The sequence below is a fragment of the Rhipicephalus sanguineus genome, chromosome 3, assembly GCF_013339695.2.
Source record: "Rhipicephalus sanguineus isolate Rsan-2018 chromosome 3, BIME_Rsan_1.4, whole genome shotgun sequence".
NCBI lineage: Eukaryota > Metazoa > Arthropoda > Arachnida > Ixodida > Ixodidae > Rhipicephalus > Rhipicephalus sanguineus.
In genome coordinates, this window is record NC_051178.1 from 158,206,082 (window position 1) to 158,278,170 (window position 72,089).

General features: G+C 47.6%; 3 protein-coding genes across 3 annotated transcripts; 2 read left to right on the forward strand and 1 right to left on the reverse strand.

Moving 5' to 3' along the window:
• The first annotated feature begins 3,968 nt into the window (after window positions 1–3,968).
• On the forward strand, window positions 3,969–25,009 carry LOC119387580 (venom carboxylesterase-6-like). The gene is made up of 10 exons (XM_037655011.2): window positions 3,969–4,210; window positions 11,063–11,221; window positions 14,123–14,258; window positions 14,788–14,973; window positions 16,852–17,042; window positions 17,776–17,923; window positions 18,578–18,756; window positions 19,837–20,011; window positions 20,579–20,708; window positions 21,890–25,009. Exons 1-10 carry the CDS (start codon window positions 4,034–4,036, stop codon window positions 22,263–22,265), a joined length of 1,857 nt encoding a protein of 618 aa, XP_037510939.2. The 5' UTR covers window positions 3,969–4,033; the 3' UTR covers window positions 22,266–25,009.
• A 4,420-nt stretch (window positions 25,010–29,429) lies between these two features.
• Window positions 29,430–31,157, forward strand: LOC119386017 (solute carrier family 22 member 7). Its single transcript, XM_037653370.2, has one exon. The coding sequence runs from the start codon at window positions 29,430–29,432 to the stop codon at window positions 31,155–31,157; it is 1,728 nt and encodes a 575-aa protein (XP_037509298.1).
• A 1,838-nt stretch (window positions 31,158–32,995) lies between these two features.
• On the reverse strand, window positions 32,996–46,671 carry LOC119387581 (uncharacterized). The gene is made up of 8 exons (XM_037655012.2): window positions 46,450–46,671; window positions 41,313–41,382; window positions 38,919–38,996; window positions 38,761–38,814; window positions 38,226–38,291; window positions 37,255–37,397; window positions 35,659–35,841; window positions 32,996–34,776 (listed from the first exon to the last, which is right to left on the reverse strand). The coding sequence occupies exons 1-8, from the start codon at window positions 46,465–46,467 to the stop codon at window positions 34,465–34,467; spliced, it is 924 nt and encodes a 307-aa protein (XP_037510940.1). The 5' UTR covers window positions 46,468–46,671; the 3' UTR covers window positions 32,996–34,464.
• Between the last annotated feature and the right edge of the window lie 25,418 nt (window positions 46,672–72,089).

Sequence of the window (72,089 nt, forward strand, 5' to 3'; positions counted from 1 at the left end):
ATTTCACATTACGAGCGGCTCTCGCTAGCAAAGACCGGGCGGCAAATCTTCCGTACCCTTTACATCGAATACGTTGCGCAGACCGCATCCAAGGTCCCAGTGTCCAAGGATATCCGAGAAACGTTCCTGATTCCCCCCATCCCACGCAATATGCACCCTGTCTACAAAGCAGAACGGCGCTGCGACCGCGCGATACATCTCAGCAAGAGTTACAAGGGGGCCACGGATCTACCTTACGTCGACGCGGCAGAGTACCCGCAACAACCGGCCATGGCGCTCGCTGTTGTCATGGGCCAGAATCTTGTTACTACAATCATCAGCTCCTTACTCACCACACAACCCGAAGAGATCGAAGAAGCTGCGATTGCTTTAGCCTACGCGACGACTACCGCCTCTTGCATCGTTAGTGACAGCAAGACAGCTATGCGTAACATCACCAAGGGCCTCATCTCACCGAAAGCGAACCGCATACTCGCAAACACATCCCCATCTCGTCGCTGCCAAGTTCATTTAATCTGGGCTTCGGGCCATTCGGGCCTTGCCGGGAACGAAGCCGCTCACGATGCTGCCGGAGAAATCGTTCACCGGGCGCGTCACCCGTCATCAGAGCAGCTACCCTCCCGACGAGCCCAGCAGGCTGAGGACGAGGAAGTCGAGTCCTGGTGCGGCCACGCGAAAGAAAGAATGGTCACGTACGGTGAAATTCTTATGAATTGCCGTAGGGCAAGATTGAAGTACCCACCCCCTGACAAATCGCTAAATAAGCACCAGTCGACAACATGGCGATTATTACAGACACGAACATTCCCTACACCCACGTTGTACAGTCGCATATACCCGGACGTTTATACACCACAATGCAAAGCTTGCGGGGTGGCTCGCGCCAGCCTCGACCACATTATCTGGGCATGTCCAGCAGCGACACACACCATCAAACACAGCAAGGACCCTAAATTTAAGATAACCACGCCCGAGCACTGGGAGGATGTGCTGCTCAGCGTGGGCCCCGATGACCAACTCTGGGCAGTCCGGCTGGCCGAAGGCGCCACCAAGACCCAAGGTCTGGCCGCCGCCTGAGGAAGGGGGGCTCCGGTTGGGCTAGTCTCCCAACCCCCGCATCCCTTGGCCCCAGCAAGGACAAAAATAAAGTTACGTCTCTCTCTCTTTATGGCAACATGTGGCCTTTTTCGAAGCTAAGGAAAACTATCAATCAATACATAGCTGAAAACTTGACGACTGTCGGTTTGCCTTTGAATTCCTGAATATACGAGTATTATGGAAATTGAATCAACTTACAAATAATCCCGTACCGAACGTACACATTGCCTGGATTTAAAATTGTGAAAAGCCCTGGGTACCGACAGAATTCGTAAAATAAAGCAAAAAATTAACATGTTTCCAAAGGACAAGATAATTTCACAGTAGAGTACATTTTATTGCATTAACGTTCGGCTTCAGAAAGGATCTTTTCAAAGTGAGGCTGAAGGACTTCGATCACAGTTTGACGCATGTCACAAGAAAATCACAAAACATTTCTTCAACACTAGGCATTTTCTTGAGATCAGCGCTAAGCAATAACTAAAGCATGCCTTGTTCTATAAAATAGTAAAAAAAGACATATTACATGGCAGGTTTTATTTCATCTACTTTGGCTTCATGATCAGACAGATTAGAGAAATGGGTGGTGTAACATGCGAATATATACGCCTAGGGTGCGGCTTTAGGTCGCGAAAAGGATGCTTTAAATGGCTACTTCATATGCACAGTTAACGCACCCGCAGAGATCGCAATCCCGCAAAGTAGCAGTTACTTGTAGAATGCCTTGTATAGAGTAATGCCCCGGAAGTAAGTCTAGAGGCACCTTTATGGCGCGCACGGACAACGCTGCTCCAAGGTCTAAGTGCTTGATGCAGGAGTGCTGCCACGTAAATTCAAGGCAATGTTCAGGACAGCTCTTGAGGCTGCAATTAGGGTACAAAGTCGCCGAGCGTGATTGCGGATGTTTCACATATACACAGCACAAAGAGTAATTGCAGCGTATTTTCTATTCAAGAAGACCTGTACCTTCCTTCACATAAAAAACAGCGCTAAAAACGGCGGACAAGAGAAAGAAGGACACAGACGGCGGCGCTGACTTACAACAAGATTTATTTGCTAGCACCGCGCAATATATACTTGTACGGTATCTGACAAATATAGGAACAACAAATAAAAAGATAAAAACAGTGAAAACCTATGGAACATAATCATCGCCATGAGCCTCACGTGTGTAAGCATTCTGAAGAAAATCAATTTCTTTTTGTGATAGGGCAATTGAAGGCCTGCTGACACACGCATCGCCCAGCCTAGCCATTTCCGCAGCCTCGTGAATTTCGCGTATCATCTGTTCCCGGTGACGCTTGACCACTGCACAATGCTGGAAGTCGGGGGAACAGCCGCAGTCTCGGCAATGAATGCCGAGGTGCCCCGAAACCATTGAGGAGACATTGTGAGCGTGCTCTTTCAGCCGCTCATTTAAACAGCGGCTAGGACTTAGCTTGGAGGTTGTCAAAGAGCACGCTCACAATGTCTCCTCAATGGTTTCGGGGCACCTCGGCATTCATTGCCGAGACTGCGGCTGTTCCCCCGACTTCCAGCATTGTGCAGTGGTCAAGCGTCACCGGGAACAGATGATACGCGAAATTCACGAGGCTGCGGAAATGGCTAGGCTGGGCGATGCGTGTGTCAGCAGGCCTTCAATTGCCCTATCACAAAAAGAAATTGATTTTCTTCAGAATGCTTACACACGTGAGGCTCATGGCGATGATTATGTTCCATAGGTTTTCACTGTTTTTATCTTTTTATTTGTTGTTCCTATATTTGTCAGATACCGTACAAGTATATATTGCGCGGTGCTAGCAAATAAATCTTGTTGTAAGTCAGCGCCGCCGTCTGTGTCCTTCTTTCTCTTGTCCGCCGTTTTTAGCGCTGTTTTTTTATGTGAAGTATGTCGTACCAACTCGCCCAAGCAACCACTTTAGCTGTACCTTCCATACATTTTAGATACGGTGTGTGAGAACTAAAACTTCCATTTGCAACGAATGTACCCAGGCGATGTGTAATCACGTTATTGGCTCATTTCTTTTGTTCCTTGTTCAGTAACCTTGTTTCCCGAGTGCAATTTCTTTACGTAGAAGCACGTGGTATGTGCCTTGCCCATTGGAAACTATGTGAAAGGAGTCCACTCTATCAAGAAACTGGGGCCGAATTCCCAAAACTTCTCTTTCGTAAATGTGTTTCCCCATTGGTTAGCCAGCTTCGCTAGTGATATATCCCGCATCATGATTGGACGAAATATTCTCTTACGAAGATTTTTAGCGTAAGACGTTTTTATGAATATAGGCCCTGGACATCTACGGTGACTACAGCTTTTTATGCGAACTTTTAACAAGCTCCGTGTTACGGACCCATTCCATCCGTTCCCTTGGCTTCTCGGCCATGCACGTTTCCGAGTGCCAACTTAAGTGCTTCGCACCTTCTCACAACGGAGACACGCGCACGCCCCCGCCTGATAGGCACTGAGTGAGCTGTCAACGGTGACACTTACCAAGTCGACGTCACGTCGCTGGCTACGTTTTTACGTTTTTATTTCTTCTAGTTCATGCTCTCTTCTATTACTCCTCTGATGTTTTATCAGCCGCGATCGCAGTCCTCGGGACGACGAAACCGCTACAGTGCAAACGAGATAACCACCCGGCCAGCTAGGACGTTGAGCGTATTTAAGAGATAAAGAAAAGAAAAAAAAGAAAGCCACTATCCAGTACGAGACACTCCGGTACTTGTCAGGCAGTCGCCGACAGACAGCGTCCACTCCGTGCCGCGTGCGTCGTCTGCTCCGCGCTTCGTGCGGTTCTCCTCGACGCGCGGTTGTCTGTATATTATCTAATTCGGCACAAGTTACACCGACCAAACGATGCATTCCAACTCTCCCAAGTCTCAGCTCGCGTTTGAGAGCGGGCTACTACCGCTCGTTTTTTGCTTCCTGCTATCGGACATGATACCTCGGTGCGAAGCTCAGCAGTCGCAGACTCAGCAGGTCACCACGAACTTTGGCGTCGTCACTGGAAGCCTGATGCAGGCTCCCGCGCCGGGCTTGGTTACTCAAGTGCCGGTGTACGCTTTTCAGGGGATACGCTACGCAAAGCCGCCCGTTGGCTGGAGGAGGTTTGAGGTATGTATCCTTATCACAAGACTGGCTTCCACGGAGCGTGCGGAAAGCACCAAGTACACTCGTATGCAGTGTAACACGAAGCTATTTTAAAGTACAGCGCAAGACTTCCAGAAGCGTAGATGCTTTTCATTTGGTGCTATACAGACAGTTATCCAGACAATTTTTGAGGTTTCTCGATGAAATGGCCGAATGGGCTATCTCATGCGACCTACGCATTGTACCGGCTCGCAGGGATTGACTACATTCATAGAATTTAATTCAGACGAAGAAATTATATTCGGCTGTCCCCCAGAGTTATTTCACCTAAAAATACTTCAGGATGGCTACGATGTCCCATGGATATCACACTTACCTGAAATGGCTAGGATGTTTGCTAGCAAATATTATGTTCCTGAGAACTATGGAATATATCTTTAAGCACCACGCACTTGAAGGAAGACTTATTTTTTTTTCTTCAATAGCGTTGTTACGTTCTTTCCAAAATGAATAATGATTGTTGTCGTTCCAGACAACAGAGCTCCTCTGGAAACTACTGGAGGCGCCGTTGTAATTTCGGAATAAATCGTGGTAGCTGCGGTGAATATTACGCAACGTAGTGATCACTCAGTTGTGAAGGTACTAAATCATTTTTTTCCTTTCACAATTTTGCTAATTTAGCGAGGCGAAATTGTGTGAATATGAATGGTATTCGTGAACTGTCTGGTACTTTATGTGTCACGTGTATAGCGTGTTTTAATTCGCTGATTAACTGCGCATAAACTTGAAATAAATTTCCGGCAAGCAAAAAATTTCTTACAGTTGCGCATTTTTCATTTTGTCGGAAACCATGTGCAGTGCGCTTTGATCTGTTAAAAACCTCTGGTGAAGCATTTTAGTACCCCAGCATTGCATCAAACCAGTATGTAATGTGCGCTCAGCCACATTTTGTCCATCTCTAGAACGCGAAAAGCTGAAGTTGCGTGGCTTTATTTGGTAACGTATCGTAGCATACCTGAATGACCTTGCCGCAAGAAACTGTATTCTTAAAAGCACAATGAAGTTACGGTATGGGTATGACAGTGATTTCGGCATAGTTTGTACGCGTGATAGTTAAATCATTACGAATAACACGGAGCGTTTGGCACTGACAACTCCGTTCCAAGTCATTGTATCAAGAAACGTAGAGTCATGATGTGAGATCCTAACTAAACAACCAAAATATACTGTTTTACCAATGGGAAAGAAAGGTGAAGCGAAGAGCATAGGCAATAAGGTTAACTAGAACCCAAGTTACGTTTACTATTGTAAAGTGACATGGTTAAAAAGAAATTGAAATGTTGGAATAGAAATTCGGCTGCTGCAATGGTATGTAGCGCTTTTCTACTAGTCGAAACTGTAGTGTGTTCTGTTCATATTGTCTTTTCCCAAATCTCACCACTCTTTTGCTGAACGGTGCAATCTGCTCAACATTACTGCTCGAAAAATTTCCCGCCGAAGTGCTGCACCTTTTAGCCTTCGTCCAAGCTCCGTTCACGCTGCATGACCTAGCAGATTTCGGAGTGTCCTCGAAACGATAGTTTGCGTCATGTACAACTACCGCAGAGCCCCAGCGTGCGACTACATGTAGCCTTGAAGTCGGGCTTGAATGGCAAAAGCGGGCCTTCTGGACTCCTGCCAGTGCCACCAGCTGTCCACGTGCTGCTCTGTCAAAGACAGAGACCGTCCAAATCGGTTTTGAGATAGGTTAATCTCTAAGAAAGAAACGCGACTTCCTACTCGCGATAAGCGAGGCTTACTGAATTTTGCCGAGGAGGCCTTTTCATCTGCACCCAGCTTCTCCGCCGATCCTTCGTAATCGATGAGCACACATTTGCGTCGTGGTGTGTGCTCGCGGTGTTATAAGGAGTGAAGATTACCGCGGTTCTCGAGCGGGTGATATAGGGTGCGCTCGTGGGCTTATCAACAAGTAAGGAAGGAACGGGAAAAATGAGCGATTTGTCGCTCCCAGAGTATCTGGTTATGTGACTTCGTAAGTCCGCTGAATTGACTGTTATCTACCGACTGTATTTCGTATACCGTACCATGGAATGCGGAATACTCTTACTTTCGCTCCGTGTCGTCACACTTTGGGCGGCTTACGTGGGGGTTCCTGACGTATTTCGATATGGCCAATGAAAAGCGCTCGTAGTGCCATAGTGCCGGCAGCCCTCGCTTAGTAGACTGAAAGGCAGAATTGACCAATCAGAGAGGATCAACACGGAATAGTATTCCGCATACGGTGGTATGGTATAGGCCCGCAATACTGCTCATTCTGCTTTCTGTCTTCCACTGGCAACGAAGACCTGACCCCGGGCTCTTCCACCTACGCTTGCTCCCAAGCGGCTTCTTCATATTGTTATATTCAGTAGGCTTAAACTGGCGAGCATGAAAATATATTCTCACACATGACATAGCTGCTATAAAGGACTCTGTTGAGATGAATGCTCATTATCATAACCACTGAGAAAGCATGACATGAATTGTTTAAAATATTCGTCTTCATTGCTACAAGCTTTTATTTTCTGTCATTGCTCGTCTGCTTTTTCATTTCGACAGCTGCCGTCACATCCCCTTTCTCAAGATTTATACGCTCGCGACATCGACAATCTTTAGCGCCATCGACTCAATTCAGAATAATATCAATGCAAATAACGCGTGACTCCTTTGTCAGTTTAGCTACGCTTTATTTCAATTTTCCTTTGTGAACCAAAGCACCAAAGCTTAGCGTTTTCGATTTCGTTGGAAAAATTTGATGCAGGTACATTTCCATAATCGGAAATTGCCATTGTAACAAGCGTGTAGCCCTCCCTCTGCTTGTCGTTAAACTTGTAATCAGTGTTTGCAGACGTGACAGGCTTATCGTACGTTAATTCCCACAAGAGTGAATCTCCATGGCACACGCGCGCTATTTTTCGGCGCTCTCGGTTGAGCGCCAGCGGCGGCAAATTTCAGGCTGTAGGCAACGTTCCACCGAGAACACCGGTTAAAGATGCCGTTATGATCTTTAGAGAGCGTGCAAAGAAAGATACCACGAATGTACGATATACATATATATTTCCCTCGAAAGACACATTATCTCTGAAAACATGCTTCCCCTCATTGAAATGGGTGTTGTGGAAAAGCCAGTTTCAACGAGCGCTGCAGCGTTCAGCAGACTATCGCATACAATAAAGGAAGCCGTCGGCAGGGTCGCCTGATAGTTTTGAATTATCATTAAGCGCTCCTTTTGCTTCTGATGACGTTTTTTTTTTGGCCTGATGCACCTCTTCTGCGATTTGAAAGATGTTTAGTGGCCGTTTTATCCTATCTTGAACTATTCCGACCCGGAATCTGGGTTCTGCTCGCAGTTTATGTGGTGTCCACTCCACTGGTAAACAGGGAGAGCAATTTCTCTTGTTTGACCACTTTTTGGCCGAACAATGTTGTTACCGAAAGACAAAATGAATAACCTGAAAGATGTTTCTTGTAACCCCTGTAGTGCAGCTAGATAACAGTTAACAGTACTTACCCGCCGAACGTTAGTGTAAGGGACCAGAAACGGCTCTTCCAGGGGGATCTTAACAATCTGATGTATTTTGCGACTCGTTAATAATTGACGAATAGCTATTTATATTTCGTTTCAAGCAACGGACACCTTGCTCCGTGCTACGTGTTTATGCTAAGCCTCAGTAACAAGGTCCAGGGGCGTAGCCAGAAATTTTTTTCGGGGGGGGTGGGGGGTTCAACCGTACTTTATGTATGTTCGTGCGTGCGTTCGTAGTGTGCGTCTATATACACGCAAGCAAAACTGAAAAATTTCGGGGGGGGGGGGAGGAATTCGAACCCCCAACCCCTCCCCCCCCCCCCCCCCCGGCTACGCTCCTGACAAGGTCATTGTAGTCGGCACGGAAACGTCATGTCGCACTGTGGCGTGTCCTCCGCCTCATTGCATCGTCCTGTAGTTTGTTCTCCGTGTTCTGTTCCGTATTAATACTGCACTGCAGCAGACACTGAAAATGAAACCGGCCAAGAAGAAACGTGATCGCGCGAACTCGCTGGTTCTTGCACTGTGTGTGACTTCCCACAACTGCAAATTGTCTGATGGTTACAATGCACGCTCGGGCACTAGAACGCGACATAGCCTCCGGTCAATTGTGGAAGGTCGTTGAGGAGCACACTGCATGTGGGTGTTGAATAAGTAGTGAAGCATGATGAGAAGCCCCTCAGCAGCCTCTCGAATGCGGATCGCGTAGGCCACTCCACTCTTCCGAAGGGCTCGCCACTTCTCCTGGAGGCTGCATATCGCGCTGCTTCTGCGATACGTGCACACGAGCCGAGATCCATGTTTGCGTAATAGAGTTCTTGCCCCACACGGCAGGACTCTTTGGAGACCGCGCAGGGCCGGACGGTGCACTCTCACTTTGTTCTCGGGCGTGCGAACGTGGTGGTCGCACCGAGATAACGTCTATCTGTGTGGTTTTCCTTTTTTTGTTGCGTTTTATTTGTTACTGCCCTAATGATAAAACAGGGCAGCCCTTATCGTCCTTCTTTCCTCCTCGCCTATTCTTAGTCTCCGTTGTCCCGCGGCTCTTATCGCGTATGGAGACAGGCGCTGTCCTGGCTACACTAGTCCATGTCGCGTGCCAGAATGGCGCGCGCGTGGTCGTTGCTTATACAGCAGATGCACGCGCACCTTATCTCCTACTCTGTAGAGGGTGTACCCTCCCCCCCTCCCCCTCTTCTTCCCCATCCCCGCCCCCGACATCTCTTCATGCACCTACCTTCGTGACTAGCGTTTTCATTCGGGGTTGAGACTCGATTGCACAGCACACAACATTGTTCTTGTCGGAGGAGCGCTTAAAAAGAAAACGAACGTAAAGAAGTCTCGTAGTTTCAAAAATTCGCGGTTAAGTTTACGTATGTTTTCAACGTTAGCAATGACCGAGCACTCTCCCGGAACCAGCAGTTGCCAAATTAATAACTATGTTTTCTTTGACAACGAATACATTGTTCATCTTATTTCATATGATTACCTAAGACGGTCGAGAGCGCTCAAAGGTTCCCCCGTCATTTTTGGAGGCGGCTCCGCTCGCTCACTCACTCACTCACTCACTCACTCACTCACTCACTCACTCACTCACTCACTCACTCACTCACTCACTCACTCACTCACTCACTCACTCACTCACTCACTCACTCACTCACTCACTCACTCACTCACTCACTCACTCACTCACTCACTACTCACTCACTCACTCACTCACTCACTCACTCACTCACTCACTCACTCACTCACTCACTCACTCACTCACTCACTCACTCACTCACTCACTCACTCACTCACTCACTCACTCACTCACTCACTCACTCACTCACTCACTCACTCACTCACTTTTTGGGCAAGGTTCATTCCAGATTTATACTACATGTTCAGAACAAAATGAAACCATAAAATAGGGCTGCTAAGGTAGGCTGCCCGACATCGAGGGTTAGTGAGGCGAACACATTCGCCCCTCCCCCTCCCCCTTTGTTTTTACGTGAGGCCTGTGTCTGTAAGGTTTCGTGACCTCTCACAAGGGACCGAAATCGGCCCAGACAGACAGTGCGTCTGTTCGCTTTCAACATCGTTCTCGATCTCCTAAGCGTACTGCGTGGCATGCGCCCTCGTAACCTTCGTGATCTAACACTTAGAATACCGCTGCATCGAGCAAATGACTCCGCTTAAGATGAGCGGTTCAACACAGCGAGCATTGCACCAATACAAAGGGGCTTCTGCCACGCTAGTCTTGTGGCCACTGTTGTATACGCACACGCGGCGAGTCCGGTAGCCAGTTGCCTAACTCGTTCTTTGTTATCATTACACTCTAACTGCCACGAACAGAGCTCGTAAAACAAGCGGTTCGGGGCCTCTTTTACGACAACGCAAGGTCTCCTGAAAGGCACGCATACTTTTCTTCCCAAAGGCGCGTAAAAGGCGTTCCGACAAACGGTGGCAATTAAGGAACCGCGAGAATGACCTCCTCTGTGATTTCAGCTGGCGACGTTGCGCAGTTTTTATTAGCACATATGGACGCCGCTATTGAGGTGTAGGAAATGCCGCAGGAAGCATTCTCGTTTCAGCGACGTTCTTGTCATGCAGTAGCTCTGACATCATTTGACGATGTTACGCACGTAGCGCGTCTTTGTTACCGACCCTTCGCAGTTCTTATTTGGCGCTTGAGATGACCTCGTGAGGGTTTCAAAGAAAGAAAGAAGCTACGTGCGTTCACAGATGTGTGTAGCTCACTGCCTCCGTCTATAACAACCGGAACACGAAGCGTCTCAAGTTCGCGATAACCCCAGCTGTCTTGGTCAGTGGCATGATCATTCGTTAAACTAAATTTACCTGTCCCTCCCCCCTCCCTGCCCTGGTAATGAAATGCGATGCCGCTACGCAGACCAAGCACAAGAAACTTTGAGTGGCTGCATGTACGAGAGCAACAACGAGTAACTTGAGCTAATCGTACTCAGGGTAAGAACGCCACTTCGGACATGGACAAAGGAGGGAAAACACGACACAGCGCCGCGTCGTGTTTTCCTTTGTGTACAAAGTTGCTTTGTTGCCCTGGGTGCATGGTGTATTAGTTGGGTATGCCTGCGCGATCGCTTGAACATGCAGTGGACAAACTGGGCCTTCTGGAAAGTACCCAATGATTTTGTTGTTGGCTTCGCAATTCGCGCTGTAACAATTAAAATTATGCAGGATGAACTGATGGAATCCTTTACGTTACAGTGTTCGCGCAGTACCCACGAGGTCCAGAGTTTTACACTTGTCTTTTACTGCACCGTTTCATAACATTTTTTTCTGCTCTGCAGCGCCCCGAGCCATTGGACCAGCGCTCCTCATTCAGTGACAATCTACGAGTGAGCCCGCGTTGTCTTCAATGGACGACATTCCCGTCAGAGCGTATCGTCGGAGAAGAGGACTGCCTCTTCCTGGACATCTACGTCCCCGCCACGTATTTCGCCACACCTGTAAGTATAGAGAACGCTTCCCTGTGTGGAACTGTCAAGATGGGTGAAGAATTGTTTCTAGCAATATGTGACACACAGTCGCTTGTAGAAATCTGTGATATTTTAGAGTGATGGCTTGTTTTGTTTCTCTGTTTCTTTACGTGTCTGTGAACGGATGTTTAACCAAATAAACTGGGTTATTCGGTGAGGTAGAGTGACCGAACTCGATGACTATAGGCAGGCTGGTTCTGATGCTAGTGCCCTATAATGCCTCTGAGAGGTTTTTGGGCAAGTTTAGGACTTTAGTGATGAGAAGTCGTTGCGCAGGGTATGTGGATGGAGCCATCGTTTCTACAAGTGTGCTTGTCTTCGTCAGGGCAGCTGCCCTGACGCGTTGTTGCGCTGACGAGGGCACGTCCACTTATCGAAACCTTGGCTCCAGCAACATTTCCTGACCAACGATTTATCATCACTCCAAGCCTCCATATCCCCTTGAACTTCTGTCTAGTGACGTTAACTGACACTGGACGTATATACCTACAGCAAAATGTCACAGAAGGTTTAGTGAGAAACTATCGCTTATTCTAAATGAATGTCATGGATTGGTACCACTAGGTTTGTCTTATATACATGATTGGAATGCGTCGTTGGCCTATAGAGGCATCGATTTTAGATAGAGACAGCGTCGCTCGTCAATGTCGCTTAAATCATAAGCCTCTTCTGGGCCGGACCTTCAAGAGTGGCTTTCCCGCGAAGGTGCTCTTTTCGTTATCGTTAACGGCTTGAACTCTTTCCTCGTTATCCTGCTAGGAGATAATGCGTTCTCCGTAGCAGCCCTTTTCTTTCTATCTCGATATACCTCTGTTTACTGAGAGTATCACTCGCGGTGGTTTGCTTTTCCTCGGCATTTGTTTTTGATTTTCAACCGTCTTGTGCATGGTGGAAAAAAAAAAACGTTTATGCAAATATTGGTCTAACCAAACTCTCCTATATACTAGAGACGAGTGGAGCAGCAAGAGCTGTCTATGCTCCATCACTTCGCTTATCTTAAGAGGCGCCAGCCCTGGATCTCCACGGCACGAGCGGTTGCGCAGAACAGTGACCGATAGCTTTCGACGAAGGCGTTCTCGCAGACCTCAGCTTGCCCGTCGGATGAATGTGGCCACAGCTTGAGGAAAGGCACGCGCGGTTTTTCTACCTGAAGGTGCTTTGAAGGCGTTCTGAGAAAAGGCGGCAATTAAGAAACCGCGAGAACGACCTGTGTGATTTCATCTGGCGGAAACAGGGAGGAGACCGAAACCGTTTATCTGTGTCCCGGCGCACAAGAATCCGTGATATTTCTCTGGTACTTCTTGCCCCCCCCCCTCCCCTCAGAAAACGTGTTTAGAAAGAGACATGCCAATTAAAAGCCTTTACCGCGAAGCTGTCTTAGTACCCTGTGCTGTCGTCGTCGTCTAAGTAGTAGTAGTAGTAGTAGTAGTAGTAGTAGTAGTAGTAGTAGTAGTAGTAGTAGTAGTGGTAGTAGTAGTAGTAGTAGTAGTAGTAGTAGTAGCAGCAGCAGTAGTAGGTGTCACGCATGTCACGTGACCAGATGGGGGAGTGTATAAAGAAATGAAATAACGATGATGATGATAATGACGCACGTGATCTCGTTTAGCTAATCGCATACACTCGCGCTCTCACAGTTTCGCTGTCCGTTGGCTTTCACGGTGTAGAACTGGCTGATTTTTTTTTGTTTTACGTAAAATACGTCCTTACAAAAGCGCCACCCTTAGCTTTTCTTTAAATTGAGGTTCAAGCATGTGCTAGAAAAGGTTCAAGCGGTACCTTGCTACGGTGACAGCCACACATTTTACTAGAAGAAACCGAAAAGATATGACGGCGTAAGTGACGCAGTGCCCTGGCTTCTACAGAGGACATTCACCCCCGCTTGTTGCTCTTCCGAGGAACGAAAGCTACTCGAAAAAGCTGCCGACGTACGAAAGGGATCAGGCAGTTATAGGAGTTGACCCATGGACGATAAGGTCGCTAAGCCGCGTGCTACTGCATTTAATGCATGATGAGGGCCTCCATGTCGTCACGTAAAATATCTATGCCCTATAAGGCAAGCTTCACGAAAGAAGAAAAATATTACACGTTCAGAAAATCAGCTCAAAGAGTGTTGAGAAAAAGAGTTTTAGATGTTGTCCGAGATCTACGCGAACGTGCAGAAATACAAAATGCGAGAACGGGCTGTGATGCGCATTGATCGCAGAGTCACAAACAGGTCAGACTTCAATCTGGTCTGGCATGCGCAGAATAAACAAAATGGCAATGACGCACGCTTGACGCGCTGCATAGAAAACTTTTGCATGCGCTTCACCAAGGCCAGTTTCATGCGTAAGCTGTCTCGGAGTATGATGAGCACTTAACACGAGCGTACACTTCCTATAATGTTGATTTCGCTGTGCAGTAAATCATTGTCGCAATGTGAAAATCGGGACTCTGAGCACCGGTTTTGTTAAAATCAGAGATGCTATAAAGGATGCACAGTATGCGCGAAAACTGCACTTCAAGTAAGTCGTATATCACGACATGAAAGCAGCCAGATTCTGGGGACGCCCATCACTCTGAACTTCACACCAAACGATTGTTTCTAATGTGCAAATATTAGAGGCCCGTGTACTGTGCGATATCAGTGCACGTTAAAGAACTCCAGATGGTCAAAATTTCTGGAGCCCTCCGCTACGGCGCGTCTCGTATTCGTATCGAGGTTCTGGCACGTCAAACCCCAGAAATAAATAAAAATTCTAAAGTGACGCTTTAGAAACACATATTATTTGTGAGAGCGTTAAGAGCTCAGCGATCTTCACATAATCACAGCGATCACGCCAGTTGTAGATAGCAAAGCAATCTTATGTGTCTCTGCTTTGTGAATTTCAGGCCACAAAGCTCCCGGTTGTGGTTTTCCTTCCGGGGCCCGACTTCAAAAGCGGGGGCAAAGATGAAATAAGACCAGGATACGACTTTGGATCGAGAAATATCTTCGTAGTTGTAAACTACAGACTCGGTGTCTTCGGTAAGTTCGCAGAACGGCACATCAGCGTTTCCGTTTGCTGAATGTGGCATGGTTACTTTAACATTGTTAAGCCATGGTTATCTAGTTTATCATGTGCTTTCTAATTACTTTGCCTCGCAGTTCAGCCAGTTTTTCTTCCGCTATTTCCACAACTTATGCACAAAGATGTGTACCTATAAGCGGTTAATGAGCGACAAAAATTACTTACGTACGTCGATCTGAGCCGCGTTTCTCAAGCGTGCTATTTTGCCCCGGCAGAAATCAAAGGACAAAGAAAGAAGGTTTTCAACTTGTTGCATTACCCTTATATGGCACGCTATTCAGAGTTTCAAGAAATGCAGGAGTTCACAGGAAGACGGAGAGTTAGCAAAAGCAGCTGAACATAGCATGGGATGTCGCTGGCTCGAGCGATATCCATTCTTGGGTTGCTGTTGATCACTCAGCGTTGCAATATGATACAGGATACCATGCCTGCATTGGTTCGCCACTGGATATGCTGAACCTGAATACCCTTCTTCGTTGTTTCTAGGTTTTCTGAGCACAGAAGACGAGAGTGGCAAGGGAAACATGGGACTCTGGGATCAGCAAATGGCTCTGCGTTTCGTCAAGTCAAACATCGCTGCCTTCGGAGGGATCCCGGAAAAGATCACACTCATGGGCTTCGGCGCCGGAGCGATGTCCGTGTCGTTTCACATACTCAATGCTGCGTCGTCGGGTGAGTGAGTCATAACGCGCTCAATGTAAGAAACACAGGATACGATAATGAGGGAGCGAATGAGTGACGTCTTAGTTCTAGCTTTCAGGCCTTTCAAGGAAGCCACATTCATAAATTATGCAAATAACGTGCGGTAAGTTTACACTGTCCCCGCTATTCAGCGCCGCTCATTGAGCGCGTGGAATATGCATTGTGTCAACCTATCGATGTGATATCGTTATCTTAGTACTATATAGTTGATGATAATTATAACAGAACTGACAGCCAACCGATTAATCTTGAATTGAATTGAACAACACAGGCGACAAAGAAGCACACACGGACAGCGCTGTTGTATATCGCGCTTTACAGTTCTATTCAAGATGATGATAACGAGGGTGTCTCAAACAGTGGTAGATCCAGCAAGACAAGAAAGGTCGGAAATCAGGTGGCACATCTTACAGCGAAATTATGTGTATAGTATTGCTCTTCATTTTCATTTCTACTAATGGTCGTTACCACATTAACTAGGGCGAACGTGTCGTGCAGAAAAGGACTCTTTCGAGCTGAGCAAGTCGTATGTTGGCCGAACGGCGTTAAATACTAATAGGTGCGATGACGCTGCCTCCGAAGTGCGTTGTACATAGCACATTTCTTGTTTTTTAATCGTAATATCCAGAACTATGGGGCCCTATGAATTGAGAGTAAAAAACATGGCTGATCCCTCCGTCATAGAAATCGGTATAACACGAAAATGAAACGTGTCTTCACAGAAGTAGTGCTAATTGTGTAGGGATATATGAGAGCTTGTACATTGTCTATTCGTGTTTGGCAGCTATAGCACCGTTTGACGTGGATGCATCCATGTTGACAGCATGTCTCTATCGCGACGACTAAAGCCCATGATCATGATTAAACCGTTGTGGTAGCTGACGGTGTGAACATATATTTGGACACAGCGAATCGTGAATCCCGCGTAAGGATGATATCAACAAGCTCATAATCAACACTGGTACCCGGTATGCACTTCTTCAAAGCGTCGTCAATTAAGGAGAGAAACGGCACGGTGTGCGCTTTCTAGTAATGGGCAGCCGACGCCTGTGCTCATGCATAGATAACACACACTGATCTTCAGCAACACGGGAGGTAGAGGTTCGTAGCCTGAACCGCAAACGCGTGCGTCCCGCTGGCCTCTGTCCCGCAGGCGCTGCTCTCGCTCCACCAAGGCACGACATTCGCCCGTCGAAATCGCGTCCTTTCTGCAACGCATATTGCAGCAGTTTTGTTAGTCGGTGCTCTCGCAATTGAAGCAGTCGGCGGCGGAGAAATCCCGTTGGTGCACGCACGCTAACACGAGGCCAAAGGCAAAGAACGTAACTGCATCAAGGGTGCCTCGGCGACGCCAGCGCGGCCAGTCCACCTCTCTGGTATCGAGACGCTTTAACCATGACCTCCGATATCGCGTGCAATCTCGGAGTAAGCGCGAGTAAGTGTCGATCGTGAACATTACTTCTTTTCACATCTCACAGACGGCGGCACCGCCCCGCTCCGCCCGCCGCGAATGAGAATGTGTGAAAGATATAACGCGCGTTCGCGCCTGGTCTGGCATCTCCCGAGTTAGCTTAGTCGCTAGGGCGTCGGGCGCTTGCCGTCGCGGCCGCAACGTCGTGGGTTCGATTCCCGGCGGGGGTATCTTTTTCTTAATTTTTTTCTTTCTCAACCGTTGGCGTCCATTTTATCAACGTCATATCCGTGACGGATGTACTTGGTGGACCCCGGCATAAAACGCTTTCGTGTTAAAAGGAGGATATTGTTGTGTTGTCTACATTTCTTACTCTTCTTGTACGTTTTTTTAATACTTTGAAACAACGTTCTTTCTCGGTGATCTTACTTTTGCAGCTCTGTTTTCTCGCGCCATAATGTCGGGGGGCTCTGCCACCAGTCCCGACGCCACGATCACCAACGCCTGGCGGAACGCTCGCCAACTGGGACGCGCCGTCGGCTGCGGCCAGGAAGACGGGGCGTCGCTCATTGCCTGCCTCCGGACCATCGACAGTGTGAAACTCATTGAGAAGGCGCATTACGATAAGGTGCGGATCGCTATATGCCGAGCCTTCTTTGTTTTATGTAGTAAATGTACCCGCAATGAGGCACTAACTGCGAACACTAAACCAAGCCCGGAAAGTGCGCTCTTTGTTCAGAAGGTGTATTGAGGAAAGAAAGTAGCGTAACATTCAAATGTAACAATCAAAATGTACATACGGGGTCCACCAAGATTAAGGAGGCCTTGAAATGTTTGTACAATGCAACGTATGTAATGGTCGTGCTTCATTCCAACTCCTTGTGCAACAAAGCAGCGCCATTGTGGCGACAAAAAGCGCAGGAGGTAATAAAATATACCGTGACGTTTTACTTTGCGCAACAAAGTTAATGATGACTGTACTCCCTACGTTATATGTCGGGACAGTAGCTTTCGTAGTTCCCGTAAATATGATTCCACTTAGTAAAATCTCACTTTTAGCCTGCAGCCTCACTATTAGACGTAAATATTTCAGGGGCGGTTTCTTGCACGATTTGTCTCTTTTTCTGGCTAGTTTAATTTTTATGACGCTTACCTGAAATAGTACATCAAGAGTAAAGTGTTCAGCAAGTGTAATAAATGTTGCGTAACAAAGTGTAAGAGTAAAAAGAAAGGAGGGAGAGAGGGATGTAGTAGGACCCATCGCATTCGTGTCAAAATAATTTCGTGGCAACTACTGGAATTCGAACTTGGTTCATCACAGCCTATCTTCACTACCATTTCTAATTCTTTTTTTTTTTCAGATAAGATTCTTGCCTATTGTGGACGCTAACGTGACTGCGAATGCGTTTCTGACAAACTACCCGAGGCTGATGTTCTGCCAAGGCCGATTCTCACCGAAGCCGACGATATACGGATACACCAAGAACGCCGGGTCGCTACGTTACTTTGGTGAGATCAGCATTTCCTTTCCTTGGTCTCATCGTTATCGGAAATCATACTTTCAGCTTTATTGGCACTTACCACACGCTTAATTATATGTACATTCGGCTGGGCGCCACCGCGCTCGTGCTCGGATTGCAATGATGCGGAGCCCGGTCTTGATCAGAGCCCGAGAAGGCCTGTCCGAGCCGAACTTGCAGCTTCAGACTGAGCAGCAATCGGAGGAGGAGGAGGATATACATTACCCCGTGTCCCGCTGCAAATAAACAAGGCGCGCAGGCGCTGCGCGCATGCAGCCGTGGCTGACGTCACGTCAGAACGAAAGCTGGAACAGTCGCGTGATCAGATCTCGGTAGCCATGGTGGTAGAGCGCTCCGACGTGGGAGCGCTTTATAGAGCGCTCTGAGCCGTAGCGTGGTGCTCCGAAGGAACCAGACGAATGTATCCAGAACGCTTTATTTTAACCAGCCGAATGGGAAGCGCGTCGACAGAGCGCTCTGGAACACACGAAAACGACCAGCCGAATGTACTATTAGTTTCTGCGTTTTTCACTGGATCGCGGATGTTCAAAATCTCGACCCTGTCATTCCGAGTTCAGTGCTAACAGTGAACCCGTGCCCGTACTGAGTGCGAATTGACCATGACTCGCACATTATATTTCAGAGAGGATAAACCAATTGGAGAACCCAAAAAGCGTCGACAGCATTGTTCAGACTTATCTGAACGAGTTTTTTGAGGACGAAGACTCGCGCGTTGGCGTCACGGCTGCCGTAAGATTCCAGTATTACAGGCCACGCAGCAGTCTTTCGAACGCCACAAGGAATGCAGTCAACACTATAAACGTACGTAGTTTTATCCAGTTTTTTTTTTCATTGTATGTTCTCTCCGCAAGATATCTTCGAAGCATGTTCTGGCGGTACAGGCACACGCATTCAGAGATCTTAATTTTAACGTTTTCATAGGACAACGTTTAACGTTTTCATAAGGGGGCGTTCTTTGCAGGCAGAGAGAAAATTCGGCGAATTGACGATGAACAAAACTGACTAAGTTTTGGCTAAATCCCGGTCAAGTGTGAAGGTGAGGGACAATGCCAACTGGAAGCGATCTTTCTTTGTTTCTGTCTAACCCAACTTGAGGTCAAAACTGCCGTGTCGGTCTTCAGATAGGAAGTGACGAGGGAAGGGGGAGGGGTTCTGACGTCGTGCCGGGGGCCGCATGTTGCCGACCTCTGTTATAGAGCATCACATTAAGTCAAGTCGTATATACTGAAATTTGTTGTGTGAATGCGGACATAATTGCAGTAGATGCAAAAGCCATTTCCTGGGCTTTTCTTGAGGCTGAAAACAAAAACGCGCAAGATCTGTAGCGCGGCATGTACAGACAGCTCCAATGTTAAAGGGAACGCTTACGTGCAGGGCATGTCCGGATTTCGTTCTCTTGCAATGACATAGTGATTTAGATTTGCATAAGACTACTGGTTATTGACAGTTCAGACTCCCTTTGACAGACTAGGGCCATGCACAAGTTAACAAGTGGATGTTTACACATCCACTTGTAGCTAGGCGGCCAGCAATATGAAATGGGCTCATTCGGCTGTTTCATATAACAGGGGACCGTACTGTACATTCAATAAATGGAAGCTGCGTATACAGCAAAGATTGCCCACATATTGGGCATTGCTCGTGTGTTCTGCCTGTCCTCACAAGTGTGCTCTAATACCTTGTAAAATATTAACACCAAACACATTTTCGGTGCTTTTCGGAAGCTGAAGACTTGCTTGTCTATGCTCGTTATTATTTACCTCTGTTCTTCGACTTCGTTGACGTAGCTTATTTAGTGTATACTTGGAAATAATTGGTACGACTTGTAAACCGTACAACCTCACGAATGATTCTTTGCCCAATTCCTTTCCCTCTCAATAGATGCTGACGGACTTTCTTGTGGGCGCTCCCGTTGAAATGGCTCTGTCTGGCCACCTGCGGCTTCTACAAAGTACCTCGTATACGACTCCGAACCCGGCTTTCTTGTACATATTTGGAATACCTAATGCTCCAAGGACTTTCGCAAACCTCCAGAAGGGCTCCAGGGAGCTTTACGGTGAGGCCCAACAGACGCATATTCTCTGCCATTTCTTTCTTACCCTTGTGCCAGCAGAATTCTTCAAAACAGGTTGAAAGCTGGACTAGTTGGTGAATGATCCTCATACCGTATGGTGAGGTAGAGCACTTTTGACGAGGACGAAGGGGACAAAGAAGACAAACACACTCACTACCGAGTGTCGATTAGCGAGTACCGAGTAGCAAGTGCCGTGTCTTTCCTGTCCCCTTTGTCCTCGTCAATAGTGCGCTACCTCACCGTACGGTATGATGGCGAGAAGCTTGATTCTTATTTTTGCATCAGTTGCGAAGGTTGTCTTCTTTTGCACTCCCCCAATAGGGGGGGGGGGGCACCTTAGCGAAACTCCCCCTCTCCCCTTATTGGAGAACTCTGCGCACGCTTATGCTTAGGCGCAGTTTGAATACCTCCCAGAGAATCAGGCTCAATGACTGAACTAATCCGGCAACATCATTTATTTCACTACTTTGCAGCATTGGTAGATTGTGCACCCGTTCCAAGGCACTAGCGTGTGAATAACTTTGGGGATGTGTGGGTTCTTGTATCCAGGGGCTACGTACATGGACGACATGCTCTACTCAGTCAACACTGAAGGTCTGGTGCAGACGACTGACCCAGTTCGGGACCCGCTCATAGTTGGCTACATGACAACTTTCTTCACGGCCTTCATCAACGGACTGTGAGTCATTTCATTAGTATTGTTGGCGCGTATATGAATATGTGATCATACGTGGCATGTCATTCTCTAAATACACGTTAAGCACAGTAGTGTCGTGCATAAGACGGGACGAAAAAAAAAAAAACACGATGACACTCACATTAAGCAATGATTAGTTTTGAGGACATGCGGCAAGACACGACAATAGCTATATTTTACGAACACAGCAATGCTACTTAACTTTTTTACTCTCTCTTGTTGCGGTAACTTTGCTTCTGAAGTGACAAATATGTCTTTAGCGGCAATATTTCGCTGGTGCATTAAACGGTTTAGTTAACGTATGATTGAACTCCCATTATTCAGTAATATTAAGATGCTTATTTGGCTGGGAAAAAGATGTAAAATCGCGATTCAATACCCAATAACCATTCTTGGTCGCACGTAATAATCGCAGAAAAATAAAACGCGTTCATGTTAAAGGCCTCACCAGTTCTCTCAAGCTTTTTGCATATATAGTTGCACGAACTTTGCACGTATCACGAAACAGCTCGGAATGCGAAGCTTGTCTTTCGTAATGTGATGTCAACGCAATATAGTGATTCTTTCAACTAGGCACACTTGCTAAGAATGGACTCGTTTACGACATATGTGTTAGCGAGCAAGCTATTTTCGGTCCTACATTTATTTTGAAAACTTTGTATATTGTTGAATACATTTACTCAGATGTTTTTTTTACGCTGCTTATCATTGTATATGACATGATGTAACATTTTCTTCACTATGCAAACGTCCATGTTTCCAAGGCTCAACTTCGGGAACAATATGATAGGGTCGTTTCCTCTCCAGTCTTTCGCTAAAGCCATAGCCATGAACTGCTGTCATACTCACACCCAGTATGCCGGCGTCTACATGATCAGCTATCGCGAAATTCACAGTTGGCATCGAAAGTTTAGAGACAACTAGTTCTGAGAAAGATCTGAATTCCCCGGCTATTTGTGACTGCATTTGGTTGAACTGCACTGCACATGTTGTTAGCATGTTTGAGAACAGGACGGAAATCTAAATTCAGCACTGCCTGCCGAAGCAGCGAACATATGCATATTTTGCTCGTGCCTCATAGCCTCTAAACTTTTTTTCCTGACTGTATCTTTTCAAGACGTAATATGCGCTTCATTAACGAATCACGGACGCCACACATGCAGAAATCCCGGCGGAATTCTGCAGCCCATCAACCCCGCGCAGCGGCAGTACACCAACATGTCGCTGGCGTACCCGGCCGGCCTGTCCGACAGCGTGCCGTACCGTCCTCAGGAGATGGACTTCTGGAACTACTTCGTGCCCGACCTGCACCTGGAGCTGAACCGCACCAGTTGGGCGTCGTACCACAACGCGCGGGAGGCCACCCACTTCAAGGCGGCCACCTGGGGAACCACGACGCTCGTCGTCTTGCTCGTACTCATCATCGTGGGGCTGCTGGCAGCCTTCTTCGTCTACCGGAGACAGAAGCAACGGTCGCGAAAGCTCAGCTCTCGAGAAGGCGTCGAGTTCCGGCCCGTCAACCAGGACGTCAAGTTGTAGGGCTGCAGTTACCATTGTATCTCCGGACGGGGCATATTCAAAGGGCCCCTAAACCACTCCGAGTTTGAAGACGAGAGACTGGTTTCTCTCTCCACTTCACTACCCTTCCTACAGGCGTTGTATCCTCCTCGCCACTTAGTTATTCATAAAACACGTGGCCAATGTCAGCACTAAGTCCGAAGTGAAGATGGGGTGGTATTCTAACTTAAATGTCCTATGTGCCTTGACCAAAACGAAGCGTCGACACCGGACTACAATCCGCTCTCACGGTTACACTAATCCCTTCCCACCCTGCGCCCACTTAGATATTTCAGTGCTCCTTACGGGAAAAGTTTTTTTTTTATTTCAAGATCGTTGCCTTGGCTAATTCGTGGGCGACGTATTTGGCGAATTACGCTGTTTTCATCGTTGTGCAGGGCGCACTCGCCAGCCATTCAGATAAAGTAATCAAGCACCACATATGTAATGCCCGTCGCGCGTCGATTCCAAATCGTTTACTGCTTACAGTCTTCTCCTAGTATTTGTCTTGTACACCAATTCCGCCTGTAGTATTACAGTAAGTAATTGGCTTAGCTGAGATCGGTAAACTATCGGAGAGTTTAGCTGGTTAATATACCTCCGTGCCTGCATAATACTGACGCCAGGAGAACGAAGGGCTATCTTAGCACAAGCATACCGTAACTGGTTGTCTGTACATGGCGCAGTCTCTGATGTTGATGATGTCGGACAATCCACGTCTGCGAATTGTCTTTTCCCAAATTACAGTGCGTCCGCACAGCGGAATGCGCCGCAGATGGAGACGCTAGTTTCCTAATCTGTGCAGCTGCGAAGGTCATTCCCACGACGAACGAAATCGAAAAAACGATATAAAAAGAAAAAGAAAACTATATTTAAACTCTCGGCTATCTCCAGTCCCTATCTCCACTATCCTCATTCTTCCTGAGCGCTATAGGTTCGGGCTCGTTTAAGAGCACAGCGTCAAGATGGAGGTCGCAAAGAAGAACGATTGAGCCCGTTGTTTAGTCTTGACTGTATGGCGACGAGATCTGTTTTTCTCAAAGATTGTCTCGTCGGCAAATCGACAGTGTTTTGTTGCCAAGCTCGAAAATTATGCTAGGCTAAATCCACGGAGTTCAACCACCAGAATCTAGATGCGCCAGGTTACTAAGCATTTTCCGTTCCTGGATGTCACGGACGAGGGGATGTCGCTAGCGATTCGTGGCACGTCACTACGTCACAGATTGATCGCAATATATATGAAATCAAGATATACATGTTCCGTCATGTAGATGCGTTACCGTTACCAGCGAAACTTTCAATTTTGCGAAAAAAGCTAGCGAACGCCATCTTCCTGACTGTATTTTTTTTGTCGTGTTTTCGTGCTTTGAATGATCACCGAATCGAAGAGACCAATATCTAGTCATACGCGAGGTCGTCATTTGTCGGTAGGTTGTGTTGATGTTTGTGTGACGAACTATGCAATTTTTGCCTCATCATAATTGTGTCGAATGAGACTTCTCTGTAGAGGTGATGTTAGAGGCTATCGCTGTCTTTCTTTCTTTTTTTGTTGCAAACGTCGCGGTGTACTGACGAGGCTCAAGCTTCAACTTTTTGAATGAGGCTGCATCACTGCTTCTCGTAGTCAGTGACCAGGATTTTGCATACAATCTTGAATTCAGCTGTGTGCCAGCGCAAGTATCAATCTATAATTTTAGCCGAATCATTACAGCGTTGTTGAAACTGAGCTATCGCGATTTTTTTGTTAAGTCCATGATGTGGGTTTTCTTTCGAAAATTACGTTTCTTTTTTTTTTTGCCATCAAGAATGAAAGTTTTGTTTAAGTGTTATAAATGTGCTTATTAATGGTGACAAATATGCTGTCGTTCTCACATTCAAAGTTTTATTGAACCTAGTATTTATGTATTATAACCTGTATATGACATGCAGCAGCGATGCTTGTAACACCAACAACGATACTACGATGGAAGTTACATTTGCCTTTAAAACAACTTGCAACTCGAAACATCCTTTGTGTAAAAGTGGAAATAAAGGAATCATTTCACACATTTAATGCTTCCTGGACGACGCTTTACAACTTTTAGTGTAGGAGTAAATGCCTTCGGTGTAGAACTTTTTTAAGAGAACTTGTTATGTCTTAATAATATAGCTCATTGTCATAGAGGGACCCAGAATACCTATTGTGATTAGTTTGCCTGAAATATCCAACACTTATTGTGTGCTTTCGGCCAGTTCCAGGTTCGTGTATCTTAATATTAACATAACTATTATCATTGTTTTGCGTGTGCTGGTGTGCGTGATCATAAACAGTTGTTTCAGACCATCGCAAATGTTTTGTCACCTTCTATATATGTTTCTGTTTTGGGGATGGTCACCTACGTGTCCATGCTTACCGCCTTTGCTCCATTATGGCGTGCCTGCTTATTTTCACCGTTGAAAGGGGAAAGGACAAAGGCGGCTGGACCGCCCACACTGTCTTTTAAATCACGTGTACTTCTTTCGCAAGACGTCTTTTTCTTGTTTTTCTGCAGTGAAGAATAAAGCGGTGTCATGAATGTCTAATAAGGTCTGCAAAGTTTCTTAATTGCACTGCTCTTACGGACTCACTATCTAACACGCGTCCGCCCTCACGAACACCCTTCGAGTGTGACACTATAGCAGGGGTCGGCAACCTCTTGAGGCAAAGGGCCGAGTTGCGTGAAGCCGACACGGCGGGGGCCGCACGGCAAATCGGCGGGACTTTGCGAGAAAAGTTTTTATTTATTTTGAGCACGCATGTCACAAGGTCGCAGTTGAGAAACATAGGGTACAAAGAAGCAATGGACTCTTTTGATGCGACTTTTGGTGCTGAATTTATAGTCAAATCGCAAATATCTACATCAAGGTCGCTCAACGACAGACGCAGAAACTCTTCGAGGTGTTCGTCGGTTAGTTTCGTTCTCGAGAAAGTCTGTTCACAGACTTATGTACTACCGAACACCGCTGTCATGGCTGCTGCTATTTCTTCATGCTCGAAAACTGAGTCTGTGAGGCCAGCGTAAAGTTTTACAGTGTCTTTCGCATCAAATGTGTCTTTGAGCTCATCGTCTGTCTGCACATCAGCCAGTTCCAACTGGAACATATTTAGGACCTGCCCAGGATCCACCTTAAACGAATTATAAAGAACTCAGATGCTACCCAAGTGTTCTTTTTTTTAATCAGGAAACCTAACTTCGAACGCCCTCTTTTACGTTATCTGGCTAAGTGGGAAGATGGGCGGTCAATGTGGCGCGTTCTCTTCGGCATTTTTCTTGCCATCTTTCTTTGTTCCCGTCCAACCCAGTTTGAGGTCAAAACTGCCATGGAGGCCTTCAGATAGGAAGTCACAACAGGGGAGGCTGGAGTTCTGACGTCGTGCCGGGGGCCTCCTAATACATGCCCGCGAGCCGCAGGTTGCCAGCACCTGCTCTATAGGTATACCTTTTGATTTATGTGCACGAGCTCAATTTCTCGTCCGCGCTTCTGTGCTGTGTTAAGGCGAGTCTAAAGACGAAAGTTCGCTTGGAAGGCAGGAAAATGCTTAGTTTTCTATTGACGATTAGGTACCGATACATATTGATCACCGATATTCCAAAGCTCGCACAATATGAAGACAAGGGTCGAAGGACTTTCGGTAGCGCGTACCACGTGATTTTATAACAGTAGTGCAAGGGCGAACGGCAAGAAATTTAGGACCCGGTAAAAAGGCTGATTTCAGATAGCTTATATCGTAGCAGCTTAGCCGTGTAGCTCTGTAGCTTTGCGGCTAAGGTGTTTCGGTGCTATGTTCGAGGACGCGAGTTCGAATCTCGCATTTCGATGTGGACAAAATGCTGGGGAAAGTGAAAGGGCACGATGCAGGCACCCTATATCACACACACAGGAGTACAATATTGTGCTCATATGCACAGCACCGATATTTGAACGTAAGCCAGCTCGCGAGATGGACAACACGTCTGCTAGATTAATGCATGAGGAACATCACGCCAAGAACGAGAAGCACCGTGGCATGTTTTCTTCGGCATGCACTGCGACGCCCGACACGCCCTCAAAAAATCCATGGGTGGACAGAATGAAAGCGAAAGACAAGCCGCACTGCAGCCGCAGCCAATCGCGAAGCCGTAGACTAGCCGCAGACTAACCATTGCTGTTCTTAGTGGTCTTCCTGAGTATCAGTGGATCCATGACTTCTCTTGATACGAGAAACCCACAAAGTCAAGGTAAGAAAAATTGAAGTTTTCTCAGACAAACGTCAAACGTTATCTCAAATGATACGCGTGTTCTCGCCATTATGACGAAGAAGTATCATCATCATAATTATCACCATCACCAAGCGAAACGAAGCCTAGGCTAGAGAAATCACACTCGCAGCATCCGATGATTGATAGGCCTGAGCCCGATTTCTCCAAGCCAAATCATACTGATGTAATGGCCAGTATGCCGTTTATGCCGGTGTGCAGCTTTATGCGTAAAAGCTCTTCGCTGTTTACGAAGCCCGTATCTGCACTAAAGGGCGCCAGTCGTTTCAAAGGCTTGTTTAGCGCAAACGCCAAGCATAACAATGAAAGAACACCTTATTAGCTGATCCCGTCAGGGGAAAAAACAAAAAACACGTTTTGGAGGTTCCTTGACAGTGTACGTGAGATGCGGTGTGGACAGTCGCAGTAAGTTGTGTCAGCATTGTGTCAAATCTGATTGCTAGGAATCATTTGAAAGAGGTTGGAGGGGGTCATTGAAACATTTAATTTGAGTGGAGGGGTTGTCAGGATGATCGACGTTCTCGGATGATCTTTCCTTCTGTTGGAAATCCGGGACTCACAAATCACAGGATGGCTTGGTAAGATAAAAATGGTCTTAATAAGTTCAAAAAAAAAAAAAGAAATGCTCACACGAAGGAACACACGTACTGAAGTTCGTCGCACGGGGGGACACACATAGCGTCCGTCGAGCTCACACTCACGGTCTCTCGCGCTCACATACGCACAACCGCGCCGTCACACGAACGCGCGCACTCTCTCAAGAGGACAATCCCACCACCAGGCTAGTCTCAGGCCACACCGCTGATCATGGCGCACAGGATCGGTGGCGCTAGCTACCCGCTAATAAAAATAGCTAACACTTCTAGGAAAAGGAAGTGTCAACTGAGACCCAATTCACGTTACCTGTAAGTTTTGTTATCACCAAAGCCTGCATACGGGGTTCAGCTTTGCTGCACTTTGTGTCACTCTAGTGTACTAGTCCCTTTACCACTCTTCTTCAAGTGCCGCGATTGTGACAGAAGTTGAAGTCTTGTTTTGTTTTGTCGCCTAAAAAGGTACTGGCCCGTACCGAAGAGGGCGATTGGCCACACTGTCGATCATAAAGGTAAATGTAAACTATATGAAACATCAAAAAAGAGGGAAGAACGAACCGCGATGTAAATAAAAAGCGAAAGAGGCAAGAAATTCAAAAGGCCGTAAGATAAAGATTGAAAAAGTAAAAATAAAAAAAGAAAAAGTTGGTTTCAGTTGTCGGTAGCACCAGAAGCGTATTCTTCCGGTTGCTTGAATGAATTTGTGTAGCGCAGTCATAATAGCACTGCGGCTTGCCCCGAACTGATCGCCTCCAAACGATAACAGGCTAGGAGCAGTAAATGGTAAACCCAGCCTACCCAGCCTACCAGCCTACCTCGGCTGCAGCCTTTGTCATCCCACAAATGGTTATAGCTCGATGGTACTAAGTAGACCACAAGACCACTTCAACTGTCGCAGAGCTTGTTGCTATCCGGGAGGCAATAAGGTTCATTTCTGGAGAGCAACCTCGTACATGGACGATATTCTGCGATGCAAAACCCGCTTTGCAAACCATTAATTGCGTCATGAAACAAGGTCCATACTTTATTTTAGCCATAGAAATTATGGAGCTTCTTCACGTTGCTTCAACAAATGGCCACCTCGTCACCTTCCAGTGGATTCTTGCCCACTGCGGCATAATGGGAAACGAAGAGGCAGACGCCGAAGCTAAAAGAGCCTTGACCAGTGGCCCTGAAGTGCGCACTGCGTTTTCACGACCGGACACGAACGTCCTGCTTCGGCACATAATGCGTAACCTCACACTTGAGCACTGGATCAAACCGGAGCGACGACACCGGCGATTACACAAATGGGACCCCGAAATGAGGTTCTGCATGCCTCGTAAATTAAAACGACACAACGCAAGTATGTCTTGGTGTGGCCTTCACAAGGCGTTATGCACATATCATCGGCTGAAGTGACACCGGTCCCAATTGTGATCACTGTCAAGTGCCAGAAACACTTGAGCACATATTTTGTACCTGCCCAGCATACGCACGCGAACGGTAGAAACTGATTTCCTCTACTGAAGGAGTGCATAATAGGCCATTAACTGATGAGGTTGTGCTGGGCCCTTGGCCTGACGCCAACAGTAAAACTGTGGTCATAAGAACAGTCGCAGCTTTCCTACAAGCCACTGGACTGGATTCGCGGCTATAGCATTGCGCCACCTAGACGGGACTGTACATACCCACCTCCGTTACTCACCATCGTCATCCATCACTCTTTTTTCTCCCCTTTCCCCACCCCCGGTGTAGAGTAGCAGGCTAGAGCATATTATCGCTCAGGCCGACCTCTCTGCCTTTCTATAAATAAACCTCTCTCTCAGTCCACATTTCCAGAAACATCCTACGAAGTGAGACGAAACGGTGGCATGACAGAAAAAAGTGATCTACCGTGTCTGGTTCATTGCAAACTGCAGATAGATTAGTTAATGAGAAGCCTTTTCGCTGTCCTTCAAAATTCAATTGTCTACTGAACTGTTTCCTTGCATAATTGGTATTATTAAAATTAATTTAATATTATACACATGTAAATATAATCAGCTATACAATTTCTCCCCTTAAAATTGTTATCCATGCTCACGAATGCTTTATTCCTGACCTATCCGTGATATTAGGTAGGTACTATTGAATTATGATCACAACCATCATCATCGTCATGATCGTCATCGCCCCCATGAAAAGAAGAAGAAGAAGAAGAAGAAGAACGGCCGTTCTCGGAAGCTCGGATTGCTCCGTCTGTGTCCTCCACTGGTTTCCAAGCGCCGGAACCAAGTCCACAATCAAAAGCAGTGATGAGCTTCAAAGCCCTCCTCACGCCATCGAGGCCAACGTCAAAGGACTTGTTTACCAGCGAATACTTTGACTGTAACGATGCCTTTGGACACGGTCCCTTCCAGAGGCGGCTGATGATGCTATGTGCGCTCGGTGCTTTCTTGGCGAACATCCACGCCTTGGCTTTCCCGCTGATCTCAAAAAGCGTGCAATACAGGTGCAAGCAGCCGCACACCAACGATTCGAAAGCCGTCGTGAAGAATGGGACCACTAGTGACGTTAGCGGACAGATTGGACGGTGCCTTGTCTACGAGGACCCGGCCGACCCTAACGACACGCACACCGTGCCGTGTGTAGAGTGGGAGTACGACGAAGAGTGGGCGAAGAGTACGGCCGTGAGTAAGTGGAACATGGTATGCCAAAGAAAGCCACTCATCGTCGTCATGTATGCGATTCAAAACGCCGGTCCCGCCGTGTTCGTCTTGACAGCCGGCCATTTCGCGGACAACTTCGGCCGGGTGCCTGTGCTCTTCACAGCGGTTGCGGTGCTCTGGGTCTCGACGGTCGGGGTTTGCATGTTTGGCGACTACGCAACGCACGCGGTATTCAAGTTCTTCAGCTCGGGTAGCTCCATACTGACCCTGACTTCCTCCGCCATCTCTCTCTTCGAGGTCACGACCCACGACAACAGGCCGCTCAGCATAGCTGTGAGCATCACCATCGGTCTGTTGGCCGCCGACTCGTGGTACTTCCTCTTGGTACCTTGGAACCTGCGGTGGGAACGAAAGCTGAGCGTTTTCCTTCTGCCAGCCTTGGTTCTGCTGCCAGCCTTCCTGACGGTCGACGAGTCGCCTCGCTGGCTCATCGCTACCGGGATGTTCGACCGAGCAGAGAACGTCGTAATCGCTGCCGCCGACAAGAACCACTTTCCGCTGGCCAACGCGGCGTGCCTCGTCGATTCGCTCAGGGTGGACGTGACCAGGAGGCTGAACCGGCGAAAGTCCACTTGCGCCGAAGAACTGCTCAGCCTGTTCTCCATACGGCGTCGCGCCCTGGTCTTGTGCGGCTGCTTCTTTTCCAACTCGTTTGCCCTGTACGCCATCACGTTCTCCAAGGGTCAGCTCTACACGCCGTGGCTGCCGTTCATCGCGTTCGCCTTCAACTCCTCGGTCTACGGGCTGGCGCACGTGCTCATGAGAAGGTTCGCCATGCTCACGGTGATCACGATACTGTTTGCCGCGCTGTGTAGCGTACAGTGCTTCCTCTGTCTGACCGTGTTCGGCGAGCACGACGTCCTCACGGAAGCCCTTTTGCAGGCGGACATAGCGCTGTACTATTCTGGCGCCGTCGTGTGCTTCGTCTACGTCCTTGAACTGTTCCCGACGGCGCTGCGCGCAACGGCCATAGGTTGGACTGTCGCTTGCGGTCGCCTAGGAGTGGGGTGTGCCCTGTTCCTTTCGTTGCTCATGAACAGCGGACACGAGTACGTGGCGCCGGCTATCGCCGGCCTCCTGCTTTTTCTGTCGCTGCTGACGCTGCGAATATTACCGCCCGCCACGACGGTCGAGTGCACGAAGATCGCGTCCCGAGAAACAACGTTTAGGGACACCCAGAACATCGAGCTCATGAAGGCCACGCTCGAAACGCGGCTAAGCGAGCGCAAGAAGGTGAAGCGAGCGCAAGATGGTTCCGAGACCGGCAGCAAGTCGAGCTCAACCCGCAGCCGCCGTTTAAAGGAAAAGAAATGACGCGAACAGCTCCGGGCGCTTTCCGCGCAGGCCTGGCGTTTTTTTTTCATTTCTTAACTATTTCTAAAGCATTCACTTACGACTGGTATATAATTTTTTACCCTTTAGGACGCGCAAGCAGTGAATATAGCCAAGATATCGATGTGATCGTTCACATTGCGGTTTCATGTATTCTTGTTTTTGCTATTTCGTACCATTCGTGTGCTTGGTGCTCCTTCGTAACCATTTGTTGCATGGTTTAAACAACAAGTAAACATAGCGCGAGAATTTAGGGCACACATTACTTATTCTAATGTAAGAACACCCTCTCTGTTCGATTTTGCGCACCCGCTGCTTACAGTGCTTTACTTGCGCATGACTCACCTTACATTTCATTTTACTGCAACTTCTTCCTTGTACGGGGTCGTGCCTTGTAAGGAAAGTACCTCGTTAGTATTCATGAGTTCATAGCAGCTTATGCTTAGTATAAAATTAAGAAAACGTATTACATTAACTGACATCATGACTAGGAATCATACAATACGCATTTACTCCAAGAAATGTTGAAGTTACAGCGGCTTGAACACTAATGAACCGTTTTTCCTAAATGTGGATGACGATGTAGTGCATGCAGACTAAACGAAATCTTTACTTGTGATTAACACAGTAACTGGTTCGACGGGGGCGATGACGGCTCCAACACTTGAAGGCGAAAGCCTCCTGCACACTTGACAGTGCATCAAGCCATAAAATCGGGATCCACACTTCTTGCAACACGTAAGGAGCACCCGTGGGAGATACACCCATTACTTACCTTGATGTTTTAATCAATTCCCCCCACCCCAAAAAAAAAAAAAAAATGGCAGCTTCGCATTAGTGGTGCCAAGCCTGAAGGAAGGGCGGAGCTGGGTGACCTTCTTTGTTTCTCTTTATTGTTTCTTTATTTGTTCTCTTTATTTCTCTCTAGCTCTGTTTCTAGTATCTCTTTTTTGCAACTGTTTGTTTCTGTTTCTTTCTATTTCTTTATTTCTCTATCTATGTTTTTCTTTTTCTCGTCCTTTCCATTTTCCTTTTCTCTCTCTTTCTCTCTGTTTATCACTTCCTCTCTCTTTCTATCTATATCTCTCCGTCTCCCTCTGCTTATATCCTTTTTTCTTTGTTTCTTTATATATCTCTCTTTCTTTCCCTTTCTGTCTGGCTTTTTATTTTTTTATCTCTTTGTCGTGTCTGTTTCTATCTCTTTCTCTCTATTTCAATGTGTTTCTCTGTCTTTCTTTCTTTTTTATGTCTTTATTGCTTTTGTTTCTCTTTCTCGTTCTTTCTATCGTTTTCTGTCTCTCTATTTTCTCTTTCTCTTTTTCTCTATTTCTTTCTTTCCCCCCTCTCTCTCTCTTTCACGTGCTCGACTTCGCCGATCAGAGTGTTCGTTTAACGCTCGCACCCGCTGTACTAGGTAGTGAGGCTTGCCCAATTACTATGGCGCATACCCACCTGAGGAGTTTTGCACCACAGAGCACAAGTTACCGATAGCATAAACAGCTTCGCTGTTAAACACTTTGACCAACGTTGAAGGGCCAACGACGACAGAGGCGATGAATGTCCATGCCAATGCTAATTACACCACTGGACGTTCATTGTGAGGTTGGTCCTGCCGGAATTCTTTCGTTCAACAAAAAATATGATGGAAGCGGTCGTTTTAGCCATAGTATGTCCATCGTGACGACTACGTTGTATATAACCTGTACTTGTGAACCAATCTATGGTATAGCCTTTGATACGAAATTACGCACCCAATTCCTCTTTCGCCATTCTCAGCCACACGCTGACGGCTAGGTTAAAAGAAAAAGGAAAACGTTCACTCGGAAACAATATGCTTTATTCGGTAGCTTGTATGTCACTGTCGGTTTCTTACCGCGGCAGACATCTGCGTGCCTGTTAGAAGCAGTGCGCGCATTTCAACTTTAGCGCCTTACACACGAAGTGAAACCGGTTTGTGGAAAACGCTGGTGCGCCCCAAAACCAGATCACAGCTGGGCACATTGCAAGCTCCGAAAAGGCAAGCTACTCTTTTCAAATGTAATCGGTATCAGCTAACAGTAGCTGCGTTCGTGAAGACGCCTGCTTAGTCCTGTTCCGACCCCGAGAAAAAATATGGCTTTCGATTTGAGCAGGTAAGTGGTTTGAATTATAACAAGACAACACAAGTAGAGGCATACTCTCGAAATAAACAAAAATAAAACTGCGATATTATTAAAAGACTAGCAAGACACATTTTTTTTTTTTAAAAACAGAGCTCCGTTCGTCACTTCATAGTTCAGAGCTTCAGCGACCATTGCTGCAAATGCAGCCTTAGTCTTCGCGCTCTCAAACACATGATCAACGCTTGTTATATCACATGATTGCTGGACGTACCTTTGAAACTGTGGGCCGTCACGAAATGGGTCAATATTCGCTTTAATAATTTTGCTCAAGCATCCTTTCGCATCATTACAGAAGTTCAGTTCTGAAAAATATCACCCTTTGACATGCAGAATTTCACTGAAGCTTGTCTCAGAAAATCCCTTCTCAAACGAAATTGCTTTCGCCTGCAGAGTGAAAACCAGAAGTTTAGACTGAAGAGAAGTGTCAAACCGAGTTGGGTTAATAGGCTCTACATTTCAAATTTCGAATGGGTATGGGTATGGGTAATGGGGAATGGGTTTTAGATTCACCTTCGTAAAATAGAAAAGGCAAACAAAAATAAGCGTAGAAACGCAACCATTGGATTCCTATACCAAATTTTCGCGACGACGTTGTTTTCAGTAGCGTCTCCCACGCGTCGAGTTCACTTATTAGATAACATTTAATGAAAAAGCAGAATTGCATTGTCTTCGAAAGTGAGCTCGCACACGACATTGTAACATTTCCGCCCTATGCTCTCAGAAAAGACAAGCTTTCTCAACATATCCCAAGTTACTGTGACGTTCGTGCTTTAGCTAAGTTACTGTAGCATATGCTAAGTTAAAATGAAGTTCGTGCTTTAGGTAATTTACTGCTACGTATGCTAAGTTATGATGAAGTTCGTACAATGCTTCAGACGAATTACCCTAAAGCAAAAAAAAAATTGGTCTCAATTTTTATCTCAAAATTCAGCATTCCACCGAAGAATCAACAAGGAAATTATTGCAAGTACCTCGCCAGCCTAAAAGGTTTGATGTTTCTCTTAAAGTGTCCACCGAAGGCTGTGCTCTTGAGCGCTGTAAGTGAAGGCAAATCACCGGCAATAATCGCACTTCCAGCTTCAGCTGATATTTCTGAGCAAGCTACGGTGAGCCACCTTGTGCACGCCTCAGGCGGCCTTCGGCAGGTCCGTCGTGGCAATAGCTCGCCCCAGGAGCGGCGCGTACTCTTCGTGCATGAGCGCGTCCAACTCTCGGGCAACATTGATGCGCACGTGGTGCTTGAAACCCCTGTCGCGGTCCTCGTTCAGGCTCAGGTTGGCTCCGTGGGCGACGTCCAGGCTGACGTAGTCGATGAGGAAGGTGCGCAGTATGGCCTCTTTGCCCGGCGCAGCCGTGGCCTCGATTCGGACCCCTCCGGTGCGCACCACCACATTCACGGGGACGGCCTTGATGGTGCCAGCCAGGTCGTCTCCTTTGGTCTGAAAGAGCCACGTCAACAATCACACGTACTTAACATGGCCAGATCTCACAGCCCACTCTAGATAGATAGATAGATAGATAGATAGATAGATAGATAGATAGATAGATAGATAGATAGATAGATAGATAGATAGATAGATAGATAGATAGATAGATAGATAGATAGATAGATAGATAGATAACTTAGAGTAATGAGGAAAGGTACAGGAAATTGCTTACAGCGTTGTGTGTGCTGTGGTATAGAGAAGCTGGTAGGCAAAGAGCGTTAGACAAGTGCTAGAAGCGATAAACTCTCGCATGGGTAATGAGTCACACCGTAGGATTCAAGACATTTGGAAAATATAATTTGTCTTCCAAAACACATGAGTGCCCTGAAGTGAATGGGAGCCGACTGGTGGCGAGGGTCGTTTTAACTAAAGTTTGTGTAAAACTACGTAAACAGTGTTAGGTGGCTAGTCGGCAGGCCCGTAGCTAGGAACTTTTTTCGGGGGGGGGGGGGGGCACTTGCTGAAAACCTTGACTATTATTTTTGGTAAAAACACCTACTTCACCAAAATTTCGGGAAGGGGGAGGCCCTAGCCCCCCCCCCCCCCTCCCGGCTACGGGCCTGCTAGTCGGTATCATGTAATTGGGCTTAAAGTCAATACACCAACCTAAACATACTTGGTACTTCTTTCCAATGTACCGAGTAAACATACTCGGTACATCGAATGGCAAAGTTAGGGGGAATCTTGTAATGTGATGCTAGATTACCGTTTAATTTGCTTAGATTTGGAAGTACAAGTCACCAGACCTGACTTATCTATGAACACCTGTCAATTTTTATTTACATGACTGATAAGCATTTGTTGTGCAAGGGTGGGGTCTCGCTGCTTACTTACCACGGCGACGAAGCTAGCCGTGATGCCACTGAAGTCGAGTGTGCAGCTGACGCTAGTGTTGCGGCCCACGTGCGATGGCTTGTCGCAATCACCCAAGCGCCGGATGCCCGTATCAAAACCTCGGAATACGCCCGCTGTCATGTTCACCTTCAAGTCCCGGTTCGTGAAGCCCGTCTTCAGCACCTGGAATTTGGCAGGGAGATAAGACGCCAAGCGGCATTTGCAATCAGACTAGTACACCGCACTTTTACATTTTAATAGTAAATGTTCGGTTTCTACGTTAAAAAAACAAAAAAACATGGCACAATACGATAAGGAGGAACGCCGTAGTGGAGGGCTGAGGAAATTTCGACCACCTGAGGTTCTTTAACGTGCCCCTAAATATAAGTACACGGGCTCCTCGCATACCTCCTCCATTGGAATGCGGCCGCCGCGGTAGGGATTCGATCCCGCGACCTTCGGGTCAGTATAGTCGAGCACCTTAATCCCTACACCACCGCGGCGGGTTCACTTTTACATTCAGTTTCGTTGTCTCTTGTACTCTACGCTAAGGCGTGCATTCTTTCAAGAAAGCTTATACCATTATATCTGTATCGGTTAGATATTAGTCCCCGTGGTTATCTCTGCTTACCTGAATTATATATATATATATATATATATATATATATATATATATATATATATATATATATATATATATATATATATATATATATATATATATATATATATATGTATATATATATATATATATATATATATATATATATATATATATATATATATATATATATATATATATATATATATATATATATATATATATATATATATATATATATATATATATATATATATATATATATAGTTGGGACTCAATGACATATTCAACCATGCAAGTTGGCATACCTACATAGCTTGCGAACTTAATGAGTTTATGTAATCTACATTGCCGCAGGTTCGTTCGTACTTAGCAGTTTGTTCACGTGTACAGAATCATAGCTCCAAAAAGGAACCGATGGGCGTTGATTCTTTTGACTGCGCTTCTCATGATGCCTTTAGATTCAGCCAACGCGCTTCAAACTGCAATGATTCCTTTGGTCTGAGGTTGCCCCTGGTTGCCCGAGGAACGCCTTTTCCGACACTAATTTATAGTCCCGTGAAAATCATTCTGGTCTCCAATTTTCTTTATTTTGTCTAACTTAATTACCCACATTCAGTCTTAGTATTCATTAACGCAGTACGTTTACTGATATTCCACGCTTGGTCAGTGGCACTTGCAATGTGTTTGATAGCTCTTCGCCCGTGTTGTCTATAGTGCGAGAAATGAATATAAGCTATCGTCGCAACAAAATTACGTCACGAAAGTTGCTCTTTTACTTCTTTGTTGTGTTTTTTTTGTGTGTGTGTTCAACTTCAATATCGGAAAAGAATTATGCGGCGGGAGTCATCAAAAACCACTGAAATCGGCTTGAAAGCACTCACTGGAAAGCTACTAAAGGCAGTGAATATTTCTATCGAGAAGCGGCACTGCCACTTACTCGGAGGAGGGGATCTACGCCGAGTAGGAGGCGCATTCACGAACGCCACTTATACCTTAAACTTGAAAAACGGAATCACTGCCGATGGGTACAGCCTCGGAGATGCTTTCAGAAGGCGCGGCATCTTCTGCTGTATTATGGTGTCCATATATGCGTTGGCATCCCTGATGGTGCCTCCTGGTAACGAAGGTGATGATACTGCGGAGTAAACAAAATGCAAATCTGAGGTTTGTGCGAAATGCTTCTGCCATGATCGTTCATAGCATATCAAAATACTGAAGACGAAAGGTAGAAAATCACAACGATGGTGTGTGGGGGTACCGAGTTGAAGTTTTTATGCAGCGCTAAGTATAGGTTCAGTTTAGCATAGTTCATAACTAAGCACAGTTTCTAAGTAAGTATCACTAAGTATAAGTAAGTGTAGTTTATTAGTTCTAAGTATAGGTTCATGGAGTGCCGAGGACAAGTTTATCATGCGCTACCTGCATAGCTTCCTGTTACTGCATTCGCCGGCATGTCCGAACCTTCGCGCCTAATGTTATCTCATCTTAAAGACGCGAAAACAACTCAACGCATTTGCCCAATTCCGTTCGCTCTGTTAATCCCACCAGCGTTGTGAAAACCAGTGGTTGGTCTCGTCGAGAGAGACTTGTTCGTGTTTGCCTGTGCGTGAAAAGACATGCCAGCTCGTTAATTCAATTAATACGCGAACGTTTACTGCGATGCATAAGGCTGATAGAAGTACAAGCATTTACGTAGCAGTTAGATGCACTGTTATCGTTATTAATATTTCGCCTCTCGGGCAAAACTGTGACATATTGTTTCCTGTGTTGTTCTGCAGTTATGTGGGATATTTATGTCACTGGACTTGCCTTGTCCAAGTATAGTCAGCTGACGCTGGAACTTAAGCACCATGAATTAGTTCCAACTATAGCCGAGATTTTGTTGATTATGTTGCTAGTCTGAGATTCTGTTGCGAATTTTCAAAGCTTGTGACGGTTATTAAATAAAGATAGAACTGCTTACCGCTGGGGATTGGCCTGATTGGCCGAAATATGCGTCTTGGTGGTACAGGAGGCGGCACTCGAGGTACTGGAAGAGAGAGTAAACGGACAAATGCACAAGAGAGAAAGTGAATAGTTTGATAACGCCGAGAAAAAAAAAACTAAGACCACAGCGCAACTACTTTTCAGTCACTAGCAAGCTGCTGCGCCTGCATGCCGCTTGGATTACGGTGAAATTCAATAAGGCATGCTTATAGTGGCAAAGCTTGAAAGGTGTCTTCATCTAGCGTCACCTTCCAGCCGGTTGTTCTTACATTGATTTATCATGCACGCCTAAGCATCAATAGTAAAATTTACGCGTAGTTTTAAATGACTACAGAAGAGAATCTGTAATACTGCAAATATTTGCATCACTTCATTAAGCATCAATTACTTGCACTATTTTTATCATTTCTTTGCCACAATGAAGATGGTGAGTGGTGAGTAATCAGGCGTTATTCGTGTCAAATGTTTGCTTTAAAAGCGTCTTCTTTTGCCTGTACGAATATGAGGCTTACCGCTCGGCCTGTAAGTGCTTCTTGGTCCTGTGAATACAGGCGCCCCTGGCACACCTGCAGAACGGTTGTTCTTAACTCAAGTGTGCACTAGAACCAGAAACTAACGATAAGACACTCTCAATTAAAGTTGCGACTGTAAAAGAGGAATCGGCACGTACGTGATGGGTCGTCATCTTCGAGAAGGTCAAGGAACTTGTAGAGAGTGTCCTCGTAGCGCTCTGTGGTAGTTTGCAATCCTGGTAGAATGATGCATAGGGCGAAGTGGTAAAAAGAGTGAGAGAGAGAGAGAGAATAAAAGTGTTATTTATTATAGCGGGCACCGAAAATTGCAATTGGAGTAATATCGGTTGTTTCGATGTCATCATAACATTACATCTGCAGCGTAACCATCATTGCCATCCATCACAATCCCAATTAATAATCAATACCAAGAATCTCGAGTGACTTGCTTCCTAAAACTCACTCCATTTTCCGGCCGGTCTGGATTGGCACGATGGCACAAGGTGAGGCCATCTTACAATATCCTTACTACCGAAACTCGATACATTCTATCGCCTGCACTTAGCGGCATGCAACAGGACTTCGTCCCTGTGTCAAGGTGTTGCTATTTTTCTAAGGACCTAGAGTGGCCTTGGAGACCTGGAATGGATCTGGAATGGCCTTGATGATAAGGCGTTAGGAGGGTTCTGATCGTCACCTATAAATTATTCGGGATTTCACAATTTTTGCTACGTGTATGTAGAAATTTGCAGAATGTTACACTCTTTGCAACGCTTGAAGGCTGCAAACTGCTGCACAATTGCTAATGCCTTACTGAATCGGGGACAATGCTTTTTGCAAGACGTAACAAACCGCAGTGTGAGAGGTGCGCATTAAGTTATCTTGACGTTCTCAGTTGATCCTAAAGCTTTCTTCACCCTATGGGTCGTTGCATTACCTCAGGGATCGGCCCATCTTTGACGAAGCGACGATTATGCGTGATGACATCATCAGGTGACGTCGTGTGACGCCGTCATCATGTAACACTGGCGTCATAATGACGTCACAATTTCTGCGATCCAGGACTTCATTATGTCGTCACATGGTGACGCAGCACCATGACGTCATCAGTGAAGTAGGTCACATGGGTTTTCGTGCTCCTTCATTCGTCTGCCATGTTTCACTTAAGGGGTTGCTCAATGAGACACTTAAGAATATCGCCTTAAATTAATGAATGAATGCAATATTTCTCGACTCTGTCATTGTGTAGCCTTCCTACAGAAGGACCAGAAATTACAAACACACTGCGGAAGTTGTTGACAATGAGACGTCCTTCACCACAGAAAGCCATTTTGACTAATGACGCTTAAGTATACGATCGGTCTTGCCCTTGTAACTGTACCCTTGTAACTGTAAATGCCAGTTGCTGTAGAGAACAAAAAATAGAGAGAGCGGTAGAGAGTGAGATCTCTTCAATAGCTATGTTTACAGGAACCCGGCAAAGTTGGTTACAGTCTCCTTGTTGGTGCCGCAAACCGGCCTTCGAGATCGTGCAAACGAACACACGTTGGAACGAGTCAACGTGAGGCGAGTTTACTCAACTCCCTCGCAATAGGTGGTGAGTTGATTCACCCAACTCGCTAGGCAGAAATAAATGCAAATACGTTCGTGTCTAGCTGTGTCAGGTCGATTCCTACTGACTCACTTCTGTGTCGAGTCCATGTAAACGAAAAAAACAACAACAACAACAACAAAATGAAGGAGTATCGGTTCGAATAGATGAATATTCTTGAACAGTGGTGTCGCTGGGGCCAACGTTTGAGCAAGTGGTCTTGTCTTCTTACGCAGCAACTGCCTTGACGAAGACAATACCACTTGTCGAAGTGTTGTTTCCAGCGAAGCCCCATGGTGTAGGATTTTTCATCTCTTTAAGCCTCCATCTTCTCCTCAACTTGTGCCTTGTTTCGAGTATCGGTTCGGAAGATATCGGCGTCTGACTTACGCCACTCTGGAAGTCGGAAACTGAGAAGAAGCTAGGGTGTAGCTTGAAGAGGGTGTTAAAAGGCCGAAGTGCTTTACACATGCTCTATTTACGTCACTAATAGAATTTGTTTGCAATGTAACTATTAGTAATAGGCTAGCTTTGCAAGCACGTGTAAGCTACTTTCTTTATCCGACTACAAAGAGTCAATCGTAACACTTCAAGTTGTCATCCGAGGCACGTTTTATTTACACGTTTAAAATGTGGCAGCACATAAACCGCGGAAAAAGGCATTATACGTAGGGCTAAGTTAAGAAACAAGAGCATGAGTCACTCGAGGAAATTAACCATGGACAGATTATGGCTCGACTATTTCGAAAGGGGTCGGTTTTTAAGCACATTTTATAATGTACCAATGGGAATGCGACTGTCACACGGTCGAGCTACTACAGGGGCTTATATAGGAGAGACAGCTGATTTCCTTGATAAAAGCAGGGTCTTTTGAAACTTCGAAACGGGTCCTAAGAAAAGTATTAAAGGACCCTGGTAAAAGTGAAAAGCATAACTAAAAGAAGGAGAAATGACTACTTACTTTGGCTGCTGGCGGCGACTACTGCGAAGCAGATGACTATTAACCGAAGCATCGTGGGATTGTTTGTGCTCTGTAACAGCAACGATAAGACAACACGTTAATCTTGCAATTTTTAAACATGTAAGCCACTTAAATGATAATATTAAAGAAAATTTAAATAAGTACTTTACTTCTGTGTTGAGAATGGTAGATGTTGGAGTAATATGCGATGGAATGTGCATTAATAGTGTTTTACAAAACGCGACGCACAACGTTGCATGAACTTTGACTCACACAGTTTATGAGAGAGACATAACTTTAAATCTCATGTATTGCGCGATACTTAGTCGCTATGTTAATATGTTACTCTACGTGAGGGCGAAGATATACATCGAATAAGCGTCGTCAAAGGCCTTTTTTTTTGTACAAACTGGAAAGGTGACGTTTAAATAACCTGCCGTCACCCGACTTTCGTACAACATAGGGCTACCGTTTTAAACGTGCTCAATCGTTTCCCTAGCTCCCCCATAGCAAGTACAGTTGCCGCAGAAAAAGATTAACACAAGAGATTTGTGGTCGGAGCAACGAAATCTCGACACGCGGCGCTGCTCTGTCCGAGCGCGACGATAGCGAGAGTGCCAAGCACAGTCAACTTTCCAAAGCGGGAGTGGCAAGGACGTTTTGTGATCCTTCGACACTGTGCGAGAAGAAATGCGAATTTTCAAGCGCACTGCTGAAACGTGCTCCCTAAAGGGCTGCGAAAGACGACGTCTCTTAATCTCGACAATCGCCTACTCTTTCCATAAAAAGCACCTACGTCCTCCACCTCAACCCCTCAACTAACTCCGAGCACGTAAAAATATTCCGGCAGGTCACACAAGCTCTCATCCAACCGCGTGTCTGGCCCCCGGTTCACTTTACTAGTGTGGAGGACGTCGTGCTTAGGCTTCGGGCCGGGATGGCCCTTACACCGGCTGTCATCTAAACTTGGTCACCTTTAACACTGGGTGCTAGGTGTTCGCAGGCCCGTAGCCAGGGGGGGGGGGGGTCTAGGGGCCCGCCCCCTCATCCCCGAAATTTTGATGTAGGTGTTTTTACCAAAACTAATTAATAAATATAGGTGTATTTCCCAAAAAGTCGAGGTTTTCAGCAAGTGCCCCCCCCCCCCCCCCCGAAAAAATTTCCTGGCTACGGGCCTGGGTGTCCGTATACTGCTCTGTTTCAGCGATGCAAGCAGATGCATACCATCTTACGGATGTCTGTGGTGGGAATCTTTGCGCATTCAATCGGACGAACACAGGAAGGAAAGGACAGAGCAAACGGAAAGTCTTTCCGTTTACTCTGTCCTTTCCTTCCTGTGTTCGTCCGATTGAATGCGCAACGATTCCCACCACAGACATGCACCAACTCTCCCAGCAAGAAGTTCTAAAATTATACGGATGTCTTAAAGGTTTCAATCGGATCGCACCCGTCACCTCCTGCAAGCCGGCGTTAGCTACAGTGACACCACCGCCTATGACTGATGAATACATAACATATAGATATATACACGCAAAGTATTATGCCTTGAGGTCAAGTCTTTGTCGCAATCAAAATAAAGAAAGAAAGCACCTTCTGGCCGGAGCGCGTTGAGGGCTTGCGGCTTTGCATGGCGAGCCCAACGCCGGCGTTAAGAACTAAGCAATGCGCTAAAAAAAAGCAAGCGTTATAAAAAAGACTCTGGCTGGTAAGATACGATGACTTTGCACTCTGGCCCGAAGCTCGTTTTCATTCGTTATCTTGCGAGAACGCAGCGTCGTCCGAGTCCTTCCGCTCGCTTCACACCGTGTCCATTTTTCACGACAATGCCGCGGCCGCCGCCTCGTTCGAACACGTGTTGATGTCTTTGCTCGAATGTCGCCATTTCTCCCGTGTTTGCTGCGAATGCGCATAGCGCTATTGCGGCTCGACAACTGACCTCTCTCACGGCGGACATCCCCGGCAGTGGCTGTGTGGTCACCGCTACACTTTTGTTTACTGCTACAGATGAAATGTAAGTACATTAGGAGCTCATTATGCCTTGTGAAAGCGCTGCTGGAGGCGTATACAGATGTAGTACGTGCAGTACGCCATACGGTGCTTGAATTAGACCCGGGGCTCGCAATACAATCTATGACTTCCGCACATACTACTACGACCACTTCAGAATGAATCCAGAATTAGCGCATTACGCTTTTTATCATTTATCGGTAACACTGAAGCAGCGGCTTGTCTTATTCCTTGTTCAGTTACGTTGCTCCGTGCGGTAACTACCTGATCGCTTTCCTTTCGTCCTGTCGCTCGCAGGTGTTTTCAAATTGCACGTTTCCGTAGATACGCTCGTGCCGCACCCAAGGCTTGAAAAGTACACCTATTATCTGTACCTTCTAATAGCTTTAAACAAAGCAGTATTATCGTTGTAGTCGCTCGTTTACTCTGTGATTCGCCGCGAGGCGTTCAGCTTCTTGCATTTGTGCGATTACGGTCGCCCACATTTTAGCACATTGAATAGATTGTGTGGCAATTCACTTTAAGTGATTGAATTCACGTGACACTGCCTTGCTTTATTGGATCGCTTCCCCAGCGGCGCAAATGTTGGATACGGTACTCGGCATCTAACTCGAATATTCTTGCCTTTAAAACCCTGTCTCGAGTCATGCACGCCATCGCGTATGCGATGATGGCAAGAATGAAACTCCTGCTTCAGGAACTTACTAGAAGGAATATTCACTAGAAGGAACGGCGGCGCTGCGATCATTCACACACGACGGGAATGATGGGTGGTACATGGATTTGCCTAGCCTTCGTGCTTGCGACTTCGAGCGCACTTGTGGCTTTGTCTCTTATCTCTTGTGTTCTGGCTTTTGTTTAGTACAAAAGAATGGCTCACCGTGAACCTTGTGAGCTGATTTGAATCGGCGAGCCTAAAAGGGTAAAGGTGGTGAAGTTGGACAGCTGAAATTTTGCTGAACTTCGTGAACTTCGCCTTACGACAAAGCGGTAGAAGTTCACACGGAGCCACGCGGAGACGAAAAAAGCTTAGGCAAATCCATGCACTAGCCATCATTTCCATGCTGACCGAAGCGCCATGAGCTACAGCTCCGACAGGCATTAGGGTCAGATTTTTCTCTACTATTATGACACTCTATGGACGAAGGAACACAGTGTGCTGCGCTCACTGCGACTGCGCGAAGCTCGTTGCAGCTGTTGGCCGGCGGTAGCGCGGACCGTGGCAAAATGAGCGGCCGCCGCTTTGGGCATCGGCTTCACCGTGCGTCAGCATTTCCGATGGCGGCACACGTCCAGGAAGCGCCGTCGTCCCTGATAAGTGATAGGTTGACGGTCCGCGCGCACTTTTCTTTCGCTCGAGGCGCTGTTGAGAGCGCTGCAGTACGCTGCAGTACGCTAGTGCATGAGCGCTGTCACGTGGTTTTATGTCACGTTTCGCGAGCTTTCTTTAAACGCTGAAGAGAGAGAGAGAGAGAGATAGAGGCACTTTGCTGAAAAAAAAAAATGAATTTTGCCGGTCTGTATATAATGGCTGGTATTTTACTCTGTATAGGGATGGGAAATGGGATTAAGCGATTCCAGAAGCGAGAAAAAAATATTTAAAAAAGCAAATACTAATATGGAATGTGCAAGTGAACCTGATACTAATATTTACAACTAGCATGTCAGGTAAGTTTAGGCTTTTCTGTATGAAATAGTCAATCACTAAAGTTTTTCGATAGGGGCGAATTTCTGAAAGGCCACGCAGCATGTACGTTGCCGCAAGAAATTGGCTCGGTCGTTTCGGAATTCTCTCTACAACGAAACGCAAAGCACTGGTGCCTAAATAGAATATTAAATCTCTTGCATAATTTACCTTAGTTAATTAGCCAGTTGAGTTCAAATTACAAAATACTCTAATGAGCGCTACTACACGGGACACCATAATCTGTCGTTCGTTTCACTGAGTTGTGGTTAACAACTTGAAAAAAATTATTGATTCTAGTTACGTGAAACAACCGATATATAGGAAACGCATACATGTCGGTGAGCTTCCCAGTACCGCGCAAACACACCAATAGCAGGTCGATAACTGATAGTGAGGTGGATTCTGTTTGACTGACCCTGCTCGGAGCGGTGAGGAAAACGGTGTGGCAGAACGAAGCAGAAAACCGGACGAAGAGCACACAGGACACAGCAGCTGTCCTGTATGCAGGAAAACAGCTTCCAATTTTCTGCATACACTCATCTTATGAGGAGTGTGTACATGTTCTCGTGACCACAAGTCTTGGTCGATTCGTGGTTACACTGGTAGTACGCTATTTCTTTCAGCTGATTTGCCTGAGCTTGCCAATCTAAGCTTGCCGAGTTTCAGGAGATCTTGCGAGGCCGGTTGCACTGGCAGTCACATATCGTCGACGCCGTGTAGCAGTACACCTTACACTTTAACTCCACCTACACATAAACATTAATTAAAGTTCAGAATAATGACGGCACATGTTATACAAGGTAAGGATGGCAGACTGGGCTTGTTGGTTTAACATATTTGAAGTTTAAGGCGTGAATAAGACACGGACGTAGATAAGGAACACACACCTTATCTTCGTCCGTGTCTTATTCGCGCCTTAAACTTCAAACATGTTATACAACTGTCGCGAGAAAAGACGTCTCCTGAATGTACGAATGAGCCGCTTTCGGTCTGTTTCAAGTTCCGTCGCAATCAAGGGTGTGCCTGGCGTCGTGATCGTGTTTCCGCATTCTCTAGTTGGTGTGACGAAATGAACAAACGAGCGTCCAAGTGAAACATTGCCGCAGTAAAGAAAAAAAAAAAAAAGAAATCACGTTTGCTCATACCCCTTCTTTGCCCTATTCGAATAACATTACGCCCGATAAGAGACTACCACGAACGCTAGCCCATATAAGAGGTGTTATCAATATGCATACCATACTCGGGGGGAGGCTCGGGTTTCGAAAAATGTACGTCTCTTCCGAGAAACGGCGGCAATTCGCTACCCTTGAAACTGAGGCGTGACATGAGTACACAACACGACGTTTATCTTTTTTTTTTTCGCAGAGAGATGTGGAATTCCCCTCTAACAGCGTACGGACAGAACGAGAGATTGTGCGATCTTGTGGATAACCATGAACTTACAGTGTCGCTTGGAGGCATCGGCGGCGAAGCAAGGTCCTCCCGTCGTTCACTGTGTTTACTCCTCGCTGGAGAGTCCTTGGTACTGCGGCTCACGTGTCGATCGGATGCCGGCTGCGGATGTTGGCTGCCATTCGGGCCCGCGACACAGCGACAATTCTGCCCGCTCGGTGGCGGTGTCGACGACGTTCGCGACGTCGGCGCACTTGTTGCCGCGCGAAGGCGGCCTCAAGAAAACCGGTTGCGTCGCAGAAATACGCCTCCCTCGGGGAGTACGGGCGAAAAAAATCATCCGCCCTCCTCAGATGTCCTTGGCTGCGCGAGAGAACGAAAGCGAACGACGCGATGAGTCGCGTGCGCGTGCTTTCGCGCGCCGCACGCGGGCATGTCATCGCTCACGATCGGCCGTATTGGGTTGCCCTTCTGGGTCCATTAGATATGCGACTGGAGCAATAGTTCGTGTGAAATCGGATGCCTGCGTTTGCATTCACCGAAGGCTATCGGCCTGGCTCTTCCCGCGTCACTTTGTGTTTGGGTCTGTACCACCGCTGTGCGGGGTTTAAGTGGAGAAACACCCTCGCTACACCCTTACTTTTTTCCCTCAGAAATTTTCAGTGTCAGAGTTGTGCTTGCATCCGTACTGCACCTCTTTATTACTGTCATAATAAGGAGTTATATAAGGATGTTACGTGAGAAAGACATCTTATGGAATTTAAACGTAGTCATGCACGCTTCGTTTTTCAATGAAACATGCACGATTGTTTCCAAGTGGTTTGAGCCAGCTGATTGTCCCAGCGTGACATATGAACATAGATTGGCAAACTCACACTTGAGTCGACTCACTCAGGCTCAAACAGGCTCAGATCGAGCCGTGAGTCTGAGTCTGAGTGATTCCGCGCAAGTAGGATTCGGGTGAGTTGAGGGCGGTTGAGGAAAACTTTGGTGAGTCTGACTCTGAGTGAGCCCTAAGGGCAAAATATATTTCTTGAGTGAGTCTGAATGAGCTCCACATTTTTTACCGACCTATGCATATGAACACGCCAGGATAGGGATTTCATCATTGTGCTTCGTGTACAGGGTCGTTTACAGCTAAGGGGAACACCTCATTAGTTTTCGAGACCTCACAGAAGCTGATGTTCAGTACATAATTAGGAAAACTACTATTGCGTTTATCGAAACCATGATTACACGTCATATAACGAGCATTTCCCTCGTTAAGTAGAATAAGTGTTGTAGTTTTACCAGCTTGAATACTAGTGAGGTGTACATTGTAGATGTGGTCGCCGCTGTACGACATGTCCTCTGGAACAAATGACGCAGACGGGTCGTTTTTAAAATTCCTTAATTAAACTATTGTTTCTACCTGTGACATCGCGCTTTTCTGAACAGGGTATTCTCTTGAGATCAGCGGGAAAGTGTCAGCGAATCATAGCGTGTCAGTCAATCATAGTTCTTCCTGGGAGTTTATTTATCTGACACTGAATCGATTGGAATTCACTGGTAAAATAGGTGGACTGGCTGTGTGGTAACGCTTGTGTCTGGTAGTCGAAATATTCGATGGTCAAGTTCCGGTAATTCCAGATACTTTATTTAATGTTTTGGAAATGTCATCGTGAACTGCACAAAGGCACACCAACGCCACTAGCACACATCGAAATAATTAGAGGAAAGAGCGCAGCAGACATCGCTATCAAAAGGCAAAACGTAATGCGCTCAAATGAGGCAATTTAATCAAAACACGTGTCCTTTCATATGGATCAGTCAAGGCAGTAATGCGGGCCAGTTGGTCGTGATAACTGGCATCCATTTCTGAAAGCGCAAAAAAATAAAGACAAAGACGCAAGAGAGGACACGAAGACAGGACGGGCGCTGGACATCAACTCAGTTGATGTCTAGCGCCCGTCCCGTCTTCTTGTCCTCTCTTGTGTCTGCCTCTTTATTTTTATTGCGATAGAAATTATATGAACAGTCTCGGCTGAATTTTGCCGTCGCCGTCGTCATGCGCCGTATATGTATACGTATGTATATATATATACCAAAGTCCCAAAGAAACAAATATAAGCAGAAGCGAGCGAGCTCGCCGACGACTTTTAAATGCGCCCGTCGGGCTCCTAGCGCCACCTCGCTGGTAATGAAGAAACGCTTATTATCGCCTGCTTTCTCTGAGTCCGTCCAGCGCTAAATGGTGTGTATATAACGCTCGCCGTTAGCTACGTGGAGGATCTGCGTTTCGTGGCGTAGTGGATAGCGCCGCTCGCTGCGGATCAAGAGGTCCCTGGTTCGATTCCGCGCTTCGGAAGCATTTTTCTGAGTTATTTTTCTTTGAGGCCTTTATATATATATACATACTTATACATATACGGTGCATGACGGCGGCGACGGCGACGGCAAAATGCAGCCGAGACTGTCCATATAATTGCTATCGCAATAAAAGAATTCAGAAAAGTGCTTCCGAAGCGCGGAATCGAACCAGCGACCTATCGTTCCGCAGTGCATGGCGCTAACCACTACGCCAGAAAGCGCAGATTCTTTAGGCAAATAACGGCGAGCGTTATATACACACCCTTTACCGATGGCAGGACTCAGAGACGACAGGCGCTTATAAGCGTTTCTTCATTACCAGCGAGATGGCGCGAGGAGCGCGTCGGCGAGTATTCGAGCTTTCACCGTGATGTCAGCGCTCATGTTACGGAGCATACGAAAGTCACTCGAGCTCAAGGGACGCCGCTAAACGAACAAACAGAAGATGAGCGCGAACTATCAAGTGTCACAGCTCGACACTTGAAGCACGCTAGTTTCCTTCGCTGCTTCGGCCGCCTTTGCAACAGGAGCGCTGTTCAAACTGAGAGTATCCATTGGCGAGTCTCACTTCGTATAGCATTAGTTTCTTGCTATCGCATTCATTGCTTCGCCCTTACGGCGAAACTGTGACTTTTTTATTTTTTTACTTTCGAAAGTCTGCCCTTAGGCATAATAATTATTGATTCAAAATACACATACAGATTTGCGTCATGTATGCCCCACAGAAATGAATGCCAGCTTCCATATTGATGCTGGCGTTGACTCATCACCCCCTTTTCTATGGATGTAAAAGAGTGAGTTAAGGACACCAGAAAACAAGGGGGCCACTTTTGCTCAGTGCGCGCGCTTTCGAAACGTTGCACTTACGGCTTCTTTTGAGTTACTGTCATCTAGAGGAAGGAGAGAAAGAGCGAGAGGGTGCGGCATCTGACAAGGGGCTTTGCTTCTGTGTACGCTCGGCGTGCACGTGCACTTACCTGTTATATATGTTTAGATGCCCCTTTCAAATATTTCACGCTATACGTTTTACATGCAGATCGGGCACGATCATTCACATGGACCTGCGCGTGCGATTCCAGGGCTTCCACGGCAACGAATAAACTGGTTTAAAACCATTTGCGAGTGTAGTATCCGTTTTTTTAACGACATGCGATTATTATACAGTCCGATTATCAGTGTGCCTGCTATCTTTTCTCTCTATCTCCCTCTCTCTATTTATTTGTCTGTTTTCTATCTTGTCTTCAGTTTCTTACTATTCGTTTTCTCTCTTTCTCTCTATCTTTCATCATACCGTACGGTGAAGTAGCGCACTTTTGACGAGGACGAAGGAAGCAAGAAAGACACGGCACTCGCTCCTCGCTACTCGACACTCAGTAGGTTGGTTGGTAGCGAGTGTGGTGTCTTCCTTGTCGATTTCGTCCTCGTCAAAAGTGCTCTACTTCACCGTACGGTATGATGAACAGTCACCAACTAGCCCTGCTTTCAACCCTATTGATCTCTCTCTCTCTCTCTATTTCTCTCTCTGTGTACTGGTTCTCTCGCCCTTCAGAGTTATTGCATCCCACGCGGGACAATCGGCGCACGTGTTCCGGGAGCGAAGCAGAAGATGAAGAGGAGGTCGAACAGAACGCGTACAGGTTCATGATGATGAGAGTTTTCGGATTCAGTAGACACATTACGCCCGTCTTAAACAACTCAGCTGTTAAAAAAAAAAACTGATTCACATTTCCTGCGTGACGGTATTTTATAACCGAAGTGCCTGATAATGTGAGTCACCTATTCATATAGGTACAACCTCGGGAATATACGTGTAAGTCAAGATCGAAATACTGCTGCCCGACTAGTTGCATGATCCATGTGCTAAAAGTAAACGAAGGAAAATAATTTAAAAATCTGGAGACTATCCTAACCCTTGACATGGGTGTTTAGTAGCGGCACTCGCACTTCGGCGTTCTTGTGCCTAGGCGTATTCCTTGGGTTAATTTTGCGTTTCTCGCGCTGTCGAAGCTGGTCTCCGAGGTAACGGAGAAAGAAGCACATGGTTGAGGTATGGGTGCCTCCGCCGCCGGGTGCCGCTACCATCTAAGCGGCTTGCAATATTTCAATGAACTCAATAAACAACTTTAATTAATTATGGTGTTAGTTACTTGGCCCTTATCCGAAGTCAGGTTATGCTCCGATATCATATGTATACCATATGACTCCTCAACCAGAACCGTCGATTTACCGGAAGTAAGTGCTCGACCGGAAGTACTTGGAAGAGAAAGAACAGTGTCACTCGGTGGTCATGCCACTGAAAACTTTATTCTTTTTATTTCTTTTCTTTTTTTTTTCACGAATTCTACTGCCGCACGCTTCGTGTCCGATCAGCCATTCCCCTAGGACTCAACAACCAACTCGACGCTGCTTTAGACGAAGCATACCTTTACTGTCCTTGCTGCCTCACGCGGTCAAGTGAGTCAGCAACACGTCCTCGAGCGAACCGAAAACAAGTCGACGTTCGTACATCGTCCTTGTGTCTCTTCGTTTCTTGTGTCCTCGCGAACCATTTAAAACAGTGGTAATTCACGAACAGCCCACGTTCACCCCTCTCACCCTTTCCTTGAATGCGGCACGGTGGTCCGTGCATCAGTTGTTAACATGCGTCTGTCGGCACGCCAACGCCTTCAGTCGTAGCTGCAGACGAAGAGTGGCGATGCGTGAATAGAATACAAGCAGAGGATGGCGAAATCGCCAACTGTACGTCGTGTGACTCTATAGAGCCGTTTGTTAGGCGTGAGCAACAGGGCTATAAATAAATAGGACGTCGATGTATTCGTGCAGCGTTGGGCACCGTAAGTAAATGTAGGCACCGTTGACATTCTTCAACACCGTTTCCGAAGAAAAGAAGCCATCGTACTTTCTACGCTGATTCTGTGTTATGATTGACTGTGAATCAGACAATGTTTGACACAGGCTGTAGGCACGATGGGGTGCAGTTTCAAGGCGAGTCAGAGAGTAACACTTAATAAAATAAGGTATTTTTTTCAGAATTACAGTTTCCGTAATTCCGCGGCAAAATGTTGTATCATAGTATCGTGAAGGCCACAGCTGCAGTCACTGTCATTTCGCGCTGAAGCTCCAGCACCTCCAAGGTCCGTGTGGCGTCAGGAATTTCTAAGTATATTATCGTGCGTGTGTCGATCGCCACTAAGTAAATGAGCTTGAAGATTGTGAAGTTCAGTCTTTTAATTATTGCTGAGGTTTTACGTTTCAAAACCACGATATTATTATCAGAGACGCCATAGCGGAGGGCTCCGGAAATTTAGACCACCTAAAGTTCTTTAACGCGCACCTAAATCTAACCACACGGGCCTCTAACATCGTGCTTCCATATAAATGCGGCCTCGATTCGATCTCACGACCTTCGGGCCAGTCGTCGAGCATCATAACCACTAGACCAGCGCGGCGGGTGATATTCAGTCTTTCGTTCACATGGAATATATAGGATGACTTGTTTCGGGGCTAATTGGTTAATACTTCATGAAGTCATTGCAGTAAAGAAAAATAAAACAAGCTCAATGAATAGAGTATCAGATACCACGGGCACTAAGTAATACCGAGCATAACGAATTCAACATAACTTTCAATACTACGTGGCCTATATTTACCTCAATACAATACTCTCGAGCCAATGTCACCTAAATGCGCTGCTTACGTCACGGCCAGCTGGTTCCAGTACATCAACGTGGTGCTGCAACCTGACTTGTTTTATTGCAATAGCAATTGCATGCACACCCGAGGCGCATTTTTGCCTTCGCCGTCATGTTCCAGATAAAGTTCAAATCAATAGTATCACCCCGCGCGTCGTATGCTTTATGTGTGAGAGAAACTCTGCGAAGGCTGCAGACGTGCGCGGCTCAAGCGGAGATGAAACATTACGGCCGGCTCCGTCGGGTGAAGGAACATGAAGCGGTGCCCCGGGGGTGGGGCAGCGTCGCTCGGGCAGCAAAGAAGAACTTTGACCAGAAGGACGCGGTCGCGCTCGCTGTCTCGACTGAGATCAGTAGACGGCTCGTACCCTTGTACGTACTCTGCTCTCACCACTCTCTTCGCGTTGAAGCGAGACCGCACGAAACCCACTTCGCTCTCCGAAGCGACCTTTTCCCCTTATACCATCGTCTTGTCGGGTTACGCATGATCGGATCTAACGGAGTTAGCTGCTAGCCATACTTCGTATAACGTTCCAATTTGTTGCTATCGCATTCATTGCTTTGCCCTTGCGGCAAAACGGTGATGTTTTCGCGCCTTATATGGCTAGTCAATCTTATAGTCACGTTAAGGGGGCTGTTAGTGTTGTGTACTGGAAGAGCCCATTTATTACTTACAACTCAATTTCATCTTGTCTTTAGCATATTTTCAAACTTACGTTCAATTAGTTGTGTTCGATGCTATAGCAGTGTGATGATGCCTAACGGTTCTGGTGGCGTGAAATACATGAGGAAAATCAGCCTGGCGGCGGCCAACCAGGCATTTGACCAGCCTCGTAGCCGATTTTCCGTTCATGGAGCTGGTGCGCCGTTTCAGTGGAGCTTATCGTTTTGTAAGAAGTCGATCAGCAGGAACAAACCAATTCAACTGTTCTTATCAATTAGGCAGATGCGGGCTTCTATTCAGGAAGAAAAGTGTTACGGTGAGAGAAACTTTCATGCAACCCTCTCTGATACCACGGCCGACAAATTAGCGCTAGCGACCAGTCACTGGCAAATCTCATTTACGAACGGAGTACTTTATGAATTGGACACAGGACCCTGTATTCAACAAGATATTTTACACTAGAATTGTTCCAGAGGAGAAACTGTTTAGATAAAAAATTAGACCTCCGACAAAAAAAAATTCTGTGCACGTACGTAACCGCAGCTCCTGCAAAGTTTTATATACGACTATGGAAACTCCACCGCATACAGCAAAAATTAAGTCTCTTTATTATCAAAATTTTCATAGGTATTGAATTTTATAGGCACAGACATTTGATATAATTTCAAGTCACAATGAAGGGAGTTCATGACTGCAAAATATAGCGAAAAGACTGTTTTTCTGTGTCTTCGTTTTTCGCGCTGTTTTGCAGCGAGGAAGCCATACAAACAAGCTCAGTCCCATACTCTCTTAAACTGAAGGGAGTTCTTACGTATTATCGTGAGCAATATGAGCTCGAACACGCGAGCGCGTGGCATACAGCCTGAAAACCGAGATAGCGTGATACGTGGATGGCGCTGCCGAAACCGGAGGGCAAAGGAGGGGCGCTCTTCCGCTGACTGTTGGCACACCCGCTTGGCTAGCGTTGCTGCGAAACGGCAGCCGACTGCGTGCCATCGGCCGCTAGCAATGAACACGCAAAAACAAATTGCACGAAAAACAATAATAAATAAAGGAGGCTTATCAAAATGCTAAGCCAACACCACCTAGATATAATACAAGCATGGCCTGTGCATCACGGCAGGCTACGTCACCGCCAATATCTCAGCAGGCATACATAGCCTGATGGGTCATTGGGATGTGACTGTGCACGTTGGTTTGAATTCATATCACCGCTAGCGGTCAGTGGCACGCTATAAACTGCCGTTTTCGCAGCAGCGATATCGAGGCGGGAGGGTCAACAGCTAGCGGAAGCGCGGCACCCTTTCCACTTGTTTCCGAATGTAGCCGCTGCGAATCAGCCGATGTAGGGTTCGAGGCTATTCGCCACGCGCTCGCGCGTTCGTGCTCATATTGCTCACGATAGCACTATCGTGAGCAATATGAGCTCGAACACACGAGCGCGTGACAAAAGATGCGTATCACTGCAAATGTCTTCGAAAGACGATAGTCTACTGCCATTTATGTTTTGCGTTGCCTCAGACAGCGCCTCCTCTATGTTGAATCAGACGCATCTGGCTGGCATTTATAAAATAGAGGAGGCGCTGCGTGAGATATAGCCGCCATCTGGCAGTGGCGTCGGGAAACATGAGCTTGCGCAAAACCCAGGGCCACTGCCAGGTGGCAGCACCATATCGTCGGTAGAGGGCTTTTTCGTGCATAGCGTCGCATTTTCAGCGCAGCCTAAGAAACACTAGGGTCTTTAGAATTACGTATCTATGTATTTTCTAGTAAAGAAACACATCACCTAATACCTACGTATTGATGTTGCGCCTCAGATATGCGTAATATTTGCTTTTTGATCGACAATGTTCACAAGCATGAACGCAGCTACCAGTTCAAGATGGTTGGGCGTTCAGCAAGTGCTTAAACTTTGGCCGGGTGGCTGAATCGTGTGACAGATAGACAGGCAGACAGACAGACAGACAGACAGACCAAAATTTTTGCGTTCAAGTATCCCAAGAAAAACTATCGTCTTTAATAGCCCCAAAACCGAAGCAGCGTGATACGTGGATGGCGCTGCCGCAACGAGGGGCGCTCTTCCGCTGAGTATTGTCACTCCCACTTCGCTAGCGTTGCTGCGAAACGGCAGCTGATTGCGGGCAACCGGCCGCTAGCAATGATAACGCAAAAAAAAAAAAAATGGCACGAAAAACAAAATAAATAAAAGAGGCGTATCAAAATGCTCAGCCACACCACCTAAGTATAATACAAGCATGGCCTGTGCATCACGGCAGGCTACGTCACAGCCGGTATCTCAGTAGCTATATAGACTGATGAGTCACTGGGTGTTGCTGTGCGCGTTGATATGGATTCATATCACTGCTAGGGGCCACTGACACGCTATAAGCTGCCGTTTTGCAGCAACGATATCGAGGCGGGAGTGTCAACAGCTAGCGGAAGCGCGGCGCCCTTTCCACTTTATTTCCGACAGCGGCCGCTGCGAATCGGCCGGTGTAGGGTTCGAGGCTATTCTCCACGCGCCCTCGAGTTTGAGCTCATATTGCTCACGATAGTACGTTTGCTGGACATGTACACTGCACGTATGATGCAGTGCTATCTGGCAAACGCCGATTTCTAGCATACGAATAGTTTGGAAGAGTCATTATTCGGCTCGTTTTACGCAGACTTCTACATTCCACAAATTCAAATAGAAACAAATCTTCGAATATTTAGAATACTGAATTCTGGAATCGAATATTAATCAAATACCGAAGACCTTTGTTTTCGTACACTAGGAATTTCCAACATGCGTACGCAACTAGTGTAAATACTAGTGTAAACACTTGTACAGGCCGTGTTCTTTTAGTATTCGACGAAATACTTTCGTAAAGAGTAAAACACTTCAAATTTTGAAACGCACGAATGGGATTTATACAAACGTACAACTGGGTTTCGTTATTCGAACGGGTTTTTTTTGTGGGTGTCAGGACGTGTTTTGGCGTGTCTTCGTCATCTCTTAAGGCGAATGCCTTAGACGCCTCATCAAGCGGGAAAATTGACCGGCATCCCACGTCGGCGTCCCACCTCGGCGGCGTCCACACGAGTGATGCAAAAATCATCATCATCATTTAAGACGTCCCCATATGACGTCACCATACGATGTTATCACGGCGTCACTGTGACATCACGTAACCCGAAGTGACATGGTGACGTCATCACATAACATGCCTGCTTGGTCAAAAGTGGGCCAGTTCGAGAGGCAGTGCAAAACAAGGCGAGGTGCAGAAAGCTTACAATGCCTCCGATGCTGGAGGCTTTGAAAAACACGTTAGTTACACAATGGTTTCGGAGGGGCGCGCGAGAGGTTCAATACATCGACTTAGAAGGAAAACTGCAGGGTCCCTTACGCATTCGCCTCAGTTGACTCGATGGCGAAAGCCATCTTCTCCTTTTAAATGCTAAGCATTTCTTAGCGAACCTCTGGCACTTTGAGTGTTTCTATCTATCTATCTATCTATCTATCTATCTATCTATCTATCTATCTATCTATCTATCTATCTATCTATCTATCTATCTATCTATCTATCTATCTATCTATCTATCTATCTATCTATCTATCTATCTATCTATCTATCTATCTATCTATCTATCTATCTATCTATCTATCTATCTATCTATCTATCTATCTATCTAGCCGCCTACGTCTGGGCACTCTCATGATCGCCTCCTTAACTTGGTATAGACCAAAATTTGCATGGGAGGGTAAGAGGATTTGACGAATATGACTGCCGGGTCATGACATAAATAACGTTAAAATCCTGTCGCGTACGTCGTCAAGCCCTTTCCACTAGACACGTGTGGCACATACCCGTTTACCACGGGCCGCGGTGTACGGGTATGCGCCACAGGTGATTGACAGTTTATGTCTACCCAGGAACGGCGAGAACAGACATTGGTAAGTTAAATGCTAGAGAGTTAAGTAAAACCAGCATCGGCAGCGTTGACACAACGAATGGAAATAATGAAAATTAGGATCCCAGCAGGAATCTAACCCAAGCATTCTGCGTGGCAATCAGGTATTCTACCACTGAGCCATGTCAGGTCTATAAATTGGTTTGGAAAAACAGCCTACGCAGGCGTAATTCGGTGCAACGTCAATTGTGGTTGTGGTGCTGGCTATCTAATTTTACAAGAAAGCAATAAACACTACATGATACTCCTACGATGTGTGCTCCTACGATACGGGCGTCATATCAGATTGACGTCTGTAGTTCCAGTGTTGGCTCCGCTTTTATAGCAGTCTAATAAACATTACGTTTGTATTCCTATGATTCAGCAAGCTATATTGAAGCATTGCTCGACCCCGAAGGAATACATTAACGAAAGTTACATATGATATCCACATCACCGCATCGTAAAGTGCACTTCGTCCACCAGAACGACGAAGTGTCCTCTTCATTCCTTAAGAGGCTGGGCGATGGCTTCATGCTGACCGAGGATAATGTCAGATTGATTGACAGCCATTTGTAACTAGGCTACGTAGGCCACATACGCCCAGGTAGTCTACGAATATGACAAACACCATCCACTGATGTTGGTCTACGTAGCACTATCCAGGCCTACTAGCCTCGACGGCCCACGCCTCACCAACGTGGAAGGTGGCTTCAGGTTCCGACATGTGCCCGGCTCTGTCGACAGACAATTTGTCGACGAAATGACCGAGGCATCCACGAATTCCAACAGCTCTACTATACCACATACTTCAATACATATGGACCCCTCTTCACCGCGGTCACGACCGGATTCTATAACAAGTCATGACCAGCTTGCTGGTGCTCACTGATCACGGTGATGATGCCCGTGTTCAAGAACTGTCAAGAACCTCTTGCACACATGCACACGGGTTCGTGAAACGCGCGTGCGTTCTCGGGACACGTATAAGCACTACATATCAGCTGACCGCTTCTGGTGTTGGTAATACCCACGTTATCACTGGCAGCGTTACCCAACCGTAAACAACTGCTTATATAACACATATGCAGCTCTTCAACATACATATGTGTGCGTATAAAATATATACAAATCTTTAGCGTCATTTTGTAACGTGTCGCTCAGTAAAAAAAGTTACGCCACAGTCACCTACCCGCCGCATGCTTCGCATAACATCGACTCCCACGGTACGCGGGATCTGCCGAATTTTTTCTTCTAAGTCAATGTATTGAACCTCCCGTACACGCTTCCGAAAGCTTTCTGCAACTAACCTGGTTTTGTAATGCCTCCAGGATCGGAGGCATTGAAAACGTTGTGCACCTCACCTGGTTTTGCACTGCCTCCGGGATCGGCCCACCTTTGACCAAGTAATGTCATGTCACGTCGTCAAAACGTGACTTCACAATGACGTGATGACGACGTCACAAGATCTGTGATGGCATGATGGCGTCATATGGTGACGTTATCATGTGATGTTGGTTTGTTAGGATCAGTCGTGTTGATGCCGCCGACGGCGGACGCCATCAGTTTTCGCGTTTGATGACGTATCGAAAGCTTTTGCCTTAAAAGAAGAAGATGGCTTTCGCCTTCGAGTCTACCGAGGGGCATGATGTTTGAAGGTGTCTTGCAAGACTTTTTCAGCATGATCAGAAAACGCTGCCAATTGGTAGTCGAGGCTCCTGAGAACACCCGAGCCAAACATTATAGCGCAGCACGAGACCTGGAATTTACAATTAATTGGAATTTACAATTAATTCGCAAAGTCGGCTAGAAGTCGTTCCCTCTTCTCTCTACAAATGATGCCATATACCCAAATCACTGAGTCATATACCCAAGTCCACGGCCATTGGCTGATTTCAGCATCGTGACCTCCGTAGTTACCGTGGCCGCCTTAAGATGCCACCACGTGCCGCGCGCGAGCTCGCGGTTACACTGGTAGTAAGCCGCGCGTTCAAAGAAAAAAATGAAAAGTGCTTAAGGTCATGACGCGTGCTGCCGAAGGGACGCATCTTGTCATCCCTTTCCCTGCGTAGCTTTGAGCGCACTCGCTGTTACGAAAGGAGAGAGAAAGTGCTGAAAGCGCGCGGCCAATCCCTGTAACTCCGCTCGTACTTGACGAATTCTAAACATTTTCGCTGCTGTCGATTCGTGAGGCGATAAGCTTTGTTATTGAATCCATTCGATGATTGCTTGAAAAAAGTGTGGCACGGCCCGTTTAAGGGGCCCTGTGAGCTTTTTTGTTGTTTTTTTTCGTTTTTAATTGATTATGGTGGTGCGTAGTAGCGCGCTACACCCACGTGAATGAAGCAGTGTGTCTGAAATTACATTACACAGCCCAGCTTTCGAGGATCAGCGGAGCCTCGTGGAGCGGGCGTGAGTTGCAGCCCAGTCTATCGGAGTCCCGGAATAGGGACCCGCCCGATCCCCTCTAGCAGTAACTGCAGTAGACATTACAACTTTTGCAATAAATAGTTTATTCATTCATCCATTCATTCCCCCCTACCTTTTCCACCACCTTCACTCTTTCTTCTAAACTAAGTACATTATAATTCGATCGATCAAAGCAAGAAAAAGCTCATGCTGGAAAAGGCATCTTTGAGTAGTCGTTCGTAGTAAGAGTGGAACTTCTGCACATGTTCGTCAAGATAACGATAGATGTTGGACTTGAAAATGTTCATTCGAATGGAGTTCAGTTCGAGATTGTCTCCGACCGTCACTTCGAAGTGGCGATTCTCCACAACAAAAGTGCGCAGGAAGGCTGGTTGGTTCATGGCGGAAGTGACTTCAAGCCGACCGGTCGTACCGGGCATGAAGGCGCTAACACGAACGGACTTGGTAGTGCCCAACAGGATATCTTCTTTTGTCTGAAATAAAAACAAAACAGAGACGCACATGGCATTGACTATACATAATCTTGACTTCTCGATTGATCCTCAGGCGGAAAGTTGCTTTCGACTCGGTGGTATTTTGTTAATACTCTTGTATTTTTAAATCAAAGAAACGCAGCAGCACACGTTCAAACGAGCCAAACAGGGTGCTCAATTAACCCTAGCCAGAATTTAAAAAATATGCCGACGTAGATTATGACGACGCGACCAAATGCATGCTCCGACTAATGCATTAAGTCACACAATTTTTTGTTCTCCTTAATTGCTCAATTAGGCAAGATGATAACTAACTTTTGCTGCAACGAAGCTAGACAAAAACTTTCAATCAGAAAGTTATATATATATCTATAGATCGGTTTGCAAAACATCCGATTAAACAACTTGTATTTTTTTATCTATTAAGTATTAGTGCTTTTCTGCTTCCTGCGGGTGCCCGCAAAATGCAAAAGAAATGCAAGAAGCACATCTGATCTAAACGGCGCTAAACGTCGGCATAATCTACGCCGTGATTTATGCTGGCTATTGGCCAATAGCATGCTATCTTCTGATCGAAGTGAAGCAGCGAAAGCTTGCATCTCCGAAGCGAGTGAGGACGGGCCTCTGGATGAAGAGAGGGCGCCTGATAAAATGTCAACTTCACGCTCCGCTGGTAAGCTCGCCTTGCCGCGCACGACTGCGAGATTTGGCTGGGATGTTCATACCAGCGTCTGCTATCCACAGGATGTGTTTTCTCACCGAGCACGAAGGGCGGTGCATGACCCTTTTAAAATATTATTAAGTGAGACGCTACGCCCCTACATAGCCTACAACGCAAGGGCCCGCACTTAGCAAAATGGAAAACGTGATTGATCCCTCCATCATAAGAATTGGGATAACACGAAAGCGAACCGTGTCTTTGTATATTGTACGTTGATTTATGACAGCTTACGCAATCTCTATTGAGCACCATTTGACATGGATACACCCACGCTGGCGCCTAGTGGCAGAGCTCCATCCCGACGTCTAACGTCCATGATCATGATTTAACCCTCGGGGTAGCTGATGTGGTTAACACACACCTGGACACAACATATGCTGAAACCTGCTCAAAGATGGCATTAGAATGAATGAATGAAGACAATGACAGGGCTTAACGATTATTATTGCGAGAGGAAGGCATCATGAGATCGGCGTTCGAACACCACCATCTCCTTCTCCCTGTGTCCATTTCCGGTCTACCGCCTCTGTGTTGGGTTCACCCAATAAACCTCTTTATATCTGATGAATGTGCGGGGCAGCCACGTCGCCTGCGCCCTGGAACTAGGATCCCGCACATTGCCGTCGATCATGCAAGCTCAAGCTGCCCAACAGTCGTCACCTCTCGCGGCCGCTGTTTGATCCGGCCCGGTTCGCCAGGGAGACCCCCCGATATTTGCGGACACGGAAGACCAGGACGTCGAGGACTGGCTGTCGTCCTACGAAAAAAATCACAGCATATCCACGGAGTGAATGATGATGAGTGGGCGAAGCTGCGGAGGTTCATCGGTAAACCGTGAATCTTCCGTGAATTCTGCCCAGTACATCATCACCGACGTGAGCTCGGGCGCGTTTATACTAAAGGTTCGATGAGTTATGACGACTTGCAGCTCACTTTAATTTTACATGTACGCTGTGAATTTTCATTGTTTAGAAAACCATTGCTTTAGAAAACATCTGGCGTCTTTCGTTAAGCAGCTGGCGTCTTTTCGTTTTGCTTTAGAAACATCTGGCGTTCTTTCGTTTTGCTTTTACAAAACATCTGGCGTCTTTCGTTGCTTTATTTCATCAATCAACGGCGTTTTGAACAAAATTTTTATTGTTTAATCACGCACAGGAGAAATCTCACCAGGCACTACCTTGGAGGTAAACAATGGCTGCTAATGGGAATGAGAGACGGAAGAAGTCGGCTTTTAGCTAACACTTACACTTCTACTTCTACTAACGTTTCCTACTGGAACATGCCAATGGCTGCTAATGGGGAATGAGAGACAGAAGAATTCGGCTTTTAGTTAACGCGCACGCTGCGAATTTTTTATTGTTCAACAACACACAGGAGAAATCTCCCACCGGCACCACCTTGGAGGTCAAAGCGTAAGACTTGTTACGCACTACTACGATGACGACGATTACGAGGGACGAACGGGTGCCGCCTTAAGGAGCTTCGCCCCTAAAAGTTAGTGGACCCAACAGGTGGGATGACGCTGCGAAGTTTAGCACTGTGATATTTTACCTCACTGACGTGGCGCAGCTGTGGTGTACGAACCATCACGAATCCGAGTGCGAGAAGTGCTCCGCTTTTAAGAAGGTAATATCCACCGGTTTTGGTCGCCCTGCAGTACTGAAGTTACGCGCCGAACAACGTCTGCGCACACGGGCACAGGAACCAGGTGAAACGTTCAACGCCTATATCGAGGACACACTCGAATATATATATATATATATATATATATATATATATATATATATATATATATATATATATAGCGAAGCGTTCCTACTCAGTAATGGGTCGTCCTCTCGAGCGCCTTCCAGTGGGTCGTTCTCTTCTCGAGAGCACGCCCCTCGTGCAGATAGTCGGCCCCGCTTTGACTGTCGCTGCCGTGCGCCGTCGCTGAGTGCCCGTTAATAAACGTCTTGACAATTTGGTGGAGAGTGCTGTGCCTTTTAAACAACTACGGTCCGCATTCGATGCCCTTGGAGCTTCGATCCCGTACCGTGCCTGCTACCATGACTCAAGACGCCGCCCAGCAAACACCTCCTCTTGCACCGACGCCATGTCCGGGTGTCCCCCGCATCCGCGACCCTCCTATCTTCACCGGCGCGGATGGCACCGACGTCGAGGACTGGCTCGCGATCTACGAGCGTGTGAGCGTCCCCAATAAATGGGACGAGGCAGGCAAACTGAGCAACCTCGTTTTCTACCTCGCGGGTGTGGCAAGCCTATGGTACAACAACCACGCATCCGATTTCGCTACGTGGTCCACTTTCAAGACCACCATCATCGAGGTGTTTGGCCGCCCTGCCGTTCGCAAGCTGCAAGCCGAACAGCGTTTACGTGAACGAGCCCAGCAGTCCGGCGAGTCTTTCACGAGCTACATTGAAGACGTGCTCGACTTGTGCAAGAAAGCCAACGCAACCATGTCTGAAGCCGACAAGATCCGGAACGTCATGAAAGGCATCGACGACGATGCCTTCACCATGCTACTCGCCCAAAACCCTCGCACTGTGGCAGATATCATCACGATGTGCCAAAGCTACGAGGAGCTACGCCGGCAGCGGCTTATGACGCGTCGACCTCCATCACGCGACGCCGATCCCGCTGGCTTGTCGGCAGTGTCGGACCACTCCGTCTTACTCGCCGAAATCAAGTCATTCGGGCGGGAGGAAATTGCCCGCCAGTTCTCCTTACTGGCCTTCTCTCACCCGCAGGATGTTGTACAGTCGTCGACCACACTGCTGCCTCCCGTACGCCGGGCTATTGAGCAGGAAATCGCGGAGGTTATGCCAGAATACCACCAGCCCCCTCCGGCGTCTGCGCCGCTCAGTTACGCACATGTTGCAGCCAGGCCGCCCCCAGCGCTCCCTGTGGTGCCCCCGCTAACATACGCTGGAGCCGTCGCCAGGCCTCAGGCCTTCGAAGCGAGTGTGCCGGCTGCGTACGCCGACATCATCCATACGCCCCGACTGCAGCCCACCATGCAGTCGTCATATCGGCAGCCGCCCCGTCCCTCGCGTCCTGCCACGTGGATGGGACCTAGCCCGGCAAACCGATGGCGCACTTCCGACAACCGCCCGATCTGCTTTGCGTGCGGTTGCGCCGGTCACGTTGCCCGCTATTGCAACCGCGTGCAGCCGCCTCGAGTCGCATCAGCCGTCACCAACCAGTCTAGCCGCCCGTATTATGACCCGCTGCCGCCTATGTCACCGACGTCACGCCCAGGTCCATCTACCCGTCGTTCACCGTCCCCACGACGCCGCTCACTGTCACCGATGCGGCCTCGTCCGGTCGCACGAGACCAGGAAAACTAGTCGTCGCAGTCCAAGAGGCAAGGGCTGCGACGCTATCGAACAGCCAAAGCCCTCAGCAAAGCCCATCAAACGTAGTAGACGTGTTTGTAGATGGTGTGCGCACATCGGCCCTTGTAGACACTGGAGCTGCCGTTTCCGTTATGGACGCTAAATTTAGCCGACTACTACGAAAAGTGACGACGCCACTTTCCGGGCTCTCCCTCCGTACATCCAGCGCTCACAGTATTCACCCGACAGCGGTGTGCACAGCCCGTGTCATCATTCAGGACGCTCTGTACGCCGTCGAATTCATCATAATTTCCTCATGCTCTCACGACGTCATCCTGGGATGGGATTTTCTCGCCCGTCAAGCCGCCGTAATTCGTTGCGCACCAGCCGAAATAGAGCTCTCACCATTCTCAGATTTGACGCCGGCGGACAGTCCACCGGCTGCGACCAAGGTACTCGTCAAACACGACACCACACTTCCTGCAAACTCGTCAACGGCTGTGTCAGTCTGCTGCATTGGTCTCGCCGACGCCGTTGCACTCCTCTCTCCATCTGACCGCGTCTTCACTAGAAAAGGCTTGTTGGTGCCATTTGCGACCGTGCAAGTCATTCAGGGCGACACCGATATTTTTGTTACGAACCCATCCCCGTACATTGTTAGGTTGGTGCGAGGGGAATGTCTCGGCAGAGCTGAAGCCCTCGAAGACGCACAGGTTATGGACACACCGGGTGACACGCACTGCGCCAGCTCCCATTCGCTCAGTGCTGTTTCCACATCTGATTCGTCACCCGCTAATTTATTTGGTTCCTCGATTGCTGAACACCTTACGTCAGTCGAGCGTTCCCAGCTTCTATGCCTGTTGGAAGAATTTCGTTCTTCGTTCGATGTAGCGCAAACTTCTCTCGGCCGCACGTCTGCTGTCACGCATCGCATCGACACTGGCGCCCAACCACCACTGCGGCAACGTCCATATCGCGTGTCGCCAACAGAGCGTCGTGTAATTACCGAGCAAGTCGAAGACATGCTTCGCCGCGATGTTATTCGACCCTCAAACAGCCCGTGGGCGTCTCCTGTCGTTCTCGTTGCGAAGAAGGACGGCTCTGTGCGGTTCTGTGTGGACTACCGACGACTCAATAAGATCACCCGTAAGGACGTTTATCCCCTACCTCGAATAGACGATGCCATTGACAGCCTGCAAGGAGCAGAGTTCTTTTCATCGCTCGATCTGCGCTCAGGGTACTGGCAAGTCCCCATGGCTGATGACGCTCGACCGAAGACAGCGTTTGTCACATCCGACGGCTTGTACGAATTCAACGTCATGCCGTTTGGGCTGTGCAATGCGCCCGCGACCTTTGAGCGCATGTTGGATACCGTTCTGCGCAACTTGAAATGGCACACGTACCTATGCTACCTCGACGACGTCGTCGTTTTCGCCCCGGACTTCTCAGCACACCTTCAACGCCTGCGGCAGGTTTTGACGCGCTTGAGCGATGCCGGGCTACAACTGAATCTCAAGAAGTGCCGATTTGCAGCACGGCAGCTGACGATACTAGGATACGTGGTGTCCAAGGACGGCATCCTCCCAGATCCAGCCAAGCTTCGGGCCGTGACAGAGTTCCCCAAACCTACGTCCGTCAAAGAACTGCGCAGTTTCGTAGGACTATGCTCCTACTTTCGGCGCTTCATCCGAAACTTCGCGACTGTCATATCACCGCTGAAGAAGCTCCTTGGAAGTAACGGGCCCCTCAATTCGTGGTCGTCAGAGTGCGACGACGCTTTCGCAAAGCTCCGCCGTTTGTTGACGTCTCCTCCCATTCTACGCCACTACGGCACTACGGCCCCTACGTGTACACACGGACGCCAGCGGTGTTGGCCTCGGTGCTGTCCTTGCGCAGCGCAAACCTGGGTACCCGGAATATGTCGTCGCATATACAAGTCGTACGCTTACTAAAGCCGAGACCAACTACACCGTCACGGAGAAAGAATGCCTGGCAATCATTTGGGCCATTACGAAGTTCCGACCTTATTTGTATGGTCGCCCATTTGATGTAGTCACCGCCCATCATGCACTGCGCTGGTTGTCTCATTGAAGGATCCCTCAGGCCGTCTTGCCCGTTGGGCACTTCGCCTGCAAGACTACGACATCCGCGTGCTGTACCGCAACGGACGTCAGCATGCTGACGCCGACGCCCTGTCGCGCTCTCCCTTGCCTGACGACAATGCCCACAACTCAGCGTCTCACTTTGTCGTTTCTTCCATCGATATTCACACCATCGCTACCGAGCAGCGCAAGGATCAATGGATTGCCTCACTGATAGACTTGCTGACTGATCCATCGGCCACACCATCCACTCGCTTGTTGCGTCGTCAAGCCCACCATTTCGCCGTTCGCGACGACCTGCTCCACCGACGCAATTACAACGGCGACGGCCGCCAGTGGCTACTAGTAATACCCCGCAGTCTGCGTTATGACATATGCGAGTCGTTCCACTCTGATCCGCAGTGTGCACACTCTGGGGTATCGAAAACCTACCACCGCATTCGCCAACGTTACTTTTGGCGAGGGATGTACCGCTACGTGGAGAAGTTCGTTCGCTCCTGCATCGATTGTCAACGCCGCAAAACTTCAACGCACCTGTCGCCAGCAGGTCTGCAACCTCTACCATGCCCTGACCGACCGTTTGGGCGCGTTGGCATCGATTTATATGGGCCACTTCCCCTGACGTCCGCTGGTAACCGCTGGGCCATCGTCGCTGTAGACCACCTCACGCGATACGCTGAAACCGCTGCCCTCCCTGCGGCTACAGCGAGCGATGTGGCATCCTTCCTGCTCCACCGATTCATGCTGCGTCACGGTCCACCCCAGGAGCTGCTCAGTGATCGAGGCCGTGTCTTCTTGTCGGAAGTCGTCGAAGCCATTCTCAAAGAGTGCAACGTTGTTCACCGCAAAACTACTGCTTACCACCCGCAGACGAATGGCCTCACTGAACGCTTCAACCGCCCGCTAGGCGACATGCTCTCGATGTACGTCGCCGCCGACCACACGAATTGGGATGTCATTCTGCCCTTCGTCACGTACGCCTACAATACCGCTCCTCAGAGCACTACTGGTTTCTCACCATTTTTCTTATTGTATGGCAGGCACCCGTCGCACACCATCGACACAATCCTTCCCTACAAGCCGGATCGATCTGAATGTGCGCCTATTTCTGCCACAGCCAGACTTGCTGAGGAGTGTCGCGAGCTCTCCAAGACCTTTACTACGCAGAGCCAAGAGCGGCAGAAAAGCGTTCGCGGTGACACCACCAGTTCTGTGACCACGTTCCTTCCTGGAGTGCTTGTATGGCTCTCGGTCCCTAACACTGCACCTGGACTCTCTTCCAAACTACTGCCCAAATACGAAGGCCCCTACCGTGTCGTCGAACGCACATCCCCGGTCAACTACATGATCGAACCCATCGACCCATCTTCGGACATGCGCCGTCGAGGACGCGACATTGTCAACGTGGCGCTCCTGAAGCCCTACCATGACCCGCTCATAGTGACAAGTTGCTAGGTCGCCAGGCGGCTCCCTTTTCGTAGCCGGGGTAATTGTAGCGAAGCGTTCCTACTCAGTAATGGGTCGTCCTCTCGAGCGCCTTCCAGTGGGTCGTTCTCTTCTCGAGAGCACGCCCCTCGTGCAGAGAGTCGGCCCCGCTTTGACTGTCGCTGCCGTGCGCCGTCGCTGAGTGCCCGTTAATAAACGTCTTGACAATATATATATATTGTTGAGGCGTTTATTGGACGGTAGTCGGCGACGATATGCAATGGCGACAGTCGAGGCACAAACACGGACTCAAGAGCGCGAGCGCGAAGAGCCAAAGGCGACGACCCACTAGAAGGCTATAGATAGCGCAACCCATTACTCAATAAAGGCTTCGCTACAATTTCCCCGGGTACGAAAAGGGAGCCGTCTGGCGACCTAACAGCTCGTCACTATGAGTGGGTCATAGTAAGCCTTGAGACGCTCCACGTTGACGATGTCGTGCCCTCGACGGCGCATGTCCGAAGATGGTTCGATGGGTTCGATCACGTAGTTGACCGGGGATGTGCGCTCGACGACCCGGTAGGGGCCTTCGTATTTCGGCAGTAGTTTTGTAGAGAGGCCAGTTGCAGTGGTAGGGACCGAGAGCCATACGAGCGCTCCAGGGAGGAACGTGGACTCAGAAGTGGTGGTTCCACCGCGAATGCTCTTCTGCCGCTCTTGTTCCTGCGTTGTAAACGTCTTGGCAAGCTCGCGGCACTCTTCCGCAAGCCTGGCTGTGTCAGATATCGGCGCACACTCAGTTGAATCCGGCTTGTATGGGAGTATCGTGTCGATGGTGTGCGACGGGTGCCTTCCGTACAATAGGAAGAAGGGTGAAAAACCAGTTGTGCTTTGAGGGGCGGTATTATAGGCGTAGGTGACGAAGGGCAGAATGGCATCCCAATTTGTGTGATCGGCGGCGACGTACATTGAGAGCATGTCGCCGAGCGTGCGGTTAAAGCGTTCGGTGAGCCCATTCGTCTGCGGGTGGTAAGCAGTAGTCTTGCGGTGAACAGCACGGCACTCTTGTAGAATTGCTTCGACGACTTCCGACAAGAAGACACGGCCTCGATCGCTGAGAAGCTCCTGGGGTGGACCGTGACGCAGCATGAATCGGTGTAGCAGGAAGGAGGCAACATCGCGCGCTGTAGCCGCTGGGAGAGCGGCGGTTTCGGCGTATCGCGTAAGGTGGTCAACAGCGACGATGGCCCAGCGGTTACCAGCCGATGTCAGAGGAAGTGGTCCGTACAAGTCGATGCCCACGCGCCCGAACGGACGGTTCGGGCAAGGTAACGGTTGTAGACCGGCGGGTGACACGTGCGTTGAAGGTTTTCGGCGTTGGCAATTGAGGCAGGAGCGAACGAACTTCTGCACGTAGCGGTACATCCCTCGCCAGAAGTATCGTTGTCGAATGCGGTGGTAAGTTTTTGATACCCCAGAGTGCGCGCATTGTGGATCAGAGTGGAAAGACTCGCATATTTCAGAACGCAGACTGCGGGGTATCACAAGTAGCCACAGGCGGCCGTCGGCGTTGTAATTGCGTCGGTGCAGTAGGTCGTCACGAATGGTGAAATGGTGGGCTTGACGACGCAACGCGCGAGTGATTGGTGTTGCCGACGGATCAGTGAGCAAGTCTATCAGCGAGGCGATCCATTTATCCTTGCGTTGGTCGGTAGCGATGGTGTGAACGTCGATGGAAGAAACAACATTGTTAGGTACCGAGCAGGGGGCATCGTTGTCAGGCAAGGGGGAGCGCGAGAGGGCGTCGGCGTCAGCATGCTGGCGTCCGTTGCGGTACAGCACGCGAATATCGTAGTCCTGTAGGCGAAGTGCCCAGCGGGCGAGGCGGCCTGAGGGATCCTTCAATGACGACAACCAGCATAGTGCATGATGGTCGGTGATGACATCAAATGGGCGGCCATATAAATAGGGTCGGAACTTTGTAAGGGCCCATATGATCGCCAGGCATTCCTTTTCGGTGACGGTGTAATTGGTCTCGGCTTTAGTAAGCGTACGACTTGCATATGCCACGACATATTCAGGGAATCCTGGTTTGCGCTGCGCAGGGACAGCGCCAAGGCCAACACCGCTGGCGTCTGTGTGTACCTCTGTAGGGGCCGTAGGGTCGTAGTGGCGTAGTATGGGAGGCGACGTCAACAAACGACGGAGCTTTGCGAAAGCGTCGTCGCACTCCGACGACCACGAATGGAGGGGCCCGTTACTTCCGAGGAGCTTCGTCAGCGGTGATATGATAGTCGCAAAGTTTCGAATGAAGCGCCGAAAGTAGGAACACAGTCCTACGAAACTGCGCAGTTCTTTGACGGACGTAGGTTTCGGGAACTCGGTCACGGCCCGAAGTTTGGCTGGATCGGGGAGAATTCCGTCCTTGGACACGACGTAGCCGAGTATTGTCAGCTGCCGTGCTGCAAATCGGCACTTCTTTAAATTCAGTTGCAGACCAGCGTCGCTCAAACGCGTCAACACATGCCGGAGGCGTTGAAGATGCGTGGAGAAGTCTGGAGCGAAAACGACGACGTCGTCGAGGTAGCACAAGCACGTGTGCCATTTCAGGTTGCGCAGAACAGTATCCATCATGCGCTCGAAGGTGGCGGGCGCATTACACAGCCCAAACGGCATGACGTTGAATTCGTACAAGCCATCGGGCGTGACAAAGGCGGTCTTCGGTCGAGCGTCATCAGCCATAGGTACCTGCCAGTACCCTGAGCGCAAATCGATAGACGAAAAGAATTCGGCTCCTTGTAGGCTGTCAATCGCGTCGTCGATTCGCGGCAGCGGATAAACGTACTTGCGAGTGATCTTATTGAGTCGTCGGTAGTCCACACAGAACCGCACAGAACCGTCCTTCTTCGCAACAATTTCCCCGGGTACGAAAATATATATATATATATATATATATATATATATATATATATATATATATATATATATATGTTGTGTTTGGTACAATCACATTTTAGTGAATCCAACTGTCTCTAGAATTGAGCTATTGCTTATGAATGTTACACAAATACATATATAATTCAGAGTGCGTTTCGGGCATTTGCTCAATGAGCCGATGCAATCAAGCACTAAAAGAATGGGCATTTTGGAAGCAATTTTTCAAAAATAGCTTGGGATGTAAAGGGATATAGATATGAGAAGTCAAAGCAAATTAGTCAGCTGCAACGCACAACATTAGTTCACTCACTGCACCGAGAAGCTCAGGCACGACAATGCTATATTCTATTTCCACACCTACTTCCCTAAAAACGGAGGCATAATGCATGCGTCTTTGGCACTGCAACAGACTCGTAATGCACAACTAAACGAATTAAAATTGACTGTTAACCGAAAGAGACCAAGGTCAACCTTCACTGATTCACGAGAAGGTAGCCTCATGCACAGGCTGCCTCGTGAAAAAGTGTGTTGTTCCAAGAAGCTTAGGCGAACATGGTGGATGACTCATGGTGTGCAGTGTCTCGGGGAATTGCATTAAGCAGTACAATGACACCTGTTTCCTTTTGCTTTTGCTGACGCGCCGTCAACTGAATATTTGCGATTAAATCACTATACAAAAATGTAAAGCTATTATTCCTCTGTACAAAGTACTGCCGCAAAAAAAAAAAAAAAACGACTGCAGCGCTTGTCAAATGGGTGCCGCAGTGCTACAGTTCAGCTGCCGAAGGGGGGCCCGCGCCCCTCCTTAAACAATGGAGGAGGAGCCGGGCCCCCCTGCCCCCCCCACCCCCTGTGACTTGAAGCCCTGCCTGCGATGACCTCTCAGGACGGCATTCCAAAATGTTTTCTGCCGTCATCAGTCTGCGATCTATGCGAGCAAGAGCGACGAAGGCAGTGCTCAAATTCTTGAAGACATCAGACTTGCACCGGTGGTTAGAAACTAATGGCGTTATCATGGTTGTGACGTGTGTGACTTTGTGCGTGTGTGCTCTCCCTCTTTCTTTATCTCTAAAACTCCCCCAGCCCTTCCACCAGTGTAGGGTAGCTACCGGTCCTTCTAAACTGGTTAACATCTCTGCCTTTCCTCTCTGCACCTCACCTGGTTTTGCACAGCCTCCGTGATCGGCCCACCTTTGACCAAAAGACGATGCCATGTGACGTCACATTATGTGGCTTAATAGCGACGACGCAAATTTTGGCAATCTGTGACGTCACGTCATATGGTGACGTCATCACATGATGATTTTTTTTTGCATAACTCGTGCTACGCCGACTGCCAATTTTCGCGTTTGATAAGGCATCTAAGGCTTTCACCTTAATGTTGTCATTTTAGTGATCGAAATCGTGTAGTTTCATGCAGGTATAGCTGCGAAAATGGCCAACGGACTCATCAAAGAATGTTGCGGGTTTAGGCATTTTGGGTCCCGTGTTCGTACCTCGGTCTGGAGCACTGCTTCGATGCCACTAATGTTCAGATCGCAGCTGACGCTCACGTTTCCGTTCACCATTGACGGGACGCAGGCGTTGGTGCTGCTCAAGGTCGTGTTAAAATTCTTGAATCTGCCCC

Bases quoted from the DNA above. Each gene is read 5' to 3' on its own strand.
- LOC119387580 (XM_037655011.2), top strand. From the start codon at position 4,034: ATGATACCTCGGTGCGAAGCTCAGCAGTCGCAGACTCAGCAGGTCACC. The intron at 4,211-11,062 runs GTATGTATCCTT...TCTGCTCTGCAG, and splicing joins TTGGCTGGAGGAGGTTTGAG to CGCCCCGAGCCATTGGACCA. The intron at 14,259-14,787 runs GTAAGTTCGCAG...CGTTGTTTCTAG, and splicing joins CTACAGACTCGGTGTCTTCG to GTTTTCTGAGCACAGAAGAC.
- LOC119386017 (XM_037653370.2), top strand. From the start codon at position 29,430: ATGAGCTTCAAAGCCCTCCTCACGCCATCGAGGCCAACGTCAAAGGAC.
- LOC119387581 (XM_037655012.2), bottom strand. The intron at 35,842-37,254 runs GTATAAGTGGCG...GCCAAATTCCAG, and splicing joins TTCCGTTTTTCAAGTTTAAG to GTGCTGAAGACGGGCTTCAC. The intron at 34,777-35,658 runs GTAAGTAAGCAG...TGGCTCTTTCAG, and splicing joins CGGCTAGCTTCGTCGCCGTG to ACCAAAGGAGACGACCTGGC.